Source organism: Mytilus edulis, chromosome 14, assembly GCF_963676685.1.
Source record: "Mytilus edulis chromosome 14, xbMytEdul2.2, whole genome shotgun sequence".
In the NCBI taxonomy this organism is placed as follows: domain Eukaryota; kingdom Metazoa; phylum Mollusca; class Bivalvia; order Mytilida; family Mytilidae; genus Mytilus; species Mytilus edulis.
This window is the reverse complement of record NC_092357.1, coordinates 37,941,707-38,002,654: the sequence shown is the minus strand read 5'-3', so window position 1 is coordinate 38,002,654 and position 60,948 is coordinate 37,941,707. Positions and strand designations below refer to the sequence as shown.

Genomic DNA, 60,948 nt, shown 5'->3' with positions numbered 1-60,948 from the left:
TTTGATTGAAGCGTCGAAAAATCAAAAACAAAAGTTTACCGCTATGCCTGAACAAGATTTCTTACTCAGACAAAAATTCAGCCCCCTCCACTTTTGAAGTTAAATGATTACTTTCTTTAAGATATTAACTGTACATTTTTGTATTTAGTTTAAACAGCTCATGTCTTTTTAGTTATTATACTCTATGTTACAGACAGACCATCGCACTTCAGCGTAACCACCGTCGCACTTTGTAAAGTTAACCTTACAATATTGTCTGTTAGCATTTCAGCCTGCTCTCGGATGGCTGTTAAAGTCAAATCTTATAGAATATTACCGTGCAGACAACTAGCACTATAACGTTACATATTTATTGTTTTATCCCTTTTTCAGTTCAGTCATTCTTCAACTTTCAATGACTTACTTTTAATGATGCCAAGAGTCCTTCACAAAACTCCATATATAAAGAAGATGTGGTATGATTGCCAATTAGATAACTCTCAACAATAGACCACATGACACAGAAATTAAAATCGTACAGCTCTTTAAAAATGAGCAGTCCATACCTCATAGTCAGTTAAAAGACAAATTTAAAATAATTCGAACGAGAGAAATAACGGCATAATGTATGTTCAAAACATTGAACGAAAACAAATATAAAACATAGCAACAAACTGCATATTGTTTTTAAAAATCATTTTTAAAATGTAGTGTCCTAATTCTATGCTTGGAGTGAAACTTGTCTTATTGTTTTAGTTGCTACTCAATAATCCTAATATATAACAAAATAAAAACAACATACATATATCATAAATGCGTAGACAAGATACACGTAACTGATGAGTTAAAACGCACAAATTATTTTCAACTAGTAAGCTATCTAACAAGACCTAGGTATACCTCTATATTTCTACAGTACTTTAATCCTTACATTTAAAATAAATAATTAGTCAAAATTGTTTTTTGTCAGTCAAACATACTTCACAAAAGATAACACTAATAGTCAAGTAGACGAAACAAATTTATTAATACATTTTCAAAATATAGTAAATGCGATGCTTTTTCAAATATGTAATAACAGTTTCGATCATGGAGCTTTTTTTCAAGCGTCTGTTTGTTCCATGTTTTGAATTCGGGTTCACTTATTTCTTTTATAGTAAACAATGACTATTGTATAGAAACTTGACAAATGACGAAAATGCACACGTTACTAGACCAGTGTTTTAAGGGATCTTAGGTGTGCGAGCAAATCATGTAATATTGTGATTTCAAATGATCACAACAACCACCTAGATTCAAAATAATTGTTTTCGCTACCTCAACTTAATTTTAGAACCGTTTATGTATTTTTATACAAATATGGTATGGATTTTCTCATTGTTAAAGGATGTTCGATGACCTAAAATTGTATAAATTCACTTCATTTGCAATCAGTCCACTTCTCCTCATTTTTATATTAAGGGCATACAAAGTAGAGAATAGGGGGCTTTATGCTACATTTGTTTCGTTTTTTTTTATAGGCAGATTTATTGTAAAACGATCGTTCGCATTGCACATCATTTGATTTTAAAATAATCACTGCAGACATTATGTTATAACCGTATTGCTTTGGAGAAATAAAGTTATATGTTAACGTTATAATTATAAACGTTTATGTAATATTTTATTTGATAGAACATAGTAAGTCTTGGAACAATTATGTTTCAAGTTGCTTTACAGGCTGCATGACATTTCATACATTGCGACGTAAAACATAAAATGTATATTTACATGTTATTTTCAACGTACCTCATTTGACCTGAGGCGCAGCCGAATGGGTGTATGAATTTTCAACAACGGTGTAAAATTCCGTACACCCCTGATTACACTAAGATAACAAATTTATTTCTTGTGAACATTTTCTTTACTCATTTTGAAACCAGGATGCAAAATTGAAAAAATGGTAATGAAAAATTTGCAGTGTAACATTTTTTCAATGTCCATGTTGCTGCGCATTACTTTTACTTAATTTTTTCTTTGTTCTTTGAGTATTCCGGAAAAAAAAATTTGAAATATTTTTTCAAATTTCTTTTTTTTTTTTTTTTTTTGAAATTTTAACATCTGATATTTTTTTTTTTTTTTTTTTTTTTATCTTGGCAAAAAAAAATTAAAAATTCTAAAATTTTTGGCAAAATTTTATTTATCCGGGAGTGGGGTGTTATTTACACCGGGGTAATTAACCAATCAGATTGCAGTATTTTTGCTGCATAAGAAATAAGAATATTTATATATGATATCTATGCTATTGTATTGAGTATATTCGTTGATAAAACGGCCCCATAATCGGAAATGTATAAGTATTTTTTTAGTTGCTGGTCAGTAACGTATTTTCATTGTCGTTTGAGTTCTTGTATTTCCTGACACCATTATATGATTCACGGTTTCTCTATTCACATTTCCCTTATCTCTTGTTCTTCTACTTGATTTCTGTAAAATATGTATTTGAAATAGCCATAGATATATAATATCAGGAAAACAGCAGTCTTATCTTAATTCATGACATAATATTATATATTGAACTATTTTTTTTTAATTCTTAAGAAAAAATATTTGTTAAACATTGTGGATTATACATTTGCATATAAATATACATATATGAATGAAATATCCTTATTACAACGAAAAGTTTCAACTTTCATAAACATCAAATTTATATGCTTTGATGTTAAAGTATATTTCATGATATATTAAGAACAATGTTTCTTACTGGTATTAACACTAGGAAGACTGCTGTGCTCCTTTTTTTGTCTTCTTACATATTATGTCTGTATGTTTTGTTCACACACTGTTGTTAATATTATGTAATTTTTTGTCATACAAGTGAGAGGTTTATGTTAGCTAGCTATAAAAGAATAAATTTACTTTACACAGTCAGGAATATGACAGTTATTTTCTATTGGTTTGGTGTATTTGAGCTTTAGATTTTGCCATTTGAATCGGGGTTTTCCATTTTGAATTTTTCTCGGAGTTTGATATTTTTGTTATTTGACTTTTTATGTTACAAAATAAAATTCTTTTCTTATTCCGGTGTTTACCTTTTTTGCCTCTATATCTTCAACTTTTGCCCTCCGTACTTTTTTCCTGCACACTACGATGAAAATCAGAACGAGTGATATGAGAACTGCAACACCTGTTCCTAATGCTATCAGCATCGTATCTTTGAAAATGAAAAAAAATCATGAAAAAAGTGTTAATATATACCAAGGAGGTAATACAAATAAAATATGAGTACATGTAAAATAAGTTGTCTAAAATCACTACGCATAGAAGATAACATCAAAGACAACCAAGGCATCAACAGTCACGTGTTTCAAAGAGGTAAGCCATTCCTGCTCAAGTTTTTGCTCTTGTCATGATGTTCATGTTATTTACAAATCCGGTCATGAGTCCAACTCGGGATAGCCATTTACGTAAATTAATTAAGTGTTGCTTGGGTAACCAACAGGTGCAATAGTTTATGCTTATAGAGAAAGATCCATCATTATTGACCAAGAGTAAGGAACAGCACAGGGGTGAAATATGATGCCAAACTAAAATTTTAATCCAATATCTGTGTAATCACGATATGATTCATTGAACGTTATATTTTTTTTCATTCGTAAAATTAGCTGATTCAATAAAAGATACAATAATCAATTTAAGAAAATATCTTTTTAAAAAATCAATTCCTTCTGAAAAGTAAATGAATTTTCTTAACATCTGATGACTATATATGATTATTGATTATGTAGCAAATATCCTTGTACCTATCTCTGTTAAGCACAGCTATATGAACTCAATTTTAAAGAAATTAACCTATATTTTACATAGGTGAAGCTAAATATACTATACAAGTAATTTCTTGTCAAATTAAATTAAAAGGTTTGTGTAGTATATATATTAGTGATTCAAATCTATAACTTTTAGACTTAATGAGTTTAACAGAAACAGTTATGTTCTTACCATGTTGACTGTAATTTTCTATATTCCGCGTTGTGTAAGTGTTTATCTTCAATGTTGAATAATTTGTAGTCGGAGTAGCCACTTTTGTTTTCGTGGTTTTTGATGTTGTGGAATGTGTATTCGTTGTAGGGGTTTTGGTCGTTGTAGGTCTTAAAGTTGTTGAAGATAGTGTGGTCGTTGTAGGTATTGTGGGTATTTTGGTCGTTGAAGGTATTGTTGTTGGTATTTTGGTCGTTGAAGGTGTTGCGGTCGTTGTCGATAGTTCCGTAGTTGTCGGTATTGTGGTCGTTGTAGGTGTTGGGGTCGTTGTCGATAATTCCGTAGCTGTCGGTATTGTTGTCGTTGTAAGTGTTATGGTCGTAGAGGGTGTTGTGGTCGTTGTATGTATTGTAGTCGTTGTAGGGGTTGTTATTGTCGTCGTTGGTTGGCTTGTCGAAGATGAAGTAGTTGTTGGAGGTGCACATGATGCACAACACTTTATCGGTACGACAGGACAATTATTAGGTGCAATCCGCATCATGTCTGCACATGACCATCCATTACTGAACACACTTCCTTTTTTATCGCCAAACAAACAAGTATCTATACAAAAGAATAGCTTCAGGTATATTGAAAGCAGTAATCACAAATTTCTAACCATTTCGAGTCAAGTTGGTGTTTTGTATTCCTTTTGTTCTGTTTTGTTATTATTACTTGTATGTCCTTCAAATAATATGTTTCTGTTTCTCGTAAAGCAAAAGGTGTCTTTTTTATATAATATAAAACGAAAACTGTCTACAAATCTAAATCAATCTATACAATCCCAGAGATTGAACAAAGCGAAAGGAGTAGGTTCAGTAAGACCCCTTTTTGGCCCCAAAATATAGCAGTTTTACAAAATTGTGATAATGTAATCTTTTATCTATTGATTGGAAAATAGAATGCTTCTGCTACATAAATATGGGCTGTTTTTGACAATACAATGCACAAATATCTGGTACTAGCATCATTAATTCGTGCTAAATACTGAAATCTTCACAATTATAGCATTTTAGTTAAATTTTAGACGGTTTCCGTGTTAAATGAAAGTGGTCTCATTCGTGTTCATTCATAATATGGAAATATAAGTTGTATTTGATGATAATACATAACATGTATAAAGGATGAGGATGAACACGGATGCGGTCACTTTCATTTTTGACAAAAACCATCTGAAAAGTGACGTTTTTTTAGCATACATGTATTTGATAGATATTTCATGTTTAAGCTTGAATCGGAGCGTTTTAATGACTAAATCAATTAAAATCTTTCATATAAACTAATTGAATCAATTAAAATAGACACTTAAGTGTTAAAAAAGTGTACACAATCTTTCGTTAGATGAACCTGAAATTTGAGGCCAATATCAGCCATTACCGGATCTACTCATTTGTCCAATTGAAGTTAAAAGGTGAAATAATTTTTCAAAATCATTTCAAATGCAAATCTCGAGATACCATGTGATCTAAAAACAGGCAAACAGTAGTTTTGTTCTCAATCATTTTATCTATAGAATTTGGCAAATGTTGCATTTTAACACTACACGTATGTCAGCAAATCTTGTGTTTGTCTCGAATGTATGACTTTATGAAATCTTTATGTTGACTACATACCAATGACTACTGGTGCTTTTGTATCAAATGTACATGCTCCGTCTACACACCACTAAACAAAAATATGATGTTTTCGATTAAAATATTTTATATAAAGTATTCACAGGGAGTAAAATTAAAGGAAACGTTTCATCCTTATTATTCTTGATTTTAAAATCTCCAAAACTTTAACTTGCTAATTTTATTTTTTATTCTTATACACTGTGCAATGATTACATCTTGTACACCATGTATGCCACGATTTGATTTTAGTCGTCTGTGCCAAACACTTTATCGACAAATTAGTCACATATGAAAGAGTGGTTAGACTTTTAAATCATAGTAACAAATAATTCATATCTATTTGAAAATAACTTTTTGATTTATGTATAATAGTTAGACAATAATACAGAACACTCACTTCCAAAAAGAAATAACAATATTTGTCAATAAAAGGTACTGCTATGATAGACACAATTGTTTGTTATATTGAAACAAATTTATGGAAAAATAAGTTATATTTTTCGTAGTGCTTCTACACTATACAAAATGAAAACATCTGATTATGCTATACCATAATCAAAACATTTATTCACTTGTTATTTAAACCTGTTACCTTTATAAAAAAAAATACTAACCTTTTTGTTCCCACACTGAGTACCTTCCTCAGCTATTTCTGCCTTGTAGGAAGTTGGATTAGCTGGATCTGTACAGTATAACTCCCTACATATAGGTGTAAAATTTCCTTTATACACCCCCTAAATGGGATAAATACACCTGGTATTGTATATATTAATTCATGAGTATAACAAAACTTTACAAAAAGAGAAACAAAAAAAGTAACTAACACGTAAAAGCCACAATAAGAAAAAAGCTTCAAACAACACATACAATATACAACTTGAAATTTAAACATCAAGGCGCTTTTGGAAAAAGCGAGTGTGCATTCAGATGTACCAAAGGGTTACTCCACTCGTGTTGTTGTTCCCTATGGTGAATAAATATTTTTTTATGATCAGATAAACTTGACTTTTGATCTATATATCTTTAAAATAAAAAAAAATGTTCAATATGTTACAATGAGACACCTACCCAAACATACACACATTTGGAATAAAGTCATGACGGTTGCATTAAATTTGTTACTTTTCTTTTTCTTGAAATTCCTTTCTTTTCACATTTTTCGTTTTTATAAAGATTTTTATATGCTTCTTGAATTGTATTGTATTGTTTTGTTTTGTTTTGTTTTGTTTTGTTTTGTTTTGTTTTGTATTGTTTTTTTGTTTTTTGTTTTTTGTTTTTTTGTTTATTATATTATCAAGATGTTATACATTGGTATCTTGTAGGTGCACTTATTTTTATCAAGACAATGACAGGGACATTTCAAAGTAAGCCTAATTAGTTCAATGAGAGAAATTTACATATTTGCTGGTACAGGGTGATTATGTTTGGAAAACTGCACAAAATGGTGTCTATTTGCGATTACAAAAAGGAATATACAATATATTAGTCATAACAGAAGCTTCATTTATCTGTATTCCATCCCAAAGATGCATGAATGCTATGGACGGATATTCGTTGGATACCTTTTTTTGTTGGTTTCGTGGGTAAAAGTGAACCACGAATACAAATGTTTTACGAATATCGTATTTTCAATAGGCTTTGTATACAGCGATTGGCAAAACCACGTAATCAACTATCCAGGAATATGCAAGTATTTAGCAATGCAAGAAAACTGATATCCACGAACATAAATGAATCCACAGGAAAGTTTCTTTAATGAACGTGTTAAGTATCAGAAAGGTACACATAATATGAATGAACGTGTGAAGTATCGGAAAGGTACATGTAATATGTACGTCGATAATATTTAGACGACACCGACAAGCAGTCTGAAATTATAAATACCATGTTATTGAATATTATTACAGTGTTTTTGTTTACTTACTCTGCAAAATCTAGAACTGTTTCCATGAATATGCCTGCACTGGGTGTCTGGATCGTACAGCTGTCCGGCTATGAAACATTGCAGTACAAATATTGAGCTTTTATTCAAACACAACTTAAAGAAAGTTTGTATAAAAAGTGAAATAAAGTCTTTGTGTCGTTCACGTGTTTGAAAGTGATCTCTACCTATACATATATGTGCTATCTTATTTGACTACGACTAGATTTATCAGAATAAATATTCAATAAAAGAAAAGAATGTAGTCTTTCAGTAGACAAACGTTTCATGTTCTTGATATCCGAGTTAAAGATGGCGTTTTGCAAAATACAGTACCGGCAAAAATAATTGTAGCTTGATGAAAAAATACCAAGTTACCACACGTACCAGGCTTATTACTTTGTGAGACTGACACGTAAGAGACATTTCCCAATTTAGAAACGGTGGATTAAACCTAGGTTTAAACCTAGTTATAAACATGTCACGTTATGTCGTTGTTCTCCTCTTATATTTAATGCGTTTCCCTCGATTTTAGTTTGTTACCCCGATTTTGTTTTTTGTCCATGGATTTATGAGTTTTGAACAGCGGTATACTACTGTTGCCTTTCTTTATCTATGACAGTTGCATTCATTTCCTATTCAATTCCGACACTGGTGCCGTTTCACAAAGTCTGAGTAGGAACTGCAATCTTTGAAATACCGAATGAGTCGGGATATTTAAATCCCTTATCTGGTTTGTAATACACTTTTGTAATAAGATGATAACCTACTATCATAAATACGAGGTTTTAGTCTAAAAATAATGTAAGGAAATCAATATTGTTGTTTCATTTTCAGTTTCACAGTTCTTTTCTCTATGAAAGCCGACAATTTGCAAAAAAGTGCACCGCCAAAAACAACAAATATGTTGTCAATAGGAACTCCAGAATACAGATGGCTTTTTCCTCAGTATAGTATGGTGACCTTTTTGTTACGATTAGCAGCATATGTCTTGTGTTGGCAAAAGCGCCGAGTATAGATATTTTCTTTACTATAAATGCTGTAGACTTGACGAGATCAATTAAATGATGAATATTTTGTTATGTCTATGCAGTTAAATCTCATTAAAGACATCCCTTGTTAAGTGTCATGTATCAAATTAAGTGGCTAGTTGTAATTTCATTTCTATTCAAGGGTATATGGTTTGATAAACATATCTTTTTATCAGTGCTATACTATGCACTTTTGTTTTACATCTTTCAGAAATAGTTTTATCAATCATTTTTTTTAATTAATTTTACAAGACCTTGCATTACTCGGACTAACTGTTCCAAAAAATGCGCTCACATCAGTGCAAGATCATGTATACAACCCCCCCTCCCAACATCGAATCAGTGTTCTGTTCAACACAGCTTGAGAAATTAAGCATTAAGTAGAATTCTAGTTTTTTTATATAAATATGACCGTTGGTTTTCCTATTTGAATTGTTTGACAATAGTCATTTCATGGTTCTGTATAGCTTACTGCTTTGTGTGAGCCACGATTCCAAGTTGACGGCCGTACCTTGACCTATAATTGTTTACCTTTTACACATTGTGACTTCGATGGAGAGTTGTCTCAATGGCAGTCATACCTGTACTTATTCTTTTTAATATTAACAACTTTCGAATCAATGTTGCAATAAAGAAATATTGATACACCGTTTTAATTGGTTTTTATTAGATTCTCCAAATTATAAGATATTTCAATTTTATACACATGGTTTCTATAAATATTGATAAACGCAATTTTTTTTTATATCAACGAATTAGGTATAAAGTCTTAAAAGAAATTGTACAAACTATTCATTTAGGATTGTTTTATAGTGACTAGTCTATTTGTGAAATAGTTAAATTTGAGGTGAATATTTTCTTTTTATCTTTAATGACTAAAAGTTTTCTTGAGGATAATTCAAAGAACATATTGGTACTGAATTTGAATGTTATATTTTCCATTATTATTCCAAAATGGAAAGAATTAATAAACGACGACTTCTAAATGGCTACTTTTGAATTATGTTATGACATGTTGCAACACCAAAAGTATCCATAAGAACCAATTGTAAATAAAGTTTGCAAGTAAAAACCTGAATATCAACAACACGAAACTTACCATTAGATACAGGCGCATTTGCAGCATGCGTGCAAACACCATACACACACCACTATTCAATAAAAACATATTTTGTTAGAAGTCATTTTAAAGGAATATTGATCAGGTATAATATATTAATTTGTATTAATATTCAAAATCATTTAAAAGAGGGACAAAAGATACCAGAAGCTAATTACTCATATAACGAAAATAACGAAAATAAACTGACAATGCCATGGCTAAAAATGAAAAATACAAAAAGACAAACAATAGCACACATGACACAACACAGAAAACTAAAGAATAAGTAACACAAACCGCACAAAAATCTAGGGGTGATCTCGGGTACTCCGGAAGGGTAAGCAGATCCTTCTTCACATGTGGCGCCCGTCGTGTTGCTCATGTAATAACAAATCCGGTAAATAGTCTAATTCGGTAGGTCACACTCTTAAAATGGAAGGGAATTGTAGTTTCGACGTAAGGGACATATTCGATATCATTTGTAAATCGGATTTTACTAAAACATGTCTTTTTTATTAACTAAACATGTACATGTATAACTATTTGCCTCGCTCAAACGTGTTTAAAAATATATTTGCTAAAATATGTTACAACGTTTATTGATAAATTATAAACATTGAACCCTGTTACGCCAGTAAAGTTCTCTATATCTCTAATAAAAATACGATTGTTTAAATTGATGTCGATTAATTCATTTCCATATATCTTCGATCGAACTCTTAAAATGTATATAAGTACTTAATGTAACACCTGATTATTTGTTACATTCTCTATTGTGACGTTCTGACCTGATGAATATTGGCATGAAACAGAAGTATGCATAGGGCATATTTACGCATAGCGCGATAAATCTGACGACTTCACTTTCGAGGCATCTGATCTTGTCCTTTTTCAATTTCGTGTCATTGCCCTATTCTATTTTTGTTTGTTTTATTGCCTTAAAAGATTCAAGAGTTCTGTTCGTCAGCAAATGACTGATGCCTCTTATTAAAAAGAAGACCGACTATTTTTCGAAATGTATTTGTTTCTTATAATTGCACAATAGGAAGAGAAAGGGTTCATACATGCCTCTTGCTCAAAATCAACATTTAATTTGTGCTCTACTGACCCAAGGAACCAGGTGAGCTTTTCTTATTATGGACAGTTTGTCATCGTCTTCGTCATTAAATTATACAAAAATCTCCCCCTTGGAAACTCTGCAGCCAAGGTTGGCCACACTTATCATTAAGATATCTAGTTTAATCAAATGTTTTCGAAAAATGTCGAAATTCGGGAAATCATAAAATCAGATACTACAAACTTTCCAGGAATATTCTACTAAAAACTGATAAAACAATTTTGGTTTACATGCCTTCGGAAAAAAAAATGTTATAGTGTAATGTTTGTGTTTTAGTCATCGATAGCGTTGTCAGTTTATTTACGAATTATGACTTATGCGTTTGAATGTCCCTTTAGTATCTTTTGCCTTTCTTTTATTGAAGCTGACCATGCATTTTAAATATACAAAATATCACACAACATAAACAATTTTGCTTACAGATGTCACAAAAACAAAACAAAAATAGCTTGATAACATTTTGTATTAATTTAGTGGAATTCATATTAAGGTAAAAATACTTGGTCCAAATAATAACTTCAGTAAAGTTTATACATATAATTAGTTATATTTAGAAAAAGACGATTACTCTAACATCAAATTGACGTAACAACAGGTGCACACAGTTGGTGCCCCATCATTTAGCTGCAAAATTCTCTCAAACTTCAATTTAGTACACGCCGAATCTAAGTGTACCGAAACTGAACAAGACAATATGTACTACGATTTACCCATGTAGGCTGTCTGTAAGCATTTCAGCCTGGGGTTGGATGGTTGATAAACTCATATCTTATAGAATATCGAAGAGCAGGCAACAAGCACTAAAACATTATAAATTTATTGTTTTGTACCTCTCTCAGTTCTGACGGTCATTTAAAAGCTTTAATGACTTTCTTTTCATGATGCCAATAGTCCTTCCTAAAACTCCATATAAAAAGAAGTTGGGTATGCTCAACTATAGGTCATCGTACGGCCTTCAACAATAAGCAAAGCCGATACAATATAGTCAGCTATTAAAGGCCTCGAAATGACAAATGAAATACAATTCAAACGAGAAAAATTACGGCATAATTTATATAAAAAACATTGAACGAAAAAGCAATAAGAAACACAGTAACATAAAACATTTTTAAAAAGAAATGTCCTCGTTTAATGGTCCGGGTCAAACTTGTATTTTTTTATATAATTAGTTGCTACTAAATTGTTCTCATATATAACAAAATGAAAACAATATACATATAGCACAAATGCTTAGACACGGCTGGTAATCTACACACGCAGAACATTTGGTTCTGCAATGAAAACCGTGAGAGGATTTTCCGGTTGTGCTTGAGTGGAGCAATTGTCACCGCTTCGAAAGGTATATACATTTCTAAATCGCAATTTTCTTATTCGACTGATCAAAATATTGAAAATCGGAGAATGCTATGCTGTGGTGAATACTGAACGAAGAGATACATGTATCATTTACTGTTGTACGTGGAGTTGAACTCCTACAAAATCAGTTGTCCCACGATAATTTGCCTAAAAAAGTAACATTTTGATTTTAAAATGGTTCTATTAACAGACCTACAAGTTCAAATTTACTTTTTTTTCGGTCAATGGGTATGAATGTCGTTTTGGGCGTCGTGGACGCTGTCCGGTGTTGATAGACATCTTAATAAATCTAAAAACCTCATATTTTCAATTTGTCATTCGTGAGGGGATTGGTTCTGATTGAGGACATCGTGAATGCGTGAGGGGACTTGAAATCATATCTTTATATACAAGCTATCAGTCGTTGAAAGTTGCCTTAATATGGTTAGATTGTTTATGAAAAAAACATTTGTGTGCATAAATAAAAATAATGAGATATAATTTTGAAATAACCATAAATGACCATGTTTCTTTTTATGAATAAAAGTCTACCAAATAAATTTCAAATATGTGTCCAAATTCGTGGATTTGTGCAAATAATCGGAATAGTTTACTACCAGTCCACAATGAGATAATAATTAATATTGTAATTTTCATTGTTATTGATAAATGTTATATCAGTATTGCAAATCTAATCCTGAATTCTGTCTATCCTATTTTTGGGATATTGTTTAAGAAATTCATATATTACGTCACTTTGTGCGTTTATGGTTTTGGCTAACTCGGCTGTGAATTTTTATGTGCTGGTTTAGATAGTTTTATGTAACCGTTTTTATTGTGTAGTTAGTCACCACTTCGATTTTATCATGTATATCTATTATATAGTCATTTTATAAAACATCACTGGTTGCAAAATTATGAATTATTCGAAATAACCAGGATGTTCTTATTCCAGGCAGAAACCCTAGTCGTATTAGGCACAACTTTTTGGAACTTTTGGTCCTCAATGTACTTGTCTTCGCTTTCGAACTTTTTTCATCTGAGCGTCACTTTTATTTGTAGCTAGAAACAAATCGTTGACAATTGTTTTTCTTTTACTGTTCGTAAAACCTATCTTCCCACAATGTATTTCAAAATTCTATCTCATTAATTTTGTTCATGCACACAAATGTGTTTTCTCATGAACAATCTGACCACATTTAGGCAACTTTCAAAGACTCATAGTTTGGATATTATATTATGATTTCACGTCCCCTCACGCATTCACGATGTCCTCAATCAGAACCGATCCCCTCACGCATGTCAGAATGAAAATATGAGGTTTTTATATTTATTAAGATGTCGATCAACACCGGACAGCGTACACACCGCCCAAAACGACATTCATACCCATTGACCGAAAAAGTAAATTTGTCACCGAATAAACAATTATCTATACAATATAAGTTCACTTTATCAGTCATAAAATAAGAGAAGAAACAGTATTAGTCTTTAACAAATAAATCGTAAAGAAATTTTAATTGAAGCATTCTTCCCAATTAGCAAAATTTAGAGTGGTTATGTGTTATACGATGAGCCTACTTGTTTTTTAATTCATGAACCCTGAATATATATATATTTTTTGTTAATATTAAAAATGTAAATATATTATAAAAAAATAAAAAAGAAAGATACATGAGATGAATCGTTTAATCTATTTTTCAACCAAACAGAATGGCATGACGATTTGTCAAGTTCAGCTATGTTGTATTTCATATATTCCTATATGACTTTTGGTCCTTTTTCGTATTTTGTCATTGCGATGTCGACGTATAAGTCTTATATCCCTTTTTTATCTTCTGCCTTTCTTATAAAACACTGTTGTATTATGAAGTCATTGAAAATGTTAATATGCATATATTTAAAGATTATTACTTCACGCTGTGTCCCCTGAACAATTTTATTTACTGTCCCTTTATCATAGGCGAAGCAATATGATTATGAAATAGAGGTTCATGTTAACATTCAAACGAAAAGAAACTTCATGTTTAACAAGCAGAGAGTTTTAATTTATTTGTCTCAGTAAGTCAATATGAAGAATTAAAAACTAAATTTATTCTTGTTCTACAACAAACGTATACGAAGTTGGGTTTTCTCGAAGGATAAGCAGTTCTCATTCAGTAAGATGTAACCGACGTAATTAAATAACATTAAATTCATGCGAACAATAAGAGATAAAGTAAGCGAAGTTCAGTAAAAGTTATTTCCGAGAAAAAGTGCCCTCCCTCTCATTCGCTCATTGCATTTCATTTAACTTAATGCGAATGCATATTAATTCAATGCGACCCGACAAAATAAAAAAATCATTTGAATCAAGCATAGAGATACAGATGTGACGTTAACTTAACCTAGAAGTAATATACAAATTAACTAGAGGCTCTCAAGAGCCTATATCGCTCACCTGACTCTACTTGGGTTTTTAAAATCATATAAAAACAGATAAAATTTGGCTACAAAGTAATAACACTTGGCCAGCACCTCATAAGGAAAGGACTATTCATGCTATGTTTGATTTCACTCAGTTCCGTGGTTCTCTTGAAGAAGACTGTTGTATGCATTTCCATAGGGTCCTATATTAAACTAAGCCCCCCCCCCCCCCCCCCCCCGCTGGCAGCCATCTTGGATGATGGAACGGAGACAAAGTAACAACACTTGGTCAGCATCTCATAAGGAACATTCGTGCTATGTTTGGTTTCATTCCATTCAGTGGTTCTCTGAAAGATGTCATTTGTATGCATTTCCCATAGGGGGCTATGTTTAAATAATTCCCCCGCTGGCGGCCATCTTGGATGATGGATCAGCTACAAATTAACAACACTTGGTCAACTCCTCATAAGGAACAGTTATGCCATGTTTGATTTCATTCCATTCAAAGGTTCTCTAAAAGAAGTCATTTGTATGAATTTCTCACAGGGTCCTATGTTAAACTAAGTCCCCCGCTGGCGGCAATCTTGGATGATGGATCGGCTACTAAGTAACAACACTTTGTCAGCACCTCATAAGGAACATTCATGCCATGTTTGGTTTCATTCCATTAAGAGGTTCTCTAGAAGAAATCATTTGTATGCATTTCCCATAGGGTCCTATGTTAAACTAAGTCCCCAGCTGGCAGCCATCTTGAATGATGGATCAGCTACAAAGTAACAACACTTGGTCAGCACTCATAAGGAACATTCATGTCCAAAGTACACGGATGCCCCACTCGCACTATCATTTTCCATGTTCAATGGACCGTGAAAATGGGTTTAAAATATAATTAGGCATTAAAATTAGAAAGATCATATCATAGGGAACATTTGTACCAAGTTGCAAGTTGATTGGACTTCAACTTAATCAAAAACTACCTTGACCAAAAACTTTAACCTGAAACTCGCACTTTCATTTTCTATGTTCAGTGGACCGTGAAATTGGAATAAAAAATTTAATTTGTTTTTAAAATTAGAAAGATCATAACATAAGGAACATATGTACTAAGTTTCAAGTTGATTGGACTTTAGCTTCATCAAAAACTACCTTGACCAAAAACTTTAACCTAAAGCGGAACAGACGGACGAACGAACGAACGGACGGACGGACGGACGGACGAACGAACGGACGGACGGACGAACGAACGGACGGACGGACGAATGAACGGACGGATGGAAAAACGAACGGACAGACGAAAGAACGGACGAACGGACGAACGGACGCACAGACCAGAAAACATAATGCCCCTCTACTATCGTAGGTGGGGCATAAAAATATAATTTGGCATTTAAATTAGAAAGATCATAACCTAAGAAACATGTGTACAAAGTTTCAAGTTAATTGGACTTCAACTAAATCAAATACTACCTTGACCAAATACTTTAACCTGAAACTTGCACTATCATTTTCTATGTTCAGTGGACCGTGAAATTGGGGTCAAAAGTCTAATTAGAAAGATCATATCATAGGAAACATGTGTACTAAGTTTGAAGTTGATTGGACTTCAACTTCACCAAAAACTACCTTGACTAAAAACTTTAACCTGAACGAACGGACGAACGGAATGACGGACGGACGCACAGACCAGAAAACATAATGCCCCTCTACTATCGTAGGTGGGGCATAAAAAGCTTTCCTTCGTGTATAAGGCTGAACCAAATACCCGTTTCCACAATAAAGTGCACAGGTAACTAACAGAAATAATGATCAAAATCGTGTTTACATGATCAAAGAGAAAAGTATAGAAACTTATAGGGTTGAAAAAGCGTTGATCGTACTCACATTTTTAGAATGAAGCGCTTCCGCGCCTCATACAGAATGTACTTTGATCAACACTTTTACACCCCAATGAATTTACAAAAATAAGTTTTCAATTCTTAAATATAACTTTATGCTGAATACTTACCATTGGCTGCTGGTGCATTTGAATCGTAAGTACAAGCTCCATCAACACACCACTAGAAACGTAAGAACATGTTTGTTTTATTAATAAAAATTAGGCATCGAATAAACAAAAAACAAATGGATCCAAATTGGTTTCTAGTTATTAAAACTATCATCTGTTCCTAAATACGATTAACTTTTTGTCATATTTCATATTTCACGTTTAAAGTTGAATTGTCTGAACACATATCAATTGTTTTCCTTGCTTATTCGCGTGTTGAAGTGTTGTAAGATAAACGATAAAACTTGAAATTACTACAATGCAACATTGCTATAATCTTGATTTTAGAAGACATTGTTTAGGAGTCAGATGAAGTCCGACTTCGGATGGAGGTTTTTGCACGCTGTATTTTAGAGCAATTGGTAGTTTAAGGCTGTTTTCTGTTCTTTGGTCGGGTGGTCGCCTCTATGACACAATCCCATTTACACTCCTAATTTTATTACGTATGTTTAATTATGAAATGTTTGTTTAGCCCTGTACTGAAATCATAACGTCTCCGTTTTTCTCAGTATTTTGTTGTCAATGTCCAATATTATTTATACAAACCGCATATTAATATTCAAAAGATGAATACGCGTACGATAAACGTATTACAATGTATCATGACTTTTATAATGTTTTAGTAACCACACATGAGTAACACAATCTGCGAGTTTGATTTGTTCACTAATAGAACAAATGGTGATATACATGAGGGTGTTTATGCATATACAAGAATTACAAATTAATAGATATAAAAAAGTTTAATATTATAAAAATCGTGATAAATGTGGAGTTTAAATATGATTATCAAAACATAAATAGCATAAGAGTAAATAACAAACAGACATGAATGCAGAAATGAAGACACAATTAACACCCTTACAAACATATTAAGGCAATAATGTAATTGATTTCAAAATTGTCTTTACAGCATAACACAAAAAAACACAAACGAACCACTTGAGATATGGAACGTATGAGTATAGAATTAAACGCTGATCTCTTCTTGATAAAGTATGAACATAAGAAATCTTTAACGATAAAACAGGACATCCTACTTTTTATAAATGCATATATTGCACAAATAATTTTGAATACTTGGTTCGTTTTTAAGCCTTATTTACTACATTGGGAATATCTTGTCGGTTGGTTACTTGCTAGTAATAATTAGTATTTTCAATGTTTCGACCAAATGTATTACAAAGTATAGGCTATAGTATTCCAAAGAAGGTTCAGTTTGTAATTCAAACTTTTCATTTTAAAGAGACACTTGCTGTCAGATCCATGTTCACCGATTTGACTCAAATTCTTGTATTATACTTAAAAAGTAAAATCACAAAAAATACTGAACTCAGAGGAAAATCCACCAACCGGAAAGTCCATATTCACATGCCAAAATCAAATGACAAAACACTTAAAAAACAATGTAAATATTCATCCAAATTATAAAACGTCTAAACATAAAAAAATAAAAAAATAATCAACAATTTGCAAGGAATAGGCTCGATAACATGAAGCTTCGTTTCATATGTATTTAAGTCTACACGCCATCTAGTTAACTATCGAAATTACCCCAAAAACAACCGAAGTTCACATAACACGATACAAACATCACACATATATAAATAGATATATGGATATCGTGCAAATGGATTTTTCCATGTATGTTTGATTTCATTTTTCAGTTTTAAACCATAAATTCATTTTCGGTTTTACCTGTATAAGAACGATCGAATCAGACAATCTCGATTGATTTACCTTTGCTTAACTTTCAATGTTGACATTCTGTCCTTTTAATAGCATAACACGCATCAATCATGAATAATCAATCTCTAGCTAAGGGGTTAAACTGAAGTTCACATGAATACGGATTCAATGTGGTGGAATTATTCACTTGCAAATGAACAATTGATCATCGGTGTTTCTTGGCTTATTTTGACAAAATTGAATCATACTGGCTGTTAATAGCGAATTATTATTTCACTTTCAGTAATGATTGAACACAACAAAATCATATTTTTTTATGCATCCCGTAGCAAGTGCCCCTTTAATACGTTACTCACTTTTTTGTTGCCACATTGAGTACCTTCTTCAGCTCCTTCTATTTTACATGATTTAGGATTTAGAGGATCTGTACAGTACATTGTGCCACAAATAGATTTAAAGTCTCCATTATACAGTCCCTGTGATGAAAAATAAATTTTTGACAATTTAATCAAACATTTCTTCAATTATTCAACTTAGTTTGAAAATATGAAAACCACTAGTATATCTCATTATTTTTATCACTTGTCAAATGCGGAAGAAATTTACATAAAGTTTGTAAATAAATATACTGTTATTATAGTATTGAATAATTGTGTCACAGATTACCACGAATATGGTCCAATAGTCGACAGTCCTCGATAATGACCGTTACCAACCTACCTTTTTCTCGTGTGGAATACCTGATGTTATTCTTGTTTTAAATAGGAGTTGCTCATATTCAGTGTGTAGCTTTCTATGCATTGTGTGTGGACCTAATTATCTTGATGTCCCTGTTTCATTTTTTCCACTGTGTTGCAGAGGGACATTCAAACTGATAAATCGAAAATAAACTGACAGCGCCATGACTAAAAGAGAAAAAGACAACCGACAAACAAATTAAAGTACACAAATAACAAAATAGAAAACTAAAGACTACGCAACACGAACCCAACCAAAAACTGAGGTGATCTCAGGTGTTCTGGAAGAATACACAGATTCTGCTCCATATGTGGCACCTGTCGTGTAATTAAAGTTAGTAAAAAACCGGTAACTACAAACTTTAGTCTAATCATATATGTAGGTCACATTCGTTAAAAAAGGAACGGTATTGTAGTTACGACGTTAGGAACAATTCCGCTACCATCTGTAAAGCCTAGATGTCAGTGTTTATTTTCAAAAGTTTTTATATGTAACTAGAACGACAATGATAAACAGTCTTTAATCATAAAATTAATATTTAAAGAATTTAAACATAGAAATTTCAATTCTTGACCTAACAACACATTAACTCACGAATAAGCGTAGTTATTTATCAGGTGTTCACGATATATTAATTCTTGGATTATTCTTGTCTCTTATTACTTTGTACGCAACATTATCAACAACGTCTTGACAGTTAACATTGTTGCATAAAGATAGAGGAATAAATTTATTAGTTAATATTTTACTAGGAAAATCCCAGTTTTTCATTGTTACTTATGTAAAAAATGAAGTTATACACTAATAGTGTTTATTAACATGTAACTCACAATGCAAAGACCAGATCTGTTTCCATACATGCGTTTACACTGGGTGTCTGGATCGTACAGCTGTCCAGCTATTGAAAAATTATGTAAATTAATATAAAGCCAATACAACATAAAGTACACCAGTTTTAGTTCATTACAGCTATTAAAATGAAATATTGTATTATACACCTGCAACGAAAATTACCCCAACAAATTAATACATACAGGTAACGGAAATCATAACTCATAAAAATTTCTATTATATATATCTTGTATGTTTCACTATTTTATGAGACATGAGACATAACGAAAACCGGATTTTTTATACTAACATATGCCTTATTTTTTTCCTGCTGACTGATGACGGTACTAGCTGCATGGTACACACTTTATGCTTAAAAATCAGTTTTGAAATTTTGGTACTCCTTCAAAAACTGGTTGATCTATACGATGCGTATGTGTCTAAACTACCTACCGACATTTTTACCACGTCTTAGATTATGGTAAACCATCATCGTCGTCTGGTATGTTAAGTTCATAACGTGGCATATTCACGAATATTTCGGTTTTGTCGAGCGTACATTCGCATTGCTACACGATTTCCTGTTGTATTTATACATCTAATTCATTTAATATATGATTTTTAGTTTTAACGACCTATATGCATGTGATGATTTTTTTGTTTATTCGGGTTTCTTTAGGACAAAAAATCTAACATGGTTAGAAAATACAAATATTTACACCATTACAAAACGAAATTACATTAGTATTTTTAACTCGGTTGAAAATATACAAAGTAAATCTGAATGTTATATTCTACTTTTTCGAAATTTACATGTGATGAAATTAACATCACAATAAAAACTCTTTGGAACGTTGATACATTCGTGTGACGCACAGTTTGTTATTATAATGGGTGCTTTGGTGTACTGTCGTCAATTTATGGGAGGTATCCGTTGTTAATCTTTCACAGTGGTTTACATTTTGGTATGTACTATTATATTATGTATTTATGTACTGAGTCTTCTTGTGATTATTTCTACGGTATATATTCGGTACGTTCTGTTAAAATGTATTGTTATCATTGCAATTTAAGTGGGAGGTTTGGCTAGCAATAAATCTATTTTCAATTCACCGTTTTTTCTAAAATGTCCTGTGCCAATCAGGAATATTGCGTTTAATTTTGTAGTAGTTCAGTGCTTCTGTTGTACCGTAGTTTTCTCTTATAGTTGATATGTGTTCCTCACGTTTGGTTTGATACCGGATTTGGTTTCGCCTAATCGATTTGTGACTTTTGATTAACAGTATACTAATGTTGCCTTTGATTGATCGATACTATGAGACCCTTTTGATATGAGCGTCACTGATGAGTCTTATGTAGACGAAACGCGCGTCTGTCATACTTAATTATAATCCTGGTACCTTTGATAACTAATTATAAGAAGACACGTAAAAAATGTATGTCGTGTAAGATATATATATACAAATTGGTCTGATTTTATCAATGTGACATATCCACTGGGTCTGGATTCGGATAGCGGCTGCGAATGCAACATAGGAGACGTCTAACACTTAAGCTCATAGTTCTTTCTGTTTACTTATGTATTTAAGTTAACTAATATACTTGCACACCATTTGTCTTTTAGAAAAAACATACAAAAACACGAAACATACCGTTTGAAACTGGCGCATTAACATCATACGTACATTCACCATATCCACACCACTAAAATAGAAAACACTTATCTTATTAGAGTTAACGACTCGAGACGGAATAGTGCGTCCTTGAAAATGTTCTAAGATCATGACTTTTAGCATATTTTTTTTTATTATTGGTATCTGTACTTGTACTTATAAACATTCGTTTAAATGAAACAAATAGCCATTCAAGATGTGTATCAGCTCACAAACTAGAATGATCTCTACCTTATACTAGTACTATCACTTTAAATGTTGTACAGTTCGTTTTTATTTGACTTTGTTAAATAAAGACAACTGTAGCATACCGCTTTTCGAAAGTCATAATTCGATTGAGAGAAAACAAATCCGTGTAAATAGCTTAAAATTTAATGCGCCATACACGCGTTTCGATTTCAGTAGACTCATCAGTGACGCTCAGACAAAAAATAGTAAGAAAACCAAACAAGTACAAAGTTCCAAAAAGTTGTGCTAAATATGGCTATGCCTTGGATCAGAAAATCTTTAGAATAATTCATACTTTTAATTTATAAAAGTGACCATATAATTAATAGTTATCATGTTCATGGCAACACCGAAGTGCTGACTAACTACAGAATTACTACGAACACGTAAAACAACATAGAACAACACATAAAACAACACAACAAAACCACGTATTGTCTTAAACATGTTAAACACTACTTAGCTTGTTTTGCTTTTTTCAGGTTATTTTTCTGGTGCTAACAATTTTTCATTTTCTTTTCAATAAAGTTTTGTCGACCGTACTCTGCGGATGGAATTTCATTAAAAGTAATACATGCTTTTTACTTTTTAGCATCCCAAAACATAAATGATTACTTTTATGAATTTGGCTATGTGGTGGGTCCGATTGCATTTAAAGTGTATGTTTTGTGAATTATACTCTTCGACGCGTTTTGATGAGTTTTTCAAAAACAGAAGAATGAGAGATCACGTCTCGTCATTGTCTTCATATGGACATATGCCCCACCGTTGAGGGAGAGGTTGACATATTCAGGAATGTGTGTATGTGTGGGTACTTTTTCTGCTGAATCATTAAAAAGAATACAAAAAATTCTGTTTTTCTTGATTTTCTGTGTTTAAGAAAGCATAGCGGATGGGGGCATTTTGTGAAGGCCAGTTTTTATTGGTTGAGAAAACCAGAGTGCCCGGGGAAAACCACCGACTTTGGATATGTAATCTGCCATCCGTAGTTAATTATGATCGAAGTTTAGTGCACCCGCACGAGCGTGTTTCGAACGCACAACTTCAGTGTTTCATGGCTAGTGATTACAGTAGTAACTACTAGAACCATTCGACCACCGAAGCCCCTTGGATGCAAAATCAAAAGGGATATATATAGCAATATAACAAATGATATATGGCAAGACATTCTTCATTTAGGAATTTGTTTAACTCCAGATGTCTTGTTTTAACTATACATTTAGTAATATAAATATTGCCGTGTAAGATTTGCACCTGCACTATAGTATGCTACCTTTTGAATATCATATTTAAAAGACTTATGAAAAATTTGTATTATTTAAACTGCAAATACCATGTAACGTTGTGTTTTTAAAATTATTTTGTATTAGTCACTAAGTTGTAAGACTGAGTGAGACGGTAAATTTGTAATTTTCCGTAAAAGACTGAACAGTTTATGTTCAGTCATGTTCAGTTCAGTAAATTTCGACTTATACAAAGCGGTACATTCAGTGCTATTCAGACAACTTGCTTGCAGTTAAGTAAGTTATATTCAGTCCATGTTCAGACTGTTTTATATACATATACATGTATCAGGTATATTACAATGGTGAATTGAATTATTCACTTTTATCTTTCACTTTATCTTTGATCTGAAACCTAAGAATTTATATTCGGGGGAACGAAAATATTGCTAGAATTTTTTTTCTTACCTTCTTATTGCCACACAAAGTTCTATCCCATGCTATTGTTGATTTACAGTTTTTTGAATTCGGATCCTTACAATACATCTGATTACAAATTGACGTATACTTTCCTTTAAAGAGACTCTAAAAGAATCAAAGAAAAAGAGGAGTTTTATTTTAGTGTTTCTGATGTAGTGAAAACCATGTAATATTACTGAAACTGATTACGTTTAATATCAATGAATTATTTTGGCATTGTAAAAGTTCAATGTAGAATTACAAAAACATTAAAAAAATATGAATATACTCTGTTTGAGTTGACACAATCTATCAAAATACATATATTTTCATTGACGCAACATTTTTGTCAACACACAACTTGAAAACAATCATGAAACCCTATATATGTATATGTTCTCATCGAGCATCATTGAATATATGCACCTCGCCAAAAGTTAAGCAACACCTGATAATTTTCCAGAATAGTTTTTTACTGATTTCATAACTTATCGAATTATTGATACAATGAACTTGATTTGTGTTTTATAAGAAAACATATAGAATATTAATTGAAAAGTGAAAGTTTTGTCTGTTTTCATGATTGAACTTTTGACTGTTTCATTTTGGGCAAATGGTTATAAAATGGCAAAATAAAATACAAGATAAAGTTTCAACTTTAACTGAAGTTTTTATAATGTTTGCTCTGCACTATACACACTATTCTTTCCAAATTCGAGAATGACAATTTGTGAATAAAATAAAGTACAATTTAGGTTTGTAGCGATTGTATCCTCCACGCTTCGGAAAAATTCAGCCACACGTCGTCTCGTGCTTTGACCTAACTGCGTAATGTTCTCACAGAAATTCTTTGCCATTCATCAATCAACGCTGCTCGTAATTCCTGTAAATTCGTACCAGCTGGAACCCTCTTGTTGACTTTTCGAGTAATATTATCTCAAACATGCTAAATGGAAACCATATCCGGTGGTTGGGTGGCCAAGGAATCGTGTCAATGGCCTCCTGACGGAAGATATCGGATACAATGCGTATTCCGTGTGGTCTAGCGTTACCGTCCATGAATATTGGTCTAGTTGCAAGATTGTTATTGTCAAAGTGTGGCACAACGATATCTAGGATAATTTTATCGCGATATTTTTAACCTGTTATAGTCCCATCCAGACCATAAAGGTCAATTTTTCATTCGAATACAAAGCATCTCCAAACTGGCAAACCCCTCAACCAAACGCTGTAGTTACAAGGATGTGATGTTTCTTGTATGCTGTATCCCGAGGACGCCATACGCGCATGTGCCCATTAATATGATGTACAATGTAGGAGGAATATGCACTCGTCATACCAATGGACTTGACGGCATTGTCTCAAAGTCCAATTGCGGTGATCACGTGACCACTGCTGTCGAGCCTGACGGTGCCTACGAGTCAGCAATTGTATTTTGGCTGGTCTACAGGCACGTAGGTTGGCACAATTGAGTCTGCGGTTAACAGTTACATTTCGTTGCACTACACTTGGAAGGAAAAAAACGTGTTTGTAGCTTTCGAAACCCGTTTTTTAATGTTCCTAGGATTTTTACCAGTCGATTAACAATAGTTTAACAAAATATATAGAAACTAAGCAGTACAAATTTAATTGTAAAACAAAAATAAGAAGCAAAAACATTTAGGTGTTGCTTACCTTTTGGAGAGGTGTATACATTTATTGCAGACATGCTCATCTTATAGAGTTAATGATTTTATAATCATATAGCAATTGCAGTGATGCAATTTAATGGTTTATTCAAACATTTAGTATATTTGCCCTCTTTTGTACAGAATATTACCTTGTATAAATATGAACTGTTCCCGTACGTATGTTTACACTGCGTATCTGCATTATATTCCAGTCCAGCATACATTTTGTCATACATCGACAAAGCAGTAGGATCAATGTTCGGGGCTACGTTTTTCAAACAGTTTTTGTTTGAACTAAAATTCATTCAAAAAATAAATATGAAATTTTTAAATATAAACAAAATATGAATTTGTTGATCATGTTCACAAGGGTACGTTATGCTTAATTTGCCTATTTCAGTCTGATATGTTTACATGATGTGTTTTCTTTTATTTAGTTATATAATTTATTTTCCAAAAATTTTAGAGTTAATCATGTTAATGATGACCCTATTTAACCATTAGCTCATAACTGCTATGTGTGTACTATTGACTGTTTCATTTTTATAATAGAAAAATTACTATCGAATTGTATTCGTGACAAAAATTAACTGAGACAAAATATAAAGATATAAAATAGTAAGATTCGACTACTCATATTCTTTAATAGCATGTACTTACAAATCTAAACTGTCTAACTTTGAAGTAAAGTAATGTGTAGAACAGATTGAAAATATCCAAAGATTTTTTGCTGTGGCACCCAAGTGAATTTTGCCGACTGCAGACATTACGAAACCGTCATCTCCATTGCAATTGTTACCTTCGCTATCGTGGTGTGCACTTAAACTAGAGTACAAAGTATATTATTTGATAGGAAGGTTACCAAATTTTGACTGTGTTTGACACAATTGAATACATTTTGCACGTTATATAAACATAAAGCTTGATATTGAAATCAATAACAACTTGTGTGCACTTTTTAAAAAATGAAAAAAACTAAGCGCTGCGATAATTTTTGTCACATTATTTTTTTAAGCTGTTGAATTGTAGGTTTTGATCTGAAAAAGCATAAAACAACTCAAATAAATCAAATAACGGGTATAAATTTGTATTGCAGTTCATACATTTTTAGAAAGTCTATTGTTTGATGATGAACTCGTTGCTGGTTGTTGTGTTATAGGGAAATACCATAATGTTAAATGGAAAGGAAATGTAGCACATATTTAACATGCACTGTATGATGACTCTATGTACTGTTGAGTTGCTATCTCATTGAAGTATACCCCATACCTCATTTGTTTATGCAAAATGTACGTGTTAACAATTGAAACAGTATTTTAAATGATATTGGTAACAGTTTGAAGAACTGGGGTAAGATATCTGCTTCAAAGAATACTTGTAAATTGTGGTTGGTAATTTACAAGAAGTAGAAATATACCATTATGACTTTATTTGGTTACCTGTGTCCAAGTTCATGAGACGCTGTTAACATTACATTGTAATCAAAATTATCTTCAATTATGGATTGGCCTGACTCGCTACAAACTCCTCCTACATAGGCAAGACCTATTGAAATTCAAGAACAAAAATTGTGTTACAACCAATGACTCTTCAAAGTAATGATGTAATGATTGAAACAAAAATAGTCTTTCTCTTAAAAAATATAATAGTGGAGATCAACATTGAATCCTTTAAAAATATTAATCATGCTTTAATTTGATTATCATTTTGATCTAATGTGCGTTCATAAAACAATAAATTATAATAGATGTGACTTGCATTATAATTTAATTGTTTTTTTTTCTTTATCTTTGTCTATATCTTGACGTGGTATTAGCTTTTGGATATATATGTTTTATATTGATACTTACCAATCACACTGTGGGAGCCATTTTTTGTAAGCAGATCATATCTGAAATATTCAAAATGTATATCAATTTGAACTTCACTATCAAGGATGCAACTTCGTTTACAAATTTTCAAATAAATGAAATAAATGAAACGATATGGTACAATACCATGAATACCCTTTGATACATTAGTTTATCCATTAAGAGTCAAATAGAGATTTAAATCTTTATTCATGCGTTGTGTCCCCTTTACTATGTACAAAAACTACGAATACTATTCATCGAGTTTCAGTGTCTTTTGTGTCATGTTTTCATTATGACAATTTGATTCGATATTTGTTTAACAATCATGATATACAAAGTATATTAGTCATGTATATATGTATATATTTGTTTTAAAAAAGGGAAGGAAAGAAAAGGGTACATTTTTATTAATTTATAAATGATGTTAATCACACATCAAGTTAGACGAGATCTTCTTCGTCAATATGCAGTTGTCAACTTTCGAAAAGGAATCATATTGGTTGTGCATGTGGATCAGGAATCTGATTACCCATTCGGAAAACCTGAGTTCAACCCCAGTTTTTGGTGGGGTTCGTGTTTTTAGTCTTTAGTTTTCTATGTTGTTTTTTGTGTACTTTTGTCTGTCTGTTTGTCTTTTTTTAGCCATGGCGTTGTCAATTTCTTAGGAAGAAAAATAAGAAGTTAGCAATATCCTTTAACTCTACTTTCCGCTTTATAGATGACGTTCTTTCACTAAACAATTCAAAATTTGTTGACTATGTGGAACGCATCTATCCCATCGAATTGGAGATAAAGGATACTACAGATACAGTTAAGTCGGCTTCATATCTTGACTTACATCTAGAAATTGACAATGAGGGTCGGTTGAAAACAAAACTTTACGACAACAGAGATGATTTCAGCTTTCCAATTGTGAACTTTTCATTTCTAAGTAGCAACATTCCAGCAGCACCTGCATACGGGGTATATATCTCCCAATTGATACGATATTCCCGTGCTTGCATTTCATATCATGATTTTCTTGATAGAGGGTTACTGCTCACAAGGAAGCTATTAAATCAAGAGTTCCAAATGGTGAAGTTGCAATCATCCCTTCGTAAATTTTACGGACGCCATCACGAGTTGGTTGACCGTTATGGAATAACCGTTTCACAAATGATATCGGATACGTTCCGTACGTCGTAACTACAATCCCCTTCCCTTTCATGAATATGACCTACCGAATTAGACTACTTACCGGATTTGTAATCACATAAGCAACACGACGGGTGTCACATTTGGAGCAGGATCTGCTTACCCTTCCAGAGCACCTGAGATCACCCCTAGTTTTTGGTGGGGTTCGTGTTGTTTATTCTTTAGTTTTCTATGTTGTGTCATGTGTACTATTGTTTTTCTGTTTGTCTTTTTCATTTTTAGCCATAGCGTTGTCAGTTTGTTTTAGATTTATGAGTTTGACTGTCCCTTTGGTATCTTTCGTCCCTCTTTTATTTTCGATCTATGAGTTTGACTGTCCGTCTGACATCTCTTGATTCTCTTTTTTCACCTGTTTAAATTGTTTTATACTTGTTTTTTTTAAGTCATTTATAGCTTGCTATTCTGTGTAAGTCAATGATTCATGTTGAAGGCGGTACTTTGACCAATAATAGTTTACTTTTACACGTTGTAACTTGAATGGAGAGATTTCTGATTGGCACTCAAATTCCTTCTGTTTATTTTTATGTCAAAACCTGAATGTAAGCAATTAAAAAGTAAATTAATTAAGTCAAGTCTAGAGGGTTTTGTAAATAACTTTCCTTTGGTTTAAAATGAAAGTATATCCGCTATCTTGTGTATATGTGTATTTGTAAAGCTCTTTTATATATCAATACCATATGTTAGGACTTAACTACAACTGCACTAAACTCGGGGTTTTGAAGACATTGTTGTATTTTTATATAAGACTACTAGTATTGAATTTATATTTTTAAATAGCGGATGTGGCTGAATGTACATGAGGCCAAGCGATTGGTAGATAAGGTGTGATGTCAATGTCGTTGAGGGACGGAATTTATTAGTATAAAAATCTATTTTTGATACTGTTGGATGTAATTTTCAGACTGAAATTAAAATATTCTTTATGAATATTTTCTATCTTATATTCTAATGTATTACTATTTACGAAGTACTGTACCTTGTAAACAGCATTGCATGGTCATGTACAGGCAAACTGGAAAATTTTGCCTTTACCCATGCTTTAAACTTGCCTAAACTAATCTTGGCAATTAAAGTATTTCTAGGAGTATCTATTTTACGAACTGTTTCTGTCCAAAATGAATCTGTAGTGGTCTGCAAAATAAAACAATGATTCGAAATCAATTGCTGAGTTAAGCCTTTTTCTACTGAGTTTTGTAGTTCGTTCTTATGTTGCACTGTTATTCCATTATCCCAGGTTAGGGGAGGGTTGGGATCCCGCTAACATGTTTAACCCCGCCACATTATTTATGTATGTGCCTGTCCCAAGTCAGGAGCCTGCAATTCAGTGGTTGTCGTTTGTTTATGTGTTACATATTTGATGTTCGTTCATTTTCTTTTTATACACATAAGGCCGTTAGTTTTCTCGTTTGAATTGTTTTACATTGTCATGTCGGGGCCTTCTATAGCTGACTATGCGGTATGGGCTTTGCTCATTGTTGAAGGCCGTACGGTGACCTATAGTTGTTAATGTATGTGTCATTTTGGTCTCTTGTGGACAGTTGGCTCATTGGCAATCATACCACATCTTCTTTTATATATCAGTTGATATTCAACTGACAACTACAGTACTGTTTATATCGTTGTAAGGTGAGCATTTAACATTCGACAGGAAAATTGATTTCACTTGCAATTTATGTTTGAACAGGTTGATGTAATGAAAAGATTGGAAAAGTATATAAATGGAATATTAACATATTATAATTATCTAAATTCATATAACCTTAAAAATCATGGATAAGATTAACAGATGTCATTGGTTAATATTTGAAAAACAATGATTTATTTATTGTAAAGTGCACAATCATCAACATGAAATAAACCCGTGCAATTGTCTTCAAAAAAATATTATTATTGTCCTATGAAAAAAAAAGGAACAGTTATGCTTAAAAATAATAATTTGTGCTTTACCTTAGATATAATCAATGATGCAAATACAATTGATATAGTGTAAGACGATGTCTGTATATTTTTGTAAACTGCATCCATCTAAACAATAAAATAAAACTTCTTGATTATTATACGCTTCTAATAAAAAGCTTCAAATATTAGTCTATAAGTATAACATGTATTTCAAAATACGTGTAAGCCGCTACCAAATATTTGTTTACCGCGATAAGTTTTAACGGTAACAGAAGAATAATATTTACCAATTTAAAATTCTTTTTATTATTATGTGTTATATTAAGTAGTATTATAGACTTGTATATGACATGTATGATATGTTGTCGTTCCAGTAAGACGTATATCTAGCTATTGAACCAGATTTAATCCACCATTTTCCTTATAACATAATGCCTGCACCAAGACAATAATATGACAGTTGTTATCCATTCGATTGGTGCGATCGAGCTTTTGGTTTAGCCATTTACCTAGGAACTTTCCGTTTAGAAGTTTTCTCGGCGTTTGGTAGCTTTGTTATGTCACTTTTTTCCATAATCATTGACTTTACAAGAAATTAAACATCTTACATTGTATAATAATAATATAAGTATTATATTGCTCTCTTTTATGCAAACCAAAGGACTCCTACGTCGTCCACCTGTTCTTGCTCCTTTTCGATACTTTAGTTTATGTTTGTAATGTTTATTTGTTGTCTTAAAGGTTTGATAATTTGCATTGGGAAACTACCTTAACGTTGCATTTATTAACCGAGATATTTAATGCATATTTAATTTTTAGATATATACGTTTCTTGCAATCTATCAAACTCAATTGTATCAAATAATGTACATACCCCATTTATAACGAATGCGTAATACTGACGAATGGATGCTATCGCTTCTTTTTCTTTTTCTATAACTGTTGTCTTTGTCGTTTGTGTGTACCAGCTTATGGTGACATATATGTATAAATGATTAACCACAGCCTTGCCTTCTACATTCAGTGTCGAACAATGAATGAACTGCGAATAGTATTCTTTCTTACAAATTTTGTGGAGTTTGTGGGTACCGAGTTCAACAAAGTACATGTTTTTCAAATAATTATACGAGACTTCGGCAAAACAACGTAATCAAACTTCCAACAACAACTAAGATTGGAATTTACAAAAACAAACGCATCTGCAAAACATCATGCACATGGTTTCTATGTTCTTCAAGACATCCACATATGATTAAAGCGTACTTTAGAAAATGTATTCTATTAGCATTATACTACATATTTTTCAATTATACACACAACAACAACAAAGTAATTATAATTAAGTTAAGTTCTACTAAAACAAAATCACGAAAAAACACAGCTTAAAGTATTGCTCCATTCGAATAACACAATGTGACCAAAAGATAAAGATACCAACTGGAAATACACACCTCATGACCTGAAGAAATTTGGCATTGTCATGGATAAAAAAAGAACTTGACGAAACGTCTCTTAAAACTATTAAAATGTTTTGCATTCATCGCCTTTTCTTTTCCAGTGATGTTAAAAGTCAATTTGTTTATTATTTAAAACATAATGTTAAAAAATAAGCACATAAAATGTATTTGCTTTTTGATAAACTCACAATTTATAGATCTCATAATCACACACCATCAGCAGCTCTACTTGATAATTTCCAGAAGCTCGTCGGTGTCGGCTGTTGTTATGTGTATTCATTTGTACACTGTCTGAAATTTTAATTATCTTTTATACGTCCTTATATACTAACACTATGTAATAAACGCTGTTTCATTGTTTGATATTTGAGTTCAATGAGATAGTAAGATTGATTTACTGTTTTGTTCACGGAATTCCGAAATAAACCAAAGAAATAAAATTTTCATTTGATAAAATGTTGCTGTAAATTTGCACGTCATTGATCATGTTGATGTTCTTAATCATGAATTATATCCTAATTCTATCCCATTTTTTTGAATTTTTTAAAAGTTCATATGTGACGTCACTTTGTGCGTCGATCTATTCGGCTAACTCGTCTGTGACTCTTTATGTGCTGGTTTATGTTGATTTATGTATTAGTTTTTATTCTGTAGTTAGTCATCATTTCGGTGTTATCATGTATATCTATTATATAGTAATTTTTTTTTAAATTTACTGTTTGCAAAAGTATTAATTATTCTAAATACTAAGGATGTTCTTATCCCAGGCAGAAAACCTTAGCCGTATTAGCGACAATTTTTGTGGAACTTTTGGTCCTCAATGCTCTTCAATTTGTACTTGTTTTGGATTTCGAACTGTTTTGATCTGAGCGTCACTGGTTAGTCTTGTGTAGACGAAACGTGCGTCTGGCGAAATAAATTATGGACTTGGTACCTTTTGATAGCTATTATGTGTGTGTTTCTCTGTCCTATACGTTTTCATATTTATTTGTATTGTACTCCTGTCATGAGTGTTGTCATTTTAATGTAATATTTAACATTGTCATCAAAGCGGGAGGTTTGGCTAGCCACAAAACCAGGTTCAACCCACCATTTGTTTCTTAAAATGTCCTGTACCAAGTCAGGAAAATCGTCATTGTAATATCATAGTTTGTTTCTGTGTGTATTACCTTTTTGTGCTGTGTTTCCGTTGTGTCATAGTTCTCCTCTTATATTTGATGTGATTCCTTCAGTTTTAGTTTGTAATCTAGAATTGTATTTTTTTTATGAATTTCGAACAGCGGTATACTACTATTACCTTTATGTAAACAAGTTTCAATGTACAGCCAAAGTCTGTTATATTTTTAAGCAGTACAACATACTACAGAAAAAAGCAAGAAAATATAGCAACCAAACATCATATTCAGAAGAGTGACATACTTCATAAAAACAAAATAGACAAAAAGAAGACCTAAATACAAATTGAACATAAACAAACCCAACAGAAACGCAAGGTGTTATTGAAGGTCATTCAAGTCAGTTTTTTCTTCCAGTACCTACCAGGATTTAACAGAAAATAATACTTACCGTCAAAATTTTCAAAAGCATCATATAACATTGGTTTGCCTGTCTGTTTAATAATTTCAAATTTTCGCAATTCTTTGTCCTTGTGTGGTCCTTTGGTATCAGCTGTTTGTAAAAAAATACCCTTCTCCATCTCGAAAATATGATCCAAACTGACAGATATAAGTACAAAACACACGAATCAAAAGGTTATAAATTCATTAAAGAAATTATAAAGATGATCTTATTTGTAACTAGATGATAAAGTTCTTCAACATTTTAGGAGACTTCGAAAATTCAAAAGACCTTAGTTTAACACTTTGTTGTATTGACCTATTCTCACATTAAATACAAGATACAAATGTAAGATTAGCGTGGATGATTTAAATCACAAATAACTTCCTTGTTGATCATTTACAGTTGGTCTTTTTTGTACAATATTAAACGTTTCTGACACATTCACTTATATGTAGTCAGCACAATATGTAAAACAAGTTTCAGCATATTGCTTTTCCTTTAATTTTCTAAAACAGGAACCTCATTAACGACTGATGTAATGGTCCTATACCAAACGGTATAACAAAAATTCAGATTGCACATATGCTAACTTCTATTTTGTAAGTAGCAGGAAAACTCTCTACCTTATCTATTATAATTGCGTTTCATGTCTCAGTGGAAAAAAATATGTGCGTGCAAAGTTGACATTATACTGACTGAAAGTAATTAATATGTGCTGGTATCTCAAAAATATACTTCATCGTAGTTATGATGAAGAGCGGGAAAATCTACGCAAGTTAGTATTGCTTATTGGTTCATAGACATGATTTGGATGGTTTCTTTTTAAGGACTTAAGGATCAGGACTATTCGACTGCGCACAATTTCACGCATGAAATACCATGCACACGAAAAGTTTGTGTCGTAAATTCACTATTTTAAAAAAAAAAATTGATTGATTAAAAATGTTAAATCATTGTATTTTTGTCACTAAAAGAATATTGTCGTTATTATGTGGATTTGGGAAAGGCTGAAATGAAATTTCGCCCAATTTTCCCGCAAACATTTTGGGTTTTAATGCAAAATATATTTTTCCTCTTATCGGTTACCCATATTTTTTATTTGATTATTCTTTTTTAAGCTATATTTCAGCTTTTTATATTACAGTTTTGGACCAAGTGTCACAGACAGTTTTTTTGATATTCCGATAAGGATATATCAACACCTCTATTATCCCTATCATTACATTGAAAAATGGTCCCTTTTATATCCCTAATTCAAAGTAATATTTTGAGCTAAAATGGTCCGGGACTCCCTATTTTTTCGACCAATTTGATTAACTCTCTGTAAAGATTAAAAGAACAACAAAAAAAACCGGCCCTTATGACACAAACTTCAAATAGGCCCGAGCCACCTTAATGCTTTCAAAGTCTTAGATTCTAAGATAAAGATACCATATTATTCATTTTACGGACGCCATCACGAGTTGGTTGACCGTTATGGAATATATGTTATATACTAGTAGATGATATCGGATTTGTTCCTTATGTCGTAACTACAATCCCGTGCTCTTTTAACGATTGTGACCTACCGAATTAAACTTTTTACCTTTATATGAAAATTTTAACCTATTGTGTATGTGTGTTTTGCTCACGCATCATTAACAATATTATTAAATTGGATGCGACTGTCATACAATTGAGAGTTTTGGCGCTATAAAACCAGGTTCAATTCTTCATTTTCTACATTCGAAAATTTTGTACCAAATCAGGAATATGACAGTTGTTGTCCATTCGTTTGATGTATTTTATCCTTTAATTTTGCCATTTAATATGGGACTTTTCGATTTGAATTTTCCTCGGAGTTCAGCAATATTGTGATTTTACTTTTTATTCATGTTAGAACCTAATCTGGGTCAAAATAACTAATGAGCCCTAGAGGAGAGAAACACAGTCATGAAATGTAAAGAAAATATATCAATGATTAGTAATTTACTTTATAAATTACATAACCTACTTTTTTTTTAATTAGAAAAAATAGAATAAATATAAAAAAAATGAAAATTTTAAACATGTTAAAGGTTTGCAAAGAACTGGATTCCCAAGGAAGTTAATTTATCAAAGATTTTGCTTTTCTTCGTTGACAAATCGCATCTCAAAGTTCGTAGGAGATTTTTAATTTTCGAAGTAATTGAATATTCAATGATACCCTGAATATTTAACAAATATATGTTAACCTGTCCCGGTCTCTGTTCGTCTGTATGTATTGCATAACCGTTATTATCTTAATCAATTCAAAATTGATTCACAACCTATGAAACTCTCGGAGTAAAACACACAATCCTACCATGTTTAAAGAGTGATTTTGTCCTAACTGTACTGCAAATGATGCACCGTTTCTACTGTCCTGATAAAAATATGACTCCTAAAAAAAAGAAATTTTGACATCTGTAGTTTTGAATTTTTAATTTTGTTGCAATTTTGTTTAAGTATAGAGAGCCTCTTAACAACATTTTCTTAAAAGGGATTCAAACAATTGATGTTAAATCTTTAATTCTGAGCCTAATTGACCAATATTACGTTCTGATTTGTTGTGCTGCGAGATAATTGGTCTAATAGTTTCATTTTTACTATAAATTTTTATCTGTTATAATTTATTTACTTGTATGTAAAACTATAGTTTAATGTTTTGCAATCAATTTCGTTCTAATATAGGTCGGGTTCCAGTTCTCGTACATTTTATCTTTTGCAATGTTTTGATCAGAGAATGGATAACTAGCTGCTGATAATTCGAGTTCAAATTGTGAGTTACAACTTTTGTTGACTAGTAAAGTTCAATTATTCTTTTTGTAAATGTTTTTTTTAGTACCAATGCGATCTTTTATACAAAAAGACAAAAACACTATAAAAATGAGATCAAGTGATTCAAATTTTAAAAGACTTATAATGTTTTCATCATACCTCATCATCTACAATATATTCCTTAATTAAAGATTCGTCCTTCAAAACAAACGTTGGTACAGTTGTTTGTATGTAGTTGTTCTGCACTAAATGTAGGTGAACTGTAGATCTATTAATTTGAAATTCAAGATCATACTTTGTGGATGATCTTTTGTGTCAACTGTTCGGCGATGTCGACCATTAGAGGACACTTTCACATCTATGTGGGCTGTGATAGTTAAATACAAAAGCTATCAAGTTTCCTTAATCAGAGACATTCCATTACTGGGTTTGTTAAATAGTGCAAGCAGAAGTAGGTTTATATTTTGATTGAAAATTGCTGTAAAATACTAATGTCTATGTAATCAAACTTAAAACTGTCGTAAAATTGTCACATTGATCGTAGACTTATCGTAACTTGAGTATGCATCTTTTTTTCTGATATGTATTCGTAAAAAACATATATCAACGCAACTGCTTGTCTGTTCATTTAAGGCTTAGTTGTTTGAACTTCAATAAACATTGTTAAGTTGTACTTCAAACTTTGTAATAATGTGAAAATAGTCAGAAATATATTTGTCTCAAAACAAACACTTAACCGAATTGTACTCATTAAATAAATTTCCAATACAAGTGTGATCTTAATTATGACATCTTGTTTATTTTTACCTTTAAATTGAGTATTTTCATCAACATGTTGTCTTAAAAAGCCATTCGTGGTATCAATCCACATGAGACATAAAACTAAGATAATCATTTTCTTTTCAATACAAATATATTTTACTTAGAAATATCCGATATATACCAGAAAGGGATCACATGATCATGTCGTGTATGCGATAAGTCTGGCCAATGATTTCTGTTGAATGAAGGTTGCCAAAATACATATCGTCTTCCTGGTTTAAATATACATGCTTTGGATTTATCAAAACTATTAAGAACCAAAGTCTGGATATAATTATTCATGTTTATAAATATTATTCTATTTACATATAAAATTTCAAAACAAAAGTATATTTTATAAATTATTTGTATCCTTAATAAACAGCTAAATTATTTAAATACTAGTATTGAATTTTAGTTACATACTATTGATATTGTTTTATATAACAAGTAAAAAGAAATTATTTATGTGACTTTTGACAATATATCAAAATGGTTCTCTTTGATATAATATATACAGTATGCGAATCACATTACGTTTAAAATACGACCAAAAAGAATTAAATGTTATTAAACACTCAACAATGTAACCTTTTCAATTTTGCACCATTACTGACTGACTTTTTGACAATCCGAAACAGTAAATTGTATTAGTTTCGTATGCTCTATGACTCAAATTCAAAGCAAGATCTTTAACAGCACAGGACGATTATTTGTAGGAATGAACTTGACGCTAGGAAGAATAGAACAGTTTTTGTGCAGATAAGGAAGCCAACACAAAGCAGTGTTACAAGTCTTCATTTCAATAGGAATCACATGATTTTGTGTCAGATCTCTATGTAACAATATTCAACTTAGTAAAGTTTAGAGGGGGTAGGGTCATTAAACACACTAGAAAAATAAATAAAAATAATACCTAAAGTATGTAAATATTTGAACTGACGCTGTTCTTCATTATTTGCAAAGTTATGAAACGTATTGAAAGCATCTGTTAAATATTCATAAAATATACATGAGCTTGTTTTAACAGTAGATTTAAAATAAATGATTAGCTTTCAAAATATTTGAATGCCGGAGATGTGTAAGGATGAATAGTATATGATGAAGTTATGAATTGTGTATGATGTGTTAGTCATAGGTATTTTATCTTGTTAACCAGCCAGCTCAGAACTACAATAAAAACTGACTTTTGCAATAATTCAGATAGCTTACTTATATATCGTAACTTATTTGATGTATGTATGAAGGTATAAAAGGGGTGGATGTATTAAATTTTAGTTTTTTTACCTTCATTTGGTCCGCCGTAATAGTTGAGCTATGTCTGCTTTATTTTTATTTCAATGTACATGTTCGCCTTATAATATCTATCTGAATCCTTTGTTACAACTGCTATACTACTATGATTGTGATGTTTCTGTTGGTTTGTTATGTAATTGAATTTAGTTTGATACTTTATCAAACTCAATTGATAAATTAACAAACACCTATATTGCTTTGAATAATGATAAAATAAATTCGTAAGATGGCTATAGTTAAAGTTTAAGCATGATATAATAATTCAAATAAAACATCTAAATTTAATTGATAGTTCTGAATCACATTCTTTTAATTTGCACCAATAGATGGTGAGCAAAATCATTATGAATATTTAGCTATCTTGAATAAGTTGTTTTTTGCATATATTTATATTGAGCATGAAGTATTAAATTTTGTAAATCCATCAAGAACACATAAATCAGCATAATTTGAGTGTTATTTACTGTTTTTCAATCAAACTTTTTCTCGGTTTGTTCGTTATAATCTGTGAACAAAAATAACTCCGTATAAATTTCGTGTGACTGAAGCACTTTTCTGGATATACATTTGTGTGTTATCATCGGGAACAATTAACCCCCCATTTCGTTTTTTTAAGTGTTTCAAGATTTAGGTGACTAATAACACTTCACATTAATTGCTTTCTGTGTCGTTGTCGTAGAATCATTTGTTTTATTTTGTTTTTTGATTGTTGATATCAATTATTTGGACATTATTAATCAGGACGGTTTGACATGTTCTTTTTAGAATAAATGGTACATTGCGATGAGTCGTTTGTTGAAACCATATTTGTTTAATTTAAGTTATACTTTATTAGTTAAAAATTATAATTGTATCAACGAAAATCACTGTTGAACTAGGAAGACATCTGTGTTTATTCCTGTTTATATCACGACAACCAATTATTGATTCAGAATGATATAGTATATTGTATGTTGGTCTTATCTCGACAATTGATAAATTTTGTTAATGTAACATACATTGGAACATGCAAATAGTATAATCTTAATTTCATATTGATATTATTTATTTGACACATTCAACCTTCATGTTTAAAAATTAATTGCTTTTTGTGAACTAGTTTATCTTTATTAAATCTTATTTACTTCCTTGTGCATGTTGCTGCAATACAAAGTGTTTGTAGTCTGAGGTTTATCAACTTACAAATGTGTAAATTCTACGAACGACATTACGAGTTGGTTGACCGTAATGGAATAACCTTTTCACAGATGATATCGGATATGTCGTAACTACAATCCACTTTCCTTTTAACCACGAAAGTGACCTACCGAATTAGACTATTTATCGGGCTTGTAATAAGATGAGCAATTTCTTACCTTTCAAGAGCATCTGAAATCAGACACCCCCAGTTTTTTGGTGGGGTTCGTGTTCGTATTTGGCACAACTTTTAGAATTTTATGCTCGTCAATGCTCTTCAACTTTGTGCTTGCTTGGCTTTGCACCTTTTTTGATCTGAGCGTTACTGATGAGTCTTGTGTAGACGAAACTCGCGTCATGCGTATTAAATTATAATCCTTGTACCTTTTATAACTATTTAAGTTTCAGTTGTTGTGTCTTATATACTATTATTTGACTGTTTGATTTTATTAGTTAGCCATGGCGTTGTCAGTTTATTTTATATCTGTCAGTTTGACTGTCCCTCTGGTATATTACGCCCCTCTTTTACAGCCTCGACGATTTATATAATACAATTAAAAGAAAATTTTGTGAACTCTAGAGTATAAAAAGTAGAGTAAAATATCTTTTAGCATGCATATGTTGTGTAGTTTACTTTCCTTCTTTCATATCATTTTATAACGACTTGATCGATATCCTTGCTGGTTAAATTCATATGAAACTTAAAATTAAAAAAAAAAAAATTCATATGGCTTTTTTATAAATAAATGGATAGTGCTTATTATAAAACAAATACAAATACACTATTTTCTCAAGAAAATTTTATAATTTGTCCAAATTTAAAAGAAGTTGACTTTATTGAATTGTTTGCTTCCAGCAAACAATTCGCCAACATGTTTTCCGTATATACAGTTACCTCAGTGTGACCCTTTCTCGTAAAAATTCGGTGATTGCATTATGCAAGTGCGAATGGAAAACCAAACGTAAACATCGCTCCGTCATCAAGATAAAACTATATCTGATCGTACCTGTTAAACACGTGCTTACCTGAATATTCATGCTTCTTTGTTGATTGTTTACTAACGGGTGACAATTGTTAAACTTCGGCTTGAAAACACGATCTTTAATTAGCTGCCATATATTCACACTGACGGATTCAAATATTTGTTGACGATTATACGAAATGTATGCGAAAAAAATGATAAAATCATGCACAGAAGACTAAGTTAATTATACATGTATGCGTTGGTTCAAGAATTAGATTAACATTAATTTTCACCGGTCACTCGTTGCATATGACTTTAATTAATGTTTGGTCCTCATGTAGCCAGCATCTTAAAAGTCAGCACATTGTTATGACATGAAATATCATCGATATTACAGTATATGTTTTTTTTTAAATGAATTTGCTAATCTTAGAGACTAGGCCTGAATATTCTGTTTAGAAAATTTAATTATTCGAAAAACATTGGTTTTTTATCATTATTTCACATCTGAGCATAGACGGCCTTATACGTATTTTTCATAACATTTTGGTATTTTCAGCATCATTACATGAACATTTTGTTTGATAGGGCATTCCAACTTTTTAATTCGAATAGACGAAAACATATTTGCCTTGTATCTATGGTAAGGTATTGTTTCATTAATGCCGTGTCTAATCTTTATTTCATTTTCTATAAAACTATTTTCTTCCGTGTTTACCAGTTAATGTTTTATTTCATTAATATGTAAAGATATATTATTAAAGTGATACTTTGTATCTTAACTTTGCTGTTTTATTCAATATTTGATCTTTATATGAAAAGGGTAATATATTTGTGTCCAAATGTTTTAGTGGAACAAACGTTGTTATGTTGCCTTCATGACTAAAGTCATGTATGATAATCCAAGATTAATATTATCAATCACAAAAAGTTAACAAAAATAATGGATGAATGAATAAGGAAAATGTATTAAACGGCTGTGAAATGCAAAATTATTTAAGAACAACATCAGCTTGAAAATTTTCATGCCATTTGCAATATCAAAATTATACACAGGTAAATGAAAATATATTTGTTGTTTAGTATATGCTCTCTTTAGGAAATAAATTAAGACGTTATCTGAAAATCTGTTATTAAAATTATGATTTGACTCAAATTCTCATATTCGACTTAATATAATATACTTAAAAAACGGACGAAAGATACCAGAGGGATGGTCAAACTCATAAATGGAAAATAAACTGACAACGCCAAGGCTAAAACTTAAAAAGACAAAAAGACAAACAACAGTACATATTACATGTATGACACAACACGGAAAACTAAAGAATAAGCAACACGAACCCACCAAAATCTAGGGGTGATCTCATGTGTTCCAGATGGATAAGCAGAAAACTACTAAAACGTAAACCCAAATAAAAAAAAAACACTTTAAAATAACTACTTACGATGCATAAAGTCAATAGTATGTATCAGTTATTTGTGTGCATTTTAGTCTAGATAGCATCGAATCAATCATCGTGGTGACCTTCGGAAGACTGTGGATGTTTTTATAACCCGATGTAAACAAAGACATAGATATAAATAATTAATTCGTGTAATTGAATTTTTCAAGGACCGTTTGATTTCATTTTAAAGGTTATAAAATTGTGTTAACATGGTTAATACTCGTTTTTATCTGCATAAAATTGAGTTTTTGTAGATAAAATCAGTCAATCAAATAATTTGCCCTTTTTTCACTTTCAATGTTAACATTCTTGTCCTTTTTTACAATCTGAACACGCTGGTTCATGTGTATCCCATCTCTAACTAAGAGATTCAACTAAAGTCCAAATGAATACGGATTTAATAAGGTCGAATTATTCACTGCAAAATGAATACTTCATTTACGTTGATTATATGCTTATTTTGACAAAACGTAACCAAGCTGGCTGCCAAAAGCGAATTTGTTTTTCACTATTTCACTTTCATTTAGGATTGAATAAAATTATTGTGTGTACACTTTATCTCCTAGCAAATGCCTATTAAAATTGTGTTGATTTAATCTTATGTTGTAAATGTGTCTCAAAGTTTGAAAAACTACAATAAGCTCTGATGATGATAATGTTTTATTATTTCAAAAACAAATGTTAGGTTTTTCTAATGATTTCTTGTGAACATGTCAAATTTTGTCGACACCTGGGGAAGGTCTACAAAAAGAATGCAAAAGTTGCTTTTATAATTTTCAATCATTAATCTGTAATCAGTTTTTTCTGTTTTGTCGGTAAAAAAGGTCACTTTTGACCTCTTGATTGTATCGTGGCAAGCAGTCTTTGTAAGTTGGGAAAAGCCCGGAGACCAGGGGGACAGATCACCCTCAGGAGGAAAACTGGCAATCTTTGTCAACTAAGTCCCAAGGCTATAGAGGCCAAAAGCAAATAAAATTGAAATCTAAATGATGGTAGTAGATATTTTAAATTAATAAAGAAAATGTGTTATGATTGCCAATGAGACATCACTTCACAAACAGAAATTAGTATCTACAGATCACAAATTGAAAAATGAGCAAAACTCATACCACGTAATGACAAAATGAATGTAAAACAATTCAATCGAGAAAACAAACGTCCTCATAAATGTACATAATATGAACGAAAAACAAATATGTTACACAGCAAATAACGACAACCACTGAATTACAGGCTACTGACTTGGGACTGGCCCATATTAACAGAATATAGCGGAGTAAAACAAGTTAGCGCGATCCCAATCCTCCCCAAACCAGCTTTGAAAGTAGTGTAGCAGTTCAACATATTAAGAACGAACTATCAAAATAAACTGAACAAGGCTTAACTCATCAGATGAATACAAATATAAATGCATTTAACAAAAATTGCAGGGAGGACGTTGCCGGGTACTTGAACATCCCAACAACAAAAAAGACTCTATGTACTAGCAGTTATTGATTCCTAGTTTAAAGCCAACAAAAACTGATAAAAAGTCCATGTTACTAGGTATAAAACTTATAGTTAGGTTTTTTCTCGAAAATTACTTGTTAAAGAACCATTTAAACATTGTTTGCAGATGTCCAATGTGACTTGTTTCAAGTCTATGTTTCTGCTACTAGTTCATATTCTTTCTTTCGCTGTTAGTCTCAATATTACTCTCTCTATTTTTGTGATAACACGTTCTATATTTATTGTTATAAAGAGTAAGTATCATGCGTGAAATATTAGCCACTGGACGTTAAATACAATTTTGATTGAGTCAGTCGTTTCGAGACATGTTATTGTACCCCATGCAACGAAGTGCACATGTAAAGTACCGCATACAACTGAGTGGCACATGATAAGAACTAATAAAAGAAACTTTAATTAACTTGTTCTTTTGGTTTCTATTATCAGCTTTCAAAGCTTATATTAGGTTTTATATCTCCAAATATTTTCAAATGTTTTTAAACATTTATACAGACGTGAATGGACTGGCCTTGTTTCATTTATCTCATTTTAATTTGAATGCCTACTATACAGCAAGCATACCACATTTCCTTAATTCTACCTTTAATTGTTTGCTTTTCACACATTACGTCTTGGATAGAGAGTTATCTCATTTGCTTTCATACCACATCTTCTTATTTCTATTGACTGATATGACGGACACTGCAATTAAATTTTCTAGAAAAAAATTGTTGTATTGTCCGTACAGAAAATGTTGGTTAAACCTTTACAAGCTGCATCACATTTCTTCATCAACAATAAATTGAGATTTAAAGCATCAAAAATGTATACATATAGGTGTAAACACTTATGCACACTTCTTTTGTCTGAAGTAAGCGGCCTATTATAAACAAATACAAACAAACTTATGACTTAAATATAATGAACATTTCACTTTAAATAAATATGCAAGAATAATTTGTAATTTTCTTAGGTATGACAGAGAAGCTGTTTAACAATCGTGTGACATACCCACACATAACAATTGTAAGACGTACGTACGCATACATTAAATTTTTGTAAGACGTACTCATACATAACAATCATAAGACGTACGTACGCATATATTACATTTTCGTTAGACGTACTCACACATAATTATTGTAAGAGGTACGTACACATAACAATTGTAAGACGTACGTACCCATACATTACATTTTCGTAAGACGTACTCATACATAACAATTGCAAGACGTACCCACACATAACAATTGTAAGACGTATTCACATATAATATTTATAGGACGTACGTAATATATATATAATATATAACAGTCGTAAGACGTACTCACACAAAACAATCATAACATGTACCCACACATAACGGTCGGAGTTCAGCCTGATTTGTTATTTTACTTTTTATGTTACAAAATAAAGCAATCTGTTCGCTTTCAGGTGTTTACCTTCTTTTCTTCTATATCTTCAACTTTTGCCCTCCGTATTTTTTTTCTGCATACTACGATTAAAATAACAACGAGTGATATCAGAACTGCAACACCTGTTCCTACTGCTATCAGCATCGTATCTTTGAAAATTAAAGTAAATCATGAAAAAGAGTGAATATATATCAGACAGGTAATAAAAAAAAAACAATGTTTCAAATAGAAGAATAAAATGTGAGAACATGTAAAAAAAAAAAAAGAATTCGACAAAGCACTTTGCATATAAGTAAACATTAGATATCGATACAGCGAAGGTATCAAAATTATCAGGAGACATCAGGTGTTTCCAAAAGGTAAGCAATTTCTGCTCCAGTGTTGGCTCTTGGCATGTTTTTTTTTTGTCTGATCTGTTTAGGAGTTGCGTTCGAGGAATAATTATTGCTTGTAAAACTTACACATACAATATTTCATGCTTATATAGGAATATCCATCAATATTGATAGAAGTTAGACACGTTAAGACAGTGAAATCATTTTATAGATTCAATCCCTTCTGCAAAGTTAATACATTTTCAAAACATCTGTTGACTACATATGGCACTGGTAGCATCCAAATGACGTCACATCTTTTAGTGTATTTTTCTATTGATGATAGCGTATCCTTTGATTATTTATATTTCATATCAAAATAATGACTTAACCATGTAAATTTTCAGGGTTTATTTATTGAATGATAATAAGGATACTTTTAAACTGGATCTTCGTACACTCAGTATAATTTTCGCAAATATCCTATTACCTATCTCTGTTATGTACAGCTATTTCAAATCAGTTTCAAACAATGAATATATACTTAACTTTGGTCAAGCTATAAAAAAATAATACAAGTAATTTCTTATCAAATTAAATTGAAAGGTAGTATATATTTGAAAAATGCAAATCAATAACATTAAGAATGAACATATTTAAAATATTTGCTAACCATGTTTCTGTGTTGTGGAAGGTGAACTCGTTGTAGATCTTTTGATCGTTGTAGATGACGAAGTTGTTGAAGGTATTGTTGTCGTTGTAGGTATTGTGGGTATTTTGGTTGTTGTAGGTATTGTTGTGGGTATGTGGGTCGTTAAAGGTGTTGGGGTTGTTGTAGATAATTTGGTCGTTGTCGGTGTTGTGGTTGTTGTAGGTATTGTTGTGAGTATTTTGGTCGTTGTTGGTGTTGAAGTTGTTATAAATGTTGTGGTCGTTGTCGATATTGTGGTCGTTATCGGTATTGTGGTCGCTGTAGGTATTGTGGTCGATGTAAGGGTTTTTATTGTCGTCGATGATTGGCTTGTGGAAGATGAAGTAGCTGTGGATGGAGGTGCACACGAAGCGCAGCAATCTATTGGTACGGCTGGACAATTATTTGGAGCAATCCGCATCATGTCTGCACATGACCATCCATTACTGAACACTTTTCCTCTTTTATCACCGAATAAACAATTATCTATACAACATAAGTTCACTTTATCAGTCATAAAATAAGAGAGGAAACAATATCAGTCTTAGCTTTTAACGAATAAATCGTAAAGAAATTTTAATTGAATCATTCTTCCCAATTAGCAAAATTTAGAGTGGTTTTGTGTTATACAATGAGTCTATTTCTTTTTTAATTTATGAGCCCTGATTCTGTTTTTTATTTTATTAATATTAAATATGTAAATATATTATAAAAAAACCTTAAAAAGTAAGAGATATGAGAAGAATCGTGTAATCGATTTTTCAATTAAACACAACGACATGACGATTTGTCAAGTTCAGCTATATATGTTGTGTTTCGTATATTACTGTTTGGGTTTGGTCCTTTTTCATATTTTGTCACTGGGATGTCGACGTGTTGGTCTAATATCCCTTTGTTATCGTCTGCCTTTCCTTTTTAGAACACTGTTGTGTTATGAAGTCATTGAAAATGCTAATATGCATATATTTAAGGATTATTGCTTCACGCTGTGTCCCCGGCACAATTTCTTTACTGTCCTTTTATCATAGGCGAAGCAATATGATTATGAAATAGAGGTTTATGTTAACATTCAAACGAAAAGAAACTACATGTTTAACAATCAGAGCATTTAAAGTTATTTGTCTCGGTAAGTCATGTAAGTCAATACAATGGCAAAAAAAAAACGCGACATGGCAAACAACACAAACAGAAACACTGAACACATCGAATGAAGAATTAAGAACTACAAATAAATTCTTATTCTACAACAAAGGTATACGAAGTTGGGTTTTCTCGAAGGATACGCAGTTCTCATTCAGCAAGATGTAACCGACGTATTTAAATAACATTAAAAGCATGCGAACAATAAGAGATAAAGTAAGCGAAGTTCAGTAAAAAGTATTTTCGAGAAAAACCGTCATCTCTTTCACTCGATAATATTTCATTTCATTTAACTTAATGTGAATGCTTATCAATTCAATGCGACCCGACACAATGTAAATACATGGTGTTTTATTAGTATTTGAAACAAGCATAGATAAACCGATGTGACGTTAACTTAACCTAGAAGTGATTTACACATTAAAAAACAAGAAAACATTTTCTTGTCAAAGATGGAAAATTTATGTCTGCTGCAGGTTTTCTCAGAAAGCAAAGTTAGAACGTTAAAATCAGTATATTATACACTTATATCAAGTTACATTCATTCAGAACAACAGGTCAAACTTTTGAAGGAACAACCTGGATGAAAAGTTTCAATTAAATTCGCTTCAAGGCATAGAATAATGACCTGTGTCATTCCATTGTTTTCACGGATAAAAATGCAAAACTACAAATAACAAAATATTTGACACGCGTGGTGTTGTCAATTTGGTATTATTGTACATGTTCTGTCGTTAACACTTTTATAAAATACATTTAGAAAAAAAGCTTTCCTTCGTGTATAAGGCTGAAACAAATACCCTTTCTATTAACAATTCAATTCCGTCTTGCTTTATGCAATTACTTTATATGCCATTGATATTGTAACTGAAAAGTTTAAACGTTTATACATATATCGTGATTAATTGGTGAGTTTCCGATAACAATAACATAAGATTTATGTTTAATTGTAATACGTTATTTTAATTGGCTAACATCAATCTCGAGTCATTCTAAAATTAACATTCATTTCGAAATGAATTTTAATATTCATGATGACACACGTTTCCACAATAAAGTGCACACTCAGGTAAATAACAGAAATAGAAGATTGAAATCGTGTTTTCATGATCATAGAGAAAAGTATAGAAACTTCATAGGGTTGAAAAAGCGTTAATCGTGTGCATATTTTAAGAATGAAGCGCTTCCGCGCCTCAAACAGAACGTACTTTGGTCAACACTTATACACCCCAATGAATTTACAAAAAGAAGCAATCAATTCTTAAATATTACCTTATGTTGAATACTTACCATTGGCTGCTGGTGCATTTGAATCGTAAGTACAAGCTCCATCAACACACCACTTGAAACGTAAGAACATGTTTGTTTTTATTAATAACTCTCAAAATATAAGGTATCGAATGGTAGTTTTAACCATAAACAAAAAACAATTGAACTTAAATTGGTTTTGATTTATTTAAACTATCATATGTTCCTGAATACGATTAACTTTTTATCCTATTTCATATTTCACGTTTAAAATTGTTTTCCTCGCTTATTCGTGTGTTTGAGTGTTGTAAGATAAACCTAAAAACAATGATTTTAGTAGACATTGTTTAGAAGTCCGATGAAGTCCACCTCCGAGTGCAGGTTTTTGCAGACTGTGTTTTAAAACCATTGGTAGTTTAAGGCTATTTTATTGTTTTTGTCTGGTGGTTGCCTCTATGACGCAATCCCATTTGCATTCCTAATTTTATTATGCATGTTTAATTCTGAAATGTTTGTTTAGCCTTGTACTGAAAACAAAACGTCTTAGTTTTTCTCAGTATTTTGTTGTCCATGTCTAATATTATTTACACAAACCGTATATTAAGATTTAAAAGATGAATAGGCGTACGATAAAAGTATTACAATGTACCATGATGCTTATAATATTTTATTAGCAGCACATGAGTTACAAAATCTGCGAGTTTGATTTGTGCACTAATAGAACAAATGGTGATATACATGAGGGTCTTTATTAATATAGAAGAATTACAAATTAATAGATATAAAAAAGTCTAATATTATAAAAATCGTTATAAACGTGAAGTTTAAACATGATTATCAAAAAATAAATAGTATAAGAGTAAATAACAAACAGACAGGAATGCAGAAATGAAGACACAATTAACACCCTTAGAAACATATTAAGGCAATACTGTAATTGATTTTATAATTTTCTTTACTGCATAGCACAAAATAACACAAACGAACCACTTGAGATATGGAAGGTATAAATATAGAATTAAAAACTGCTCTCTTTCGTCGTGATAAAGTATGAACATTAGCAATCCTTAACGCTAAAACAGGACATCCTGATTTTTATAATTGCACATATTGCACAAATAATCAGTTCGTTTTTATGCATTATTTACTAAAATGGGAATATCTTGTCGGTTACTTGCTAGGCATAATTAGTATTTTCACTGTTTTGCACCAAATGAATTACAAAGTATAGGCTATGATATCCAAAAAAAGGTTCAGTTTGTAATTCAAACTTTTCATTTTAAAATTTTTCGCTGTCAAATTCATGTTCACCGATTTGACTCAAATTCTTGTATTATACTTAAAACAATGTAATTTGTGAATATTAATCCAAATTATAAAACATCTAAAATCAACAGTTTGCAGGGAATAGGCTCGATACAATGAAGCTTCGTTTCATATGTAAGTAAGTCTACACGCCATCGAATTAACCCGAAAACAACCGAAGATCACATAACACGATATAAACATCACACAAATATAAATAGATATATGGATCTCTTGCAAATTGATTTTTCCATGGCTGTTTGACTTCAATAGTTTAAAACCATAAGTTCATTTTCGATTTTTCCTGTATAAGAATGATCGAATCAGTCAATCTCAAATGATTTACCTTAACTTTCAATGTCGACATTCTTTCCTTTTAATAGCCTAAATAGTTATCAAAGGTACCAGGATTATAATTTAGTACGCCAGACGCGCGTTTCGTCTACATAAGACTCATCAGTGACGCTCATATCAAAATATTCATAAAGCCAAACAAGTACAAAGTTGAAGAGCATCAATCATGCATAATTCATATCTAGCTAAGGGGTTAAACTGAAGTTCACATGAATACGGATTCAATGTGGTGGAATTATTCACTTGCAAATGAACAATTGATCATCGATGTTTCTTAGCTTATTTTGACAAAATTGAATTATACTGGCTGCTAATAGCGTATTATTATTTCACTTTCAGTAATGATTGAACACAACAAAATCATAATTTAATTTTTTATCATGCATTTCGTAGCAAGTGCCCCTTTGATACGTAACTTACTTTTTTGTTGCCACATTGAGTACCTTCTTCAGCTCCTACTATTTTGCATGATTTAGTATTAAGTGGATCTGTACAGTACATTGTGCCACAAATAGATTTAAAGTCTCCATTATACAGTCCCTGTGATGAATAATAATTTCATCAAACATTTCTTCAATTATTCAACTTGGTTTGACAATATGAAAACCACTAGTATATCTCATTATTTTTATCACATGTCAAATGCGGAAGAACTTTAAATACAGTTTGTAAATAGATATACCGTTATCATAGTATTGAATAATCGTGTCACAGATTACCACGAATATGGTCCAATAGTCGACAGTCCTCGATAATTATCGTTACAAAACTACCTTTGTCTCGTGTGGAATACCTGATATCATTCTTATTTTAAATAGGAGTTGCTCATATTCAGTGTGTAGCTTTCTATGCATTGTTTGTGGACCTAATTATCTTGTTGTCCCTGTTTAATTTTTTCCACTGTGTTGCAAAAGTCTGGCGAGAGATAACAGAGGGACATTTAAACTGATAAATCGAAAATAAACTGACAGCGTCATGACTAAAAGAGAAAAAGACAACCGACAAACAAATTAAAGTACACAAAAAACAAAATAGAAAACTAAAGACTACGCAACACAAACCCAACCAAAAACTGAGGTGATCTCAGGTGTTCTAGAAGAATACACAGATTCTGCTCCATATGTGGCACCTGTCGTGTTATTAAAGTTAGTAAAAAAAACCAGTAACTAGTCTAATCTTATATGTAGGTCACATTCGTTAAAAAAAAGAACGGTATTGTAGTTTCGACGTTAGGAACATATCCGCTACCATCTGTAAAACCTAGATGTCAGTGTTTATTTTCAAAAGTTTTTATATGTAACTAGAACGACAATGATAAACAGTCTTTAATCATAACATTAATACTTAAAGAATTCAAACATAGAAATTTCAATTATTGACCTAACAACACATTAACTCACGAATGAGCGTAGCGAATGTGTTATTTATCAGGTGTTCACGATATATTAATTCTTGGATTATTCTTGTCTTTTATTACTTTGTACGCAACATTATCAACAACGTCTTGACAGTTAACATTGTTGCATAAAGACAGAGGAATAAATGTATTAGTTAATATTTTACTGGGAAAATCCCAGTTTTTCATTGTTACTTATGTAAAAAATGAAGTTATACACTAATAGTTTTTATTAACTTATAACTCACCATGCAAAGACCAGATCTGTTTCCATACATGCGCTTACACTGGGTGTCTGGATCGTACAGCTGTCCAGCTATTGAAAAATTATGTAAATTAATATAAAGCCATTACATCATAAAGTACACCAGTTTTAGTACATTACAGCTATTACAATAAAATATTGTATTATACACCTGCAACGAAAATTACCCCAACAAATTAATACATTCAGGTAACGGCAATCATAACTTATAAAATTTCTATTATATATATCTTGTATGTTTAACCATTTTATGAGAGATAAGGCATAACGAAAACCGGATTTTTTTTACTAACATATGCCTTATTTTTTTCCTGCTGACTGATGACGGTACTAGCTGCATGGTGCACACTCTATGCTTAAAAGACAGTTTTGAAATTTTGGTATTCTTTCAAAAACTGGTTTATCTAAACGATGTGTATGTGTCTAAACTAACAACCGACATTTTAACCACGTCTTAGATTATGGTAAACCATCATCGTCGTCTGATCTGTTAAGTTTATAACGTGGCATATTCACGGATATTTCGGTTTTGCCGAGCGTAAATTCGCATTGCTACACGATTTGCTTTTGTATTTATACAGCTAATTCATTTAATATATGATTTTTAGTTTTAACGACCTATATGCATGTGATGATTTTTTTGTTTATTCAGTTTTCATTAGGACGAAAACCTAACATGGTTAGAAAATACAAATATTTACACCATTACAAAACGAAATTACATTAATATTTTTAACTCGGTTGAAAATATACAAAATAACACCTTTACAAAGTAAATCTGAATGTTATATTCTACTTTTTCGAAATTTACTTGTGATGAAATTAACATCACAAAAAAAACTGTTTGGAGCGTTGATACATTCGTGTGACGCACAGTTTGTTATTATATAGTGGTGTTTTGGTGTACTGTCGTCAATTTATGGGAGGTATCCGTTGTTAATCTGTCACAGTGGTTTACATTTTGTTATGTACTATTATATTATGTATGTATGTACTTCTCTGTTCTTAGTCTTCTTGTGATTATGTTTACAGTATATATTCGGTACGTACTGTTAAAATGTTATCGGTTTTTTTATCATTGCAATTTTAGTGGGAGGTTTGGCTAGCAATAAATCATTTTTTTCTAAAATGTCCTGTGCCAATCAGGAATATAGCGTTTAATTTTGTAGTAGTTCAGTGCTTCTGTTGTTCCGTAGTTTTCTCTTATAGTTGATATGTGTCCCTCACGTTTGGTTCGATACCGGATTTGTTTTCGCCTAATCGATTTGTGACTTTTGAATAGCAGTATACTAATGTTGCCTTTATTTACCGTCACAAATACAAATTGATTGATCGATACTATGAGACCCTTATAAGAAGACTCGTAAGAAATGTATCTTGTGTAAGATATATATATACAAATTGTCTGATTTTATCAATGTGACATATCCACTGGGTCTGGATTCGGATAGCGGCTGCGAATGCAACACAGGAGACGTCTAACACTTAAGCTTATAGTTCTTTCTGTTTACTTATGTATTTAAGCTAACTAATATATTTTAACACCATTTGTCTTTTAGAAAAAACATACAAAAACACGAAACATACCGTTTGAAACTGGCGCATTAACATCATACGTACATTCACCATATACACACCACTAAAATAGAAAACACTTATCTTATGAGTGATAACGACTCGGGACGGAATAGTGCCTCCTTGAAAATGTTCTAAGATCATGACTTTTAGCATATTTGTTTTTATTATTGGTATCTGTACTTGTACTTATAAACATTCGTTAAAATGAAACAAATAGTCATTCAAGATTCACAAACTAGAACGATGTCTACTGTATACTAGTACTATCACTTTAAATGTTGTACAGTTCGTTTATTTTTGACTTTGTTAAATAAGGACAACTATAGCACACCGCTGTTCGAAAGTCATAAATCGATTGAGAAAAAACAAATCCGGGTACATAGCTTATAATTTAATGCGCCATACACGCGTTTCGATTTCATTAGACTCATCAGTGACGCTCAGAACAAAATAGTAAGAAAACCAAACAAGTGCAAAGTTGAAGAGTATTGATGATCCAAAATTCCAAAAAGTTGTGCCAAATATGGCTATGCCTTGGATAAGAAAATCTTTAGAATAATTCATACTTTTAATTTAGAAAAGTGATCATATAATTAATAGTCATCATGTTCATGTCAACACCGAAGTGCTGACTAACTACAGAATTACTACGAACACGTAAAACAACCTAGGACAACACATAAAACAGCACAACAGAACCACGTATTGTCGTAAACATGTTAAACACTACTTAGCTTGTTTTTCCCTTTTCATGTTAATTTTCTGGTGTTAACAATTTTCCATTTTTTTTTCAACAAAGTTTTGTCGACCGTACTCTGCGGATGGGATTTCATTAAAAGTAATATATGCTTAACTGTTTAGCATCCCAAAACATTAATGGTTATTTTTATGAATTGAAGTTCCTGTGTTTGGCTGTGTGGTGGGTCCGATTGTATTTAAAGTGTATGTTTTGTGAATTATACTCTTCGACGAGTTTTGATGAGTTTTATAAAAACAGAAGAATGAGAGATCACGTCTCGTCGTTGTCTTCATATGGACATACGCCCCTCCGTTGAAGGAGAGGTTGACATATTCAGGAATGTGTGTATGTGTGGGTATTTTTCTGCTGAATCATTAATAAGAATAAAAAAAATATGTTTTTCTTGATTTTCTGTGTTTTAACGCTCTTTTTCAGCATAGCGGATGGGGGCATTTTGTGAAGGCCAGTTTTTATTGGTTAAGAAAACCGGAGTGCCCGGGGAAAACCACCGACTTTCGATAGGTAATCTGCCATCCCTAGTTAATTACGATTGGAGTTGAGTGCACTAGCACAAGCGGGTTTCGAACGCAAAACCTCAGTGTTTCCTGGCTAGTTATTACAGTAGTAACTACTAGAACCATTCGACCACCGAAGCCCCTTGGAAGCAAAATCAAAAGGGATATATATAGCAATATAACAAATGATATATGGCAACACATTCTTCATTTAGGAATTTGTTTAACTCCAGATGTCTTGTTTTAACTATACATTTTCTCGAAGTAATATAAATATTGCCGTGAAAGATTTGCACCTGCACTATAGTATGCTACCTTTTGAATATCACATTCAAAAGACTTATGAAAAATTTGTATTATTTAAACTGCAAATACAATGTCAAGTTGTGGTTTAAAAAAAAAAAAAGTTTTAGTCACTTAGATGTAAGACTGAGTGAGACGGGAAATTTGTAATTTTTCGTAAAAGACTGAACAGTTCAGTCATGTTCAGTCTTTCAGTAAATTTCGACTTATACACAGCGGTACATTCAGTGCTGTTCAGACAACTTGCTTGTAGTCAATTAAGATATATTCAGTCCATGTTCAGACTGTTTTATATACATATACATGTATAAAGTATATTGCAATGGTGAATTCACTTTTACCCTTCACTTCTTCTTTGATCTCAAACCTAAGAATTTATATTCGGGGGAACGAAAATATTGCTAGAATCTTTTTTCTTACCTTCTTGTTGCCACACAAAGTTCTATCCCATGCTATTGTTGATTCACAGTTTTTTTAATTCGGATCCTTACAATACATCTGATTACAAATTGACGTATAATTTCCTTTAAAGAGACTCTAAAAGAATCCAAGAAAAAGAGGAGTTTTATTTTAGTGTTTCTGATGTAGTGAAAACCATGTACTTTATTGAAACTGAAAACGTTTAATATCAATGAATTATTTTGGCCTTGGAAAAGTTCAATTAGAATTACAAAAACATTTTAAAAATATGATTATACCTTGTTTTGAGTTGACACAATCTATCAAAATACATATATTTTCATTGACGCAACATTTTTGTCAAAACACAACTTGAAAACAACCATGAAACCCTATACATGCTATATGTTCTCATCGAGCATCATTGAATATATATATACATTAATTGCAGATATGCTCATCTTATAGAGATAATGATTTTGTAATCATATAGCAATTGCAGTGATGCAATTTAATGGTTTATTCAAACAATAAGTATATTTGCCCTATTTTCGTACAGAATATTACCTTGCATAAATATGAACTGTTCCCGTACGTATGTTTACACTGCGTATCTGCATTATATTCCAGTCCGGCATACATTTTGTCATACATCGACAAAGCAGTTGGATCAATGTTCGGGGCTACGTTTTTCAAACAGTTTTTGTTTGAACTAAAATTCATTAAAAAAATTAATATATAATTTTTAAATATAAACAAAATATGAATTTGTTGATCATGTTCATAAGGTTACACAATTGCAACATTATAATTACGCCATTATTGTTTTTATGCGTTAGAGCTTTTTCGTTATGCTTAATTTGCCTATTTCAGTCAGATATGTTTACATGATGTGTCTTTTTTTATTTAGTAATACCTTTAGCTCATAACTGTTATGTGTGTACTATTGATTGTTTCATTTTTATAATAGAAAAATTACTTTCGAATTGTATTCGTGACATAAATTAACTGAGACAAAATATAAAGATATAAAAAATTAAGATTCGACTACTCATATTCTTTAATAGAATGTACTTACGAATCTAAACTGTCTAACTTTGAAGTAAAGTAATGTGTAGAACAGATAGAAAATATCCAAAGATTTTTTGCTGTTGCACCCAAGTGAATTATGCCGACTGCAGACATTACGAAACCGTCATCTCCATTGCAATTGTTACCTTCGCTATCGTGTTGTGCACTTAAACTAGAGTACAAAGCATATTATTTGATAGGAAGGTTACCAAATACTGACTGTGTTTGACACAATTGAATACATTTTGTACGTAATGTAAACATAAAGCTTGATATTAAAATCAATAAAAACTTGTGTGCACTTTTTCAAAAATGAAAAAAAATAAAAGCTGCGATAATTTTTGTCAAATTATTTTTTTAAGCTGTTGAATTGTACGTTTTGATCTGAAAAAGCATAAAACAACTCAAATAAATCAAATAACGGGTATAAATTTTTATTGAAGTTCATAAATTTTTTAGAAAGTCTATTGTTTGATGATGTACTCGTTGCTGGTTGTTGTGTTATAGGGAAATACCATAATGTTAAATGGAAAGGAAATGTAGCAAGTATTTAACATGCACTTTATGATGACTCTATGAACTGTTGAGTTGCTGTCTCATTGAAGTATACCCCATACCTCATTTTGCGTATGTAAAATGTACATGTTAACAATTGAAACAGTATTTTATATGATATTGGTAACAGTTTGAAGAACTGGGGTAAGATATCTGCTTCAAAGAATACTTGTAAATTGTGGTTGGTAATTTACAAGAAGTAGAAATATACAATAATGACTTTATTGGGTTACCTGTGTCCAAGTTCATGAGACGCTGTTAACATTACATTGTAATCAAAATTATCTTCAATTATGGATTGGCCTGACTCGCTACAAACTCCTCCTACATAGGCAAGACCTAAACAAAAATTGTGTTACAACGAATGACTCTTCAAAGTAATGACGTAACGATTGAAACAAGAATAATAAGTATTTCTCTTGAAAAATATAATAGTGGAGATCAACATTGAATCCTTTAAAAATATTAATCATGCTTTAATTTGATTATCATTTTGACCTAGTGTGCGTTCATAAAACAATAAATTATATTAGATGTGACTTGTATTAAAATTTAATTGTTTTTTTTATCTTTGTCTATATCTTGACGTGGTATTAGCTTTTGGATATATATGTTTTATATTGATACCTACCAACCACACTGTGGGAGCCATTTTTTGTAAGCAAATCATATCTGAAATATTCAGAATGTATATCAATTTGAACTTCACTATCAAGGATGCAACTTTGTTTACAAATCTTCAAATAAATGAAATAAATGAAACGATATGGTACAATACCATGAATACCCTTTGATACATTCGTTTATCCATTAAGAGTCATATAAAGATTCAATTCTTTATTCATGCGTTGTGTCCCCTTTACTATGTACAAAAACTATGAATAGTATTCCTCGAGTTTCAGTGTCTTTTGTGTCATGTTTTCATTATGACAATGTGTTTCGATATTTGTTTAACAATCATGATATACAAAGGATATTAGTCATGTATCTATGTATATATTTCTTTTAAAAAAGGGAAGGAAAGAAAAGGGTACATTTTATTAATTCATAAATGATGTTAATCACATATCAAGTTAGACGAGATCTTCTACGTCAATATGCAGTTGTCAACTTTCGAAAAGGAAGCATATTGGTTGTGCATGTGGATCAGAATCTGCTTACCGATTCGGAACACCTGAGTTCACCCCCAGTTGTTGGTGGGGTTCGGGTTTCTTTGTTTTAGATTTCTATGTTATGTCATGTATAATATTACTTGTAAGTTTGTCTTTTTTAGCCATGGCGTTGTCCGTTTATTTTCGATCTATGAGTTTGACTGTCCGTCTGGCATCTCTCGATTCTCTTTTCTCACCTGTTTAAATTGTTTTATACTTGTTTTTTATGCCCTTTATAGCCTGCTATTCTGTGTAAGTCAATGATTCATGTTGAAGGCGGTACTTTGACCAATAAAAGTTTACTTGTACACGTTGTAACTTGAATGGAGAGATTTCTGATTGGCACTCAAATCCCTTTTGTTTATCTTTATGTCAAAACCTGAATGTATGCAATTAAAAAGTAAATTAATTAAGTCAAGTCTAGAGTTTTGTAAATAACTATCCTTTGGTTTAAAATGAAAGTATGTCCGCTATCTTATGTATATGTGTATTTGTAAAGCTCTTTTATATATAAATACCATATGTTAGGACTTAACTACAACTGCACTAAACTCGGGGTTTTGTAGACATTGTTATATTTTTATATAAGACTACTACATTTTAGTATTGAATTTATCTTTTTAAATAGCGGATGTGGCTGAATGGACATGAGACCAAGCGATTGGTAGATAAGGTGTGATGTCATTGCCGTTGAGGGACGGAATTTATCAGTATAAAAATCTATTTTTGATACTGTTGGACGTAATTTTCAGATTGAAATTAAAATATTCTTTTATGAATATTTTCTATCTTATATTCTAATGTATTACTATTTGCGAAGTACTGTACCTTGTAAACAGCATTGCATGGTCATGTACAGGCAAACTTGAAAATTTTGCCTTTACCCATGCTTTAAACTTGCCTAAACTAATCGTGGCATTTAAAGTATTTCTAGGAATATCTATTTTACGAACTGTTTCTGTCCAAAATGAATCAGTAGTGGTCTGCAAAATAAAACAATGATTCGAAATCAATTGCTGAGTTAAGCCTTTCTCTACTGATTTTTATAGTTCGTTCTTATGTTGCACTGTTATACCACTGTCCCAGGTTAGGGAGAGGGTTGGGATCCCGCTAACATGTTTAACCCCGCCACATTATTTACTTATGTTCCTGTCCCAAGTCAGGAGCCTGCAATTCAGCGCTTATCGTTTGCTTATGTGTTACATATTTGATTTTCGTTCATTTTTTTTATACAAATGAGGCCGTTAGTTTTCACGTTTGAATTTTTTTACATTGTCATATCGGGGCCTTTTATAGCTGACTATGCGGTATGGGCTTTGCTCATTGTTGAAGGCCGTACGGTGACCTATAGTTGTTAATGTTTGTGTCATTTTGGTCTCTTGTGGACAGTTGTCTCATAAATAGATGTCATTGGTTAATATTTGATAAACAATGATTTATTTATTGTAAAGTGCACAATCATCACCATGACATAAACCCGTGTAATTATCTTCAAAAGAATATTATTATTGTCCCATGAAAAAAAAGATAAAGGAACAGTTTTGCTTAAAAATAATAATTTGTGCTTTACCTTAGATATAATCAATGATGCAAATACAATTGATATAGTGTAAGACGATGTCTGTATATTTTTGTAAACTGCATCCATCTAAACAATAAAATAAAACTGTTGATTATTATACGCTTTTAATAAAGAGCATCACATATTAGTCTATAAGCATAACATGTATTTCAAAATACATGGAAGCCGCTACCAAATATTTGTTTACTGCGATAAGTTTTAACGGTAACAGTAGAATAATAATTACCAATTTAAAATTCTTCGTATTGTTATGTGTTATATTAAGTAGTATTATAGACTTGTATATGATATGTTGTCGTTCCAGTAAGACGTATATCTAGCTATTTAACCAGGTTTAATCCACCATTTTCCATATAACAAAATGCCTGTACCAAAACAATAATATGACAGTTGTTATCCATTCGTTTGGTGCGATTGAGCTTTTTATTTAGCCATTTGCCTAGGAACTTTCCGTTTATATATAAATAAGTTTACTCGGCGTTTGGTAGCTTTGTTATGTCACTTTTTCCCATAATCATTGACTTTACTAGAAATTAAACATCTTACATTGTATAATAATAATATTACTATTATATTGCTCTCTTTTTATTCATGCATACCAAAGGACTCCTATCTCGCCCACCTGTTCTTGCTCCTTTTTGAGTTTTTCTATACTTTAGTTTATGTTTGTAGTGTTTATTTGTTGTCTTAAAGTTTTGACAATTTGCATTGGGAAACTACCTTAACCATGTTAACGTTGCATTTATTAACCGAGATATTTAATGCATATTTGATTTTTAGATATATACGTTTCTTGCAATCTATCAAACTCAATTGTATCAAGTAATGTACATACCCCATTTATAACGAATGCGTAATACTGACGAATGGATGCTATCGCTTTTTTTTCTTTTTCTATGACTGTTGTCTTTGTCTTTTGTGTGTACCAGCTTATGATGACATAAATGTATAAATGATTAACCACAGCCTTGCCTTCTGCATTCAGTGTCGAACAATGATTGTACTGCGAATAGTATTCTTTCTTAAAAAATTTGTTGAGTTCGTGGGTACCGAGGAACCACGAAGTTGACAGTTCAATAAAGTACATGTTTTTCAAATAATTATACGAGACTTCGGCAAAACAACGTAATCAAAACCTCCAACAATAACTAAAATTGGTATTTACAAAAACAAACGCATCTGCAGAGCATCATGCCCATGGTTTCTATGTTCTTCAAGACATCCAAATATGATTAAAGCGTACTTTAGAAAATGTATTCTATTAGCATTATACTACATATTTTTTCAATTAGACACCCGACAACAACAAAGTAATTATAATTAAGTTAAGTTCTACTAAAACAAAATCCCAAAATTCCAGCTTAAAGTATTGCTCCATTCGAATAACACAATGTAATGAAAAGATAAAGATACCAACTGGAAATACACACCTCATGAGCCGAAAAAATTTGGCATTGTCATGGATAAAAAAGAACTTCACGAAACGTCTCTTAAAACTATTAAAATGTTTGGCATTTATCGCCTTTTCTTTGCCAGTGATGTTAAAAGTCAATTTGTTTATTATTTAAGACATAATGTTAAAAAATAAGCACATAAAATATATTTGATTTTTGATAAACTCACAATTTATAGATCTCATAATCACACACCATCAGCAGCTCTACTTGATAATTTCCAGAAGCTCGTCGGTGTCGGCTGTTGTTATGTGTATTCATTAGTACACTGTCTGAAATTTTAATTTATCTTTTATACGTCCTTATATACTAACACTATGTAATAAACACTGTTTTTGTATAATATTCGAGTAAAATGAGATAGTAAGATTGGTTTACTGTTTTTGTTCACGTAATTCCGAAATAAACCAAAGAAATAAAATTTCCATTTGATAAAAAGCTGCTGTAAATTCGCACGTCATTGATCATGTTGATGTTTTGAATCATGAATTATATCC

General features: G+C 31.6%; 1 protein-coding gene across 1 annotated transcript; it reads right to left on the bottom strand.

Moving 5' to 3' along the window:
- Positions 1-2,334: 2,334 nt before the first annotated feature.
- On the bottom strand, positions 2,335-33,160 carry LOC139504177 (metalloprotease mig-17-like). Its single transcript, XM_071294241.1, has 13 exons — positions 33,031-33,160; positions 31,679-31,755; positions 30,056-30,133; positions 29,085-29,239; positions 26,912-26,952; positions 26,501-26,606; positions 25,211-25,355; positions 21,461-21,512; positions 19,808-19,875; positions 18,596-18,715; positions 16,512-16,563; positions 6,209-6,276; positions 2,335-2,445 (listed from the first exon to the last, which is right to left on the bottom strand). The coding sequence occupies exons 1-13, from the start codon at positions 33,158-33,160 to the stop codon at positions 2,335-2,337; spliced, it is 1,203 nt and encodes a 400-aa protein (XP_071150342.1).
- Between the last annotated feature and the right edge of the window lie 27,788 nt (positions 33,161-60,948).

Excerpts from the sequence above, each read along its gene's own strand:
- LOC139504177 (XM_071294241.1), bottom strand. The coding sequence starts at position 33,160 with ATGGAGAAGGGTATTTTTTTACAAACAGCTGATACCAAAGGACCACAC. Across the intron at positions 26,953-29,084 it reads CATGCAATGCTGTTTACAAG|ATATGATCTGCTTACAAAAA; the intron begins GTACAGTACTTC and ends TGAATATTTCAG. Across the intron at positions 18,716-19,807 it reads ACAGATCTGGTCTTTGCATT|GGACTGTATAATGGAGACTT; the intron begins GTGAGTTACATG and ends TTTTCATCACAG.